The 72089-nt window shown below is 43.8% G+C and overlaps 2 protein-coding genes across 6 annotated transcripts in view; both read right to left on the bottom strand.

Annotated features, from left to right (window-relative positions):
- Positions 1-1556, bottom strand: part of LOC115191425 (protein SOGA3-like) — an 8704-nt gene extending 7148 nt beyond the window's left edge. For 3 of the 5 annotated variants that reach the window (XR_003877669.1, XM_029749296.1, XM_029749280.1), the window contains exons 1-2: positions 1508-1555; positions 178-1007 (exon numbers count right to left, since the gene is read on the bottom strand). Coding sequence is in view for 4 of the 5 variants with exons in the window: in XM_029749296.1 (XP_029605156.1) it covers positions 178-981 (804 nt within the window). In the remaining variant the exon portion in view is untranslated. Of the gene's footprint in view, positions 1-177; positions 1008-1507 lie in introns of all 5 variants that reach the window. The other 2 variants (XM_029749286.1, XM_029749300.1) reach the window with 2 other exon arrangements.
- A 24486-nt stretch (positions 1557-26042) lies between these two features.
- LOC115191470 (elongation of very long chain fatty acids protein 4) lies at positions 26043-39397 on the bottom strand. Its single transcript, XM_029749313.1, has 7 exons — positions 39014-39397; positions 36825-36920; positions 34355-34542; positions 33728-33808; positions 29217-29388; positions 27357-27484; positions 26043-27159 (listed from the first exon to the last, which is right to left on the bottom strand). Exons 2-7 carry the CDS (start codon positions 36889-36891, stop codon positions 26875-26877), a joined length of 921 nt encoding a protein of 306 aa, XP_029605173.1. The 5' UTR covers positions 36892-36920; positions 39014-39397; the 3' UTR covers positions 26043-26874.
- Between the last annotated feature and the right edge of the window lie 32692 nt (positions 39398-72089).

Raw genomic sequence — 72089 nt, forward strand, 5'->3', positions numbered from 1 at the left:
ATAATAGTTCATTAAGCATGCATTAAACGCATTATATGAGCATAGGGCTATGTCAGTGCCAAACTTTGATTGTGAAATCAGGCCTATTCCCCAATCTTATCAAACAAAAAGTGGTCCATACCAACAATGTGTTTGCATACATTGAACATAATGAATTGTATGTCAGTGATGCCAAACCTTGAGATCTTCATTCTCATCCACCAGTCTCTCCAGCTCGTCCTCCGGGCCCTCGTCTTGCTGTGTCACGGGCTCCGCCTCTATGGCCTCTGTAGCCGGTTCCGTCTCGGCCGAGGCCTCCGCGCCCGGAGCCCTTTCTGCCTTGGTGTGCATCTTACTGACGCTTCTCTTCAATTTCTTATGTAGGTGGAAGTGGATGAGTTCAGTCTGCAAGCAACCCCCGCTCCACAGACCAAGGCCCGGCACGCAGCCCAAGTATTCCCCGCTTCTATTCCTGCTGTAGCCTGCTGATGCTGTCACTGCCTCCCCTCCCCGCTTCTTCGCTTTCCCTTTCACCGAACCCGCGGTGCTGGAGCCGTCTGGCCGGTATGACTCAATATGTTGGGAAGACTCGCCTTTGAGGCAGGATAAACGTAACGAGGAACGACGGGTTTGAGAATCTATCGGCTGGTGAAATATCTCCTCCGTACCTTCCTCTCTGCTAGCATCCGCCTTCTTTGCATTGCAATTGACAGCATCGGTTTCAGCACCATCCGAGTGAAAAGCTTCCACGTCGCATTTCTCGATCTCCTTCTCCCTCACGACAGCGGTCTTAAGCCCCTCGTTTACCACCTTATTCCTCGATCCTCCTTTGGAAACTATATTTTTGGATCTGCTGGAGCATTTCTGGGCCGGTTTTGAGGCGCATTCCCGGATTTTGGTCGGCGAGGGAGCCCGATGCTGCCTCCTCGCTGTGCTATTGTCTGATGCTGCCACTGGAAAATCCGCAGCGCCGCTTGCGGCAGAGTTCACGGTGTCATCCATCAGTCCTGACGTTTCCACTCGCACATCTCAAAGTATGATTTGATTATTATTTATGGAAATAATAAAACCTTAATATAAGTATTGATATAGCCTATTATCTTTTAGATAAAATGAAAAGGATACAATGAAATATGACGGTCAACCGGTTCCACAATTTATAGGCCTACTATAAATAGAAAGTCTGGGTGAAATGAACTAAATCTCGTAGCCTATGCTGCAAATGAGATATGACGTCTGCAGAGTGACATTGAAATAGTAGTTTTGACTTTAAAAAAAATCAAGGTCAATAGAATCTAATTTATAGGGTGGACAAGGAGGCTATTATTCTGGATCAATAGCCTAGTGAAACAATACATACAATTAAATGGGTTTATACTTCTATAGTGAGTTTTGTAAAGTGCTGTAACTTTTGTTCAATAAAAAAATAAACATTCGTTAATAAATTAGGTAACAAACACACAAATATTTCCATGCATTTTCTGTAAAATGCCCTACCAAAACGTGTTATTTTATTTAGGCTTCTTACCGCAAGAGACAGTGCAGTTTCAGCCCAGCGCTAGTGGGTTGGAGAGATGCTGACACAAGGTACCACCAGGCACTGCAGGGGCACGACTAGCCACACAGTATTCATGACGTGTGATTTTAACGTCAAACCAGGAAACAAACATTTGAATATCTTTCTCCAGGCCCATTATAAAGGACCCATTGTAGCCTTTAGTTACTGTCTTAATATATATATTTAACTAGGCAAGTCAGTTAAGAACAAATTCTTATTTACAGTGATGGCCTACTTTGGCCGTCACTGTAAGATGCCAATTGTGCGCTGCTCTATGGGACTCCCAATCACAACCGGATGTGATGCAGCCTGGATTCAAACCAGGGATTGCAGTGACTCCTCTTGAGATGCAGTGCCTTAGACAACTGCGCCACTCCGGAGCACCACTACACTACATCGACACAACTTGAAAAACATCTACACAATGATTAGGCTATAGTTATTGTTTTGTTTTCAAATTAATTAATTTTCCAATGGCTACAATCTTCTGACCTGGGAACAGCTGGTGAATAAACTCTCTGACCAATCAAATACAAAGATTGAGAAAAGGAAACCAGTAGGCCTAGTACAACTAGTAGTTCAAGAACTCAGGAACCCATATTGTGCATGCAATGATTTGTAGTGGCCATGGGAGGGTGGTCTCCACCCATCTATCAGCACCATCATAAAGGGCTCATCTGTGCTGTGTTGACAAGGTGCCACCAACTGACTGTATCAACTAACTCAGATATAATGAGGGTTGTCATAAGCGGTAGTGAGTGAGTGAGTGAGTGAGTGAGTGAGTGAGGCAGGCAGGCAGGCAGGCAGGCAGGCAGGCAATCCATATTACAACCTATGTGTTGTGATAATTGCATTGTTTGCTCTATAACCTCTTAGTTCATATGCCTTGCCACCGCTATATATAGGCCTAAGCAGAGTGCGGTGGGTGGGGTCTCTTGGGCCCACGCTCATGCACAATTTTTTGGGGGGCCTAATAATAAAGATGTAATTTAACATTAAAAATCAATTAGGCTACCTTTTAATGTGGCATGAACACAACCAGTAAGGATGTTTTCATCTGATTGTCAAGCAAATCACTTTAAAAAGTAGATTACCTGTGGATGTTCTCCTCTCCAAAATCCGGAATCTCAGAGATCTCGGAAATGGACTGTAAGTGTCGGCCTACGTAACATTTTCTAATGTTTCGCCGTGAAAACAGTGCTCATGGGCACACAAATGCAAAATAATGTAGACATATGCCATTGCAAAATCGATTGCTTCTAACCGAAAGAGTCAACTATAGGCCTACTGTCATTAACGTATAGCCTACTTTTTGGATGGATTGGATGCACATTGGTGTCTAGCTGTAGGCTAGTTGTATAGTGATATTGTCGACCATCATCAGTTGATCCAGAAAAGAAAACTAATACTCCGGACGGCACGGAGAACACCAATACCCAGCTTACCTGAAAAAAACTATGAGCGCTCTGAACAGCTGACTGACAAAAGCAAACAATGATAAATCAACAGATAGCCTAAATCTAATGCATTGGAATAAAGGCACAGTAATCTTTTTTATCAAGGACTCATGGGAAACAAATGGTGAAAATTAGGAAGTGCAAATGGAAATATATGCGTTTAAAGAAGCTCAGCTGAGGCCGAAATTCAGCACTACTGAGTGGACAGCGCAGCTGTATAGCCAGCTATAGAATTCTACAGTAGGGCTACCATTCGTTGACAGGGAGATGGTTTGTGCAGCAAAGTAGAAATAAATGGTTTAAACCATGACAGAGAGGTGGGGGTGTTCGTTTATTTTGAAAGCTTTTATTTTCATATTTACCTCTGTAAAACATTTTTACCCATGCATTTGAAACAAATGGGAGAATGGTTCAATCAGCATTATTTATGTTTGAACTTTTGTTGCATCTAGGGGAGCTAATTTCTAGTTCAGGTGAACTGAGCCCCCCACTGGCTCCCCCATCAGTCGCTCCCTGGCCTAAAGCAGACAATACGAATGCACAGTGGCAGAATAAATTCAACCGCACCTTTGTTTCATCACAAAACCGGAGAGCAACCTCTGTCAGGTGAAGTTCACAAAGCAAATTGAATGTAACAAAGTTACATGACCTACAGCATGGTCAACCAAATTTATGTTTCCTACATGTGTGTTTGTGTGTGTGCATGCGTGCATTGTGCAAGTAGAAAAAAACATGTTGAGTCACTCTACTTGTAGATAAATGCCAATGCCATCCTCCTCTCTTTCATGTTGATGAAACGTCTATGACTCTGTCATACAGTACACACTTTTAGTTTTTGTTGTCCTAGGCTACCTGGCAAAAATGCTTGCGCGCTAGCCTAACTTTCTTTCATGGGCAAAAATGAGCCGTATAGTTAACATTAGCCTACTACATCTAGCTACATATTGAACTTCCATCCTCTCAAACCGGGGGCACAATGTATGGATTTATGGTTGGATTAGAATCACCGTTATAATCATTGGCCAGTACAGAGAATTAAGTAAAACCACAAGTCCAAATTCCTATATCCATCCATGGCTAATTTAGGAAAGGGACAATTTTAGCTAGCTAGCTAGCCACCAGAGGACAACATGATGCAATAATAAAAATGTTCTGTCAATAACGTTTTGCTTTTGATGTGATGTGATTGGTGTGAAGCCAAATCCATACTGGCTTCCACTGACACTTTAAAAAAATTATTCAAGCTCTGTCAAGTTGGTTTTTGATCATTGCTAGACAGCCACTTTCAAGTCTTACCATAGATGTTCAAGCCGATTTAAGTCAAAAATTTAACTACGTCACTCAGGAATATTCAATGTCATCTTGGTAAGCAATTTCAGTGTATATTGTGGCCACCATCATGCTTGAAAATATGAAGAGTAGTACTCAGTGATGGGTTGTGTTGGATGTACCCCAAACATAACAGGTTGTATTCAGGACATAAAGTTCTTTTTTTTTGTGGTTTTACGTTAGTGCGTTATTGCAAACAGGATGCATGTTTTGGAATATTTGTATTATGTACAGGCTTCACTCTTTTTTCACTCTGTCATTTAGGTTAGTATTGTGGAGTAACTACAATGTTGTTGATCCATCCTCAGTTTTCTCTTATCACAGCCATTAAACTCTGAAACTGTTTTAAGTCACCATTGGCCTCATGGTTAAATCACTGAGCGGTTTCCTTCCTCTCTGGCTACTGAGTTACGAAAGATACCAGTATCTTTGTAGTGACTGGGTGTATTGATACACCATCCAAAGTGTAATTAATAGGTGCTCCCGAGTGTCGCAGCAGTCTAAGGCACTGCATCTCAGTGCTAGATGTGTCAATACAGACCCTGGTTTGATCCCGGGCTGTATCACAACCGTCCGTGTTCGGGAGTCCCTTAGGGCGGTGCCCAATTGGAAATATGTTTACCCATCTACCAATAAGTGCCTTTTTACCGATCTACCAATAAGTGCCCTTCTTTGTGAGGCAATGGAAAACCTGTCATCCATGTCTGAGGATGTTGGGAGATGAAGTGGAAACCTTAACCATTACCTTAACCATTCAGAGTTAATTCCTAAAGTTAGACTTTGAGAGCTGGTAGTGTTAAACACTTAGCATCTGCCTGATCCTAATGGTTGCAAGTTCGAATCCAATGATAGAAAGTTGGTTTTGATCTTTTTGTTTTAAGCCTATCCCAAACCTTAACCAGTCAGAGTTCATGCCCAACTTTAACCATTTGGAGTTAATGCCTGAACTTAACCCTAACCTTAAAAATTGTGAGTTAAATGAAAATAATCATTAATCTAAACTATGTGAGTATACACACCAGGGATTACCAGGGTGAGTACACTGAGCAGTTGGGAAAAGCTCATATTATGCATTTAGTGACTGAATGAAACCAAAAATAAACTATGAGCGCTCTGAACAGCTGACTGACAAAAGCAAACCATTTTTTGCTCAATTACTGACTGTAAGTGAGCGGAGAGTGAACTGAGTGGTCATGTCGTAATCCCTGGTGTGTTTGAGTTCATATGACACAGAAGTTTGTCAACCTGACCGAGTCCTTGTAGTAGGACATTCAGTGATGAGCTTAGGCTTCAGCTACTATCAACAGTGTATAGTAAAAAGGATATCAAACATTCAGATCTGTATTGAAGTTACAAAACCTCTAGGGCTTAGTCATCATTCAACTCAAATCAAATCAAATTCGAGTTTAACAATGTAGGCTACATTGCATGTGTGTACGTACTGTCATGAAGTTGGCCTGAGTGGGGAGGTTTATGACCCCCATAAATAACTTTCCCCTTTTTCCTCTCTCTACTCTACCGATTTGACTATTGAAAATCCCTTTGTTAACATAGAGAGTCTGGTGACATCAAAAGATGGGAAACGGAACCATATTTCGCTAATCCAACCAGTTGAAAATATGCGCTGGAACTTAATGAATATGATGTCAGTTCAATTGGCGTCTGAGACATGATTACTGATGATAGGACGACATAAACTTTATCTTGGAAAATCTACACATTCTAGTTATCAGATTCACATGGAATTGTTGTGCAATTTAAATGTTTAAATATGAAACTATTTGTGAAAAGATGAAATGTAATTTTTAGCTTCTTAATGAGAGAACGGTTTGTCAGAAGAACACCACTCTGCTCACTCAGAGGCACCGCCCAGAACAGACATTGGTTATGAACTATGAAAGACACCCTTCTCTCCCCTCCTATATAAAGCCCTTGACGAAAATGTAACTTTCTGTTCCGAGGATGTTAGGGCGACGGTCCTGCGTTAAAAGGGCTCAGATAATAACCTGTTCCCAGGACGTGTGGACTTGAGGTCCCCATGTTGAAAGGACAAAGACCACCTTCAGAACTAAGCCAACCTCAGCAAGAATCTAACGAAATTAGCATCGAATTTCAATGTGAAGGTGACGACCTACATGCCGGAAGGATGAATTTTGACTATACCAGCCAGAATATAGCATGAGCATATAGCATGGCAACTTGGTATGAACTTTGAACCCTTATTCACAAAAGAAGTGATACCTCCTAGCCGTCGCGTTAGCGCAGCAACTGTAGACGTGGGCTAGGAGAGGACAGACAGAGTACCTATTCTACCACAAGACGACGGTACTACCAAGTATCCATTCTACCATCAGACATTCTTCAAAGGACAACCCGGCCTCCCATCTACAACCAACCGATCGAAGCGCAGTTCAGAGTAAATATTTATTGCATTTTCCTTTTTCAAATGGGTGGTTATTTAGAATGCATAAGATTCTGTATTTACGATAGCATAGCTTCTCCCTTTGTTACTCAGTCTTCCCGCTCTTTCACTCAAACCCAACCCCCTATCTTTGTGTAACCAGCCGTCGTATCTGTTCCGTTGACCAGGGACGTTTTCTTTATGGCATAATAAGGTCCATCAATGTATGATTAATTCTGTGTATATGTAATTCTGTGTGATTAGTTAGGTATTTCGTAAATAAATAATTAAACCAAATTTTGTATTGCTGATTCAACTTGTTAGCCAGGGTTCGTGAAGATCACCAAGAATTTACCCCTTTCAGATGAGACTTAACAAGGTGACGATTAAATATTGACTGCTATTGATGTAAAAGATTACCAGGTCTTTAAGAGTTTATTCGGACGATAACAGCTCTATAAACATTATTTCGTGGTGCCCCAACTTTCTAGTTAATTATTTACCTGATTAGCTTAATCAGGTAATATTAATTATAGAGAAATGATTTTATAGAATAGCATGTCATATCACTTAATCCAGCATAGCCAAAGACACGACAGTACTGTATCTATCGACCGTTGTGATATGCGTTAATTGGCACAATCGTTGTTGACAAATGCATTAGATATCCATTGTTCCACCTGAGTGTAGACTAAGCCTGTTCATGCTCCAATTCATGTCAGTCACTCTAAATCTAAATATGAACTTGAGTGATCTTAATTTACTCAATACGAAGTCATACCTTAAGCCAACATTTTTATCTGGTCCTTACTGCTAGGGTTAGAGAATGAAGGACCTAGGATAATGGAATATTAACATGAAATATGCATAACTTATAAAGATATTCACACAGTAAATTAAGTGGCCACATTTATGAATGAAATTACATTTGAATGATATATTTACCACCATTGTCTATACGGCACCCACAGCAACGGTGGCAGCTTTTTGTTTGCTGTGTGTTTAAAAACAACAACAACACATAGTTACTCCATGGGAAATAACAGATATGGAAATCATTCTCAATCTTATTAACATCTGTAAATTATTGACCAGATGTGTCTCATCTGATTGAGACTTGCTGATACTATCTTTGTCTGTTTTCTTTAGAAAATCTGACACTGAACCTCACATTTCTATCTAATGAGAGTGCAAAGAACATTTTAGATTTAATTACCTTATTGTCCCATTGAAGACAACATCACTTTTTCATGGGAGACCTGCTGGTATGGATAAAGGCATGAGTATTTCTACTCTTTAAAGTAGGTAAATAGCTAAACAAGTGACACCGCCACAGCTTCGTGGATTTGTGAGCTCTCCACATGTTCATTTAGTCATTTCTAATATTTTTTTTCCCTGTTTTGCATGTTATTTTGGCATTAATTTGTGCCACATATCAGTTTGCAAACAATGTAAAAACACATTTATTGAGTAAATAAAGCCGCTTACAAACATGGTCGCTTTCTTGCTTTCTTGAGTAAGGCAGCTCCAAAATGCAGGTGTTTCAGCCTAGCTCAGTGCTTTCTGTGGTGGAGGGGCAGCCAGTGGAAAATACAGAGCATAGGCATTGGTAATCTTCTCTAGTTGCGCCTTGATTGGCTCAGTATTCTGTCACTCATGGGGACACTATATCACCGCATAATCTACAGGGAGAGCTAGGCAGTTCAAGCCCGCATGGGTCCTGCCATAGATTTACGTTAGAAATGCCCATCCAAGAAGGCTCAAGGTCATTGGCCACAGATAAAATGATGTCAAATCACGTTATATCTACCGTAGCTTTGATTGGACTGATCATGTCAACATCATACTTTCAAAATCTTAGCGAGCAAGTGAGACAAGCAGTCATCATCCTGAATCACGTCAACAATCTACTGGCAAATCCTTTTCAATCCTTGTCATATGAACAGAAATTATCAGCCACTGGACAGGTACATTACACAAGTCGGAAATTGCAAATTCAACAATGAGTGGTTTGGCAGGAATCAGTGCCTACCTACAAGCGTTGCAAAGCAATCACTATTTTGCTTCCCCTGTCTGCTATTTGGTGGAGAGTGTGTGTGGTCCAGGTCTGGGTTTAAGGATTTAAAACATCCGTCTGAAATTGTTTCTTTTCCGAGCTTAAAAGGATAAACATTCACACGCATCACCATGAGCCAGAAAAGGTTGAGTACATTGGCCATGCTATCAATCCAGTATGGCTTCTGCCGCGTTCAAAACTACTAGAAACTCGGAACTGGGAAATCTCAGACTTCAGTGAGTTCAAGACAACTGGGAACTCGTAAAAAAACTAGCTCTGACTGGGAAAATACGTTTTGAACAGTCATCCAACTCTTAATTCCAAGTTGGGAACTCTGGCCTCTTTCTAGAGCTCCGACCTGAAGTTCACTGTCATGATGTCATGATTCAACCTAGTTTTTTTCTCGAGCTCCCAGTTGTCTTGAATACCATAAATCCAGAGAAAGCCAGACTTTGATGAAGAAATTCGATGACAAAATTTGCCCACAAGAAGGATCGCTGTGCCACCTTCCTGTTCAAGTGAGCACAGCACAACAACGGTGAGTTCAAAAATGCCCTGTATCCTGCTGCATAAATTATGTAATATGCCAGGGAGATATGTATACTGTAGCTAAGAAAGTAATACTAATTGTGTGTTGTGTAGTAAGCTGTTAGTAGCCGATGTGCCTCATCCTAATAATTTTGTCCCTTCCCCCCTCAGAACTTAGCCCTACTGTTCCGACTTGGTAGTGCGCATGCCTATAGCCTGTTTTAGAGAAATGTGATCATCGAATATTGTAAGAGCTTTCTTTGTCTGCTTATATGCCCCGTTTATGTATACTATGGTTCTGACTTGGTGTACAGGGAGAACACTGTAAGAACGGCCCATGTTCTGCATTCTATCGCTGTACATTTCAAAAGTGCTGAACAAATAGTTACACTACCATTCAAAAGTTTGGGGTCACATAGAAATGTCCTTGTTTTTTGAAAGAAAAGCACATTTTTTGTTCATTAAAAATAACATCAAACTGATCAGAACTTCAGTGTAGACATTGTTAATGTTGTAAATGACTATTGTAGCTGGAAACGGCAGATTTCTTAGGGAATATCTACATAGGCGTACAGAGGCCCATTATCAGCAAAAATCACTCCTGTGTTCCAATGGCACGTTGTGTTAGCTAATCCAAGTTTATCATTTTAAAAGGCTAATTGATCATTAGAAAACCCTTTTGCAATTATGTTAGCACAGCTGAAAACTGTTCTGATTAAAGAATCAATAAAACTGTCCTTCTTTAGACTAGTTGAGTATCTGGAGCATCATCATTTGTGGGTTCGATTACAGGCTCAAAATGGCCAGAAACAAAAGCCTTTCTTCTGAAACTCATCAGTCTATTCTTGTTCTGAGAAATGAAGGCTATTCCATGCGTGAAATTGACAAGAAACTGAAGATCTCGGACAACGCTGTGTACTACTCCCTTCACAGAACAGAGCAAACTGGCACTAACCAGAATAGAAATAGGAGTGGGAGCCCCGGTGCACAACTGAGCAAGAGGACAAGTACATTAGAGTGTCTAGTTTGAGAAACAGACGCCTCACAAGTCCTCAACTGGCAGCTTTATTAAATAGTACCCGCAAAACACCAGTCTCAATGTCAACAGTGAAGAGGCGACTCCGGTATACGGCCTTCTAGGCCGAGTTGCAAAGAAAAATCCATATCTCAGACTCGCCAATAAAAATAAAAGATTAAGATGGTCAAGAGAACACAGACACTGGACAGAGGAAGATTGGAAAAAAGTGGTATGGACAGCCAAATCTAAGTTTGAGGTGTTCGGATCACAAAGAAGAACATTCGTGAGAAGCAGAAAAAAATGAAAAGATGCTAGCCAGTTAGCTTCGTAGCTAGCTGCTGTATCTTGGACATAAATGAAAGAAAAGATGCTAGCCAGTTAGCTTCGTAGCTACCTACTGTATTTTGGACATAAATTAATGAAAATTATTGCAGTTGTGTTGTAAGTAGTAATTTCCAGATGGAGAAATTGCAGATCGGTCTGCAATAACTAACATTAAATAACTGAGATCTATGTCTACAGTGATGGTTGTTCGCTGCTTGCTCCGTGATGTAGCTAAAGTTATAGTATAGACAGACTTAAATTGCCCTTTCTACAGTGGCCTATGTGGAGTGGAACAGACCCACAAAACCAAGCAGTTGCCAGAAATATATTACATCTGTGGTGATAAGACTTACCATAGAGAATGAATAGGAAAAGTTAAGGAAAGTTAAGCTTTAATAAACGCAGCAAAAAAAGAAGCGTCCCTTTTTCATGACCCTGTCTTTCAAAAATAATTTGTAAAAATCCAAATAACTTCACAGATCTTCGTTGTAAAGGGTTTAAACACTGTTTCCCATGCTTGTTCAATGAACCATAAACAATTAATGAACATGCAACTGTGGAACGGTTGTTAAGACACTAACAGCTTACAGATGGTAGGCAATTAAGGTCGCAGTTATGAAAACTTATGACACCAAAGAAGCCTTTCTACTGACTCTGAAAAACACCAAAAGAAAAATGTCCAGGGTCCCTACTCATCTGCGTGAACGTGCCTTAGGCATGCTGCAAGGAGGCATGAGGACTGCAGATGTGGCCAGGGCAATAAATTGCAATGTCTGTACTGTGAGACACCTAAGACAGCGCTATAGGGAGACAGGATGGACAGCTGATCATCCTCGCCGTGGCAGACCACGTGTAACAACACCTGCACACGATCGGTACATCCGAACATCACACCTGCGGGACAGGTACAGGATGGCAACAACAACTGCCCGAGTTACACCAGGAACGCACAATCCCTATTGCGGACAGTCCGAGCACTGTCCGCAATAGGCTGAGAGAGGCTGGACTGAGGGTTTGTAGGCCTGTTGTAAGGCAGGTCCTCACCAGACAACAATGTCGCCTATGGGCACAAACCCACTGTCACTGGACCAGACAGGACGGGCAAAAAGTGCTCTTCACTGACGAGTCGCGGTTTTGTCTCACCAGGGGTGATGGTCGGATTCGCATTTATCGTCGAAGGAAATAGTGTTACACCGAGGCCTGTTTTCTGGAGCAGGATCGATTTGGAGGTGGAGGGTCATGGTCTGGGGCGGTGTGTCACAGCATCATCGGACTGAGCTTCTTGTCATTACAGGCAATCTCAACGCTGTGTGTTACAGGGAAGACATCCTCCTCCCTCATGTGGTACCCTTCCTGCAGGCTCATCCTGACATGACCCTCCAGCATGACAATGCCACCAGCCATACTGCTCGTTCTGTACGTGATTTCCTGCAAGACAGGAATGTCAGTGTTCAGCCATGGCCAGCGAAGAGCCCGGATCTCAATCCCATTGAGCACGTCTGGGACCTGTTGGATCGGAGGGTGAGGGCTAGGGCCATTCCCCCCAGAAATGTCCAGGAAATTGCAGGTTCCTTGGTGAAAGAGTGAGGTAACAACTCACAGCAAGAACTGGCAAATCTGGTGCAGTCCATGAGGAGGAGATGCACTGCAGTACTTAATGCAGCTGGTGGCCACACCAGATACTGACTGTTACTTTTGATTTGGAGTCCCCCTTTGTTCAGGGACACATTATTCCATTTCTGTTAGTCACATGTCTGTGGAACTTGTTCAGTTTATATCTCAGTTGTTGAATCTTGTTATGTTCATACAAATATTTATGTTAAGTTTGCTGAAATTAAACGCAGTTGACAGTGAGAGGACATTTGTTTTGTTGTTGCTGAGTTTATATCCGGCTCCCACGCCGATCAAAGTCACGCAGCACCTCTTCGCTACCTGCTCCGTGTTTGGACATCTCACTTCAGAATTAGACATTCATCCATGTTTCTTACACATCAAATGTTGAAGTTGTTCCAAACGGCATTAAGGTAATTGTGCCTCTATTTCAGGAGAGGAACGACATGAATGACATTTTGGCTCTCCTCTCTGCTGAGACTGATCCGGCCCCAGCAGTGCAGGCCCAGCTCTCACAGTGGTCCTCCCTACAGGCTCCAATTTGGTACCAGCTCCTGCCACAACAAAAGAGGATTACTATGAAGAGTTTCTGCTGGATACAGGTAATTCAAATGATATCGCACACATACTCATGCTGTCTCTCTCTCTCACACACACACACACACACACACACACACACACACATAACCCTAATGTCCACCCCACACTTGATTTATTTCACGTTTCAGGAGAAGACCCAGATGCAGACAGTGTTGAAGTAACAAATGTTTATCACTAGAATAGGGGGCAGGCAAAAATGACAGGTCAAGGGCAGGCAGAGGTCAGTAATCCAGATCAGAGTCCATAAGGTACAGAACGGCAGGCAGTTTTGGGGTCAGGGCAGGCAGAGCTCAATAATCAAGGGTGGTGTGACAAGGTACAGAACGGCAGGCAGGCACAGGGTCAGGGCAGGCAGAATGGTCAAAACCGGGAAAACTAGAAAACAGGAACTAGACAAAGACAGGAGCAACGGGAAAACCGCTGGTAGGCTTGACGAACAAAACGAACTGGCAACAGACAAACAGAGAACACAGTTATAAATACACTGGGGATAATGGGGAAGATGGGCGACACCTGGAGGGGGGTGGAGACTAGCACAAAGACAGGTGAAACAGATCAGGGTGTGACAATTTAGGTTACTGTATAGGAAAGGCTTAGTCATTAAAATTATATTGGGCCTCTGTTTCAGATCTGCCAAGCACACCTTTGCTAGCCACACCACCACTGCCCTTGACAGCTTTTCCACTGGGCCCATCAAGAGACGAGGTTGCCTCTTCATCTTGCACCACGGGCCGATGGACAGAGCCCATTACAGTTGCCAGTGACGTCCCCTGTCACCTGCACTTACACAGCAGAATGCCTCAACAATTCAAGGATGCCATTTGAGGATTTTGCTGCTGCTGCCTTGTTTAAATGGGAGCTGGAGGCCTCAAAGCAGATGGAGGCAGTGAGGAAGGAGCAAACAGAGGAAAGAGAAAATCCTCAGAGCAGCATCCCTCCAACCGTCTGCACAGGCTCTGCCACCGGCCGCTGAAACAAGGCCCCAAAAGCTGTCTGCACTGGCGCTGCCACGAGCCTCTGAAACAAGGCCCCAACAACCCTCACACCCATGCCGGCTTTCCTGGAGTGGAAGGAAAATATCCACTGCCTAGCCAAAGTGTTTTCCCTGTATCTGGCACAGGGCATTAGTAGGAGTGTCACGGTTGTCGTTGGTGAATGAGGACCAAAATGCAGCAGGTACGTGTATGCTCATTTTGACTTTTATTTAAATTATCCAAAAGAGCACTCCAAAACAACAAAACACGAAAACGAACGAACAACTAAACAGTCTGGCAAAGCCTAGGGCTGAACACAGAACAATCACCCACAAAACACAAACACAAACACACCCTCATTTATGAGACTCTCAATCAAAGGCAGATAGAAAACACCTGCCTTCAACTGAGAGTCCCAACACCAATTCACCAGACATAGAAACAGACATACTAGACTCCACATAGAACTACCTAGACATAAACCAAAACCCGGACATACTAAATCAAACACCCTTTACACAAACACACCACCCCGAACCACATAAAACAAATACCCTCTGTCACGCCCTGACCAAACTACAAACAATTAACCTTATATACTGGCCAGGACGTGACAGTACCCCCCCCTTAAAGGTGCTACCCCAGAAGCACCTTAACACAAAAAAAATATAAATACCCCCAAACAATACCCAAAAGAAAGATTCCCCCTTTCTAAAGGGAGGGAAGGGAGGGTGGCTGCCGTCAACGACGGCACTGTGCTACACCCCCCCTCCCCAACCCACCTATATTGGAGGCGGCTCAGGTTCTGGCCGTTCCAGGCAGTCTGGGCAGTCTGGCGGTTCGGGGCAGTCTGGGCAGTCTGTCAGCTCGGGGCAGTCTGTCAGCTCGGGGCGGTCTGGGCAGTCTGTCAGCTCGGGGCGGTCTGGGCAGTCTGTCAGCTCGGGGCGGTCTGGGCAGTCTGTCAGCTCGGGGCGGTCTGGGCAGTCTGTCAGCTCGGGACGGTCAGGGCAGTCTGGCCACTCCGGCAGGTCAGGGCAGTCTGGCCACTCCGGCAGGTCAGGGCAGTCTGGCCACTCCGGCAGGTCAGGGCAGTCTGGCCACTCCGGCAGGTCAGGGCAGTCTGGCCACTCCGGCAGGTCAGGGCAGTCTGGCCACTCCGGCAGGTCAGGGCAGTCTGGCCACTCCGGCAGGTCAGCGCAGTCTGGCCACTCCGGCAGGTCAGCGCAGTCTGGCCACTCCGGCAGGTCAGCGCAGTCTGGCCACTCCGGCAGGTCAGCGCAGTCTGACCACTCCGGCGACTGTTGACTGACGGGCAGCTCCGACGACTGTTGACTGACGGGCAGCTCCGACGACTGTTGACTGACGGGCAGCTCCGACGACTGTTGACTGACGGGCAGCTCCGACGACTGTTGACTGACGGGCAGCTCCGACGACTGTTGACTGACGGGCAGCTCCGACGACTGTTGACTGACGGGCAGCTCCGACGACTGTTGACTGACGGGCAGCTCCGACGACTGTTGACTGGCGGGCAGCTCCGACGACTGTTGACTGGCGAGGCTGGGTTTACGCACTTGCCGTTTAGTGCGGGGAGCGGGAACAGGACGAGTCGGACTGGGTGGACGCACTTCCGGGTCCGCACGAGAGACAGGAGCTGGAAACCTAGGGCTATGGAGGCGCACAGCCGGTCTAGATCTTACCTCCTGCACAACCCGCCTTGGCTCGATGGAACTAGTAGCCCTGCACGAGTGGAGTGCTCGTACAGGGCAGACTGGGCTGTGCAGGGGCTTGATGGTAGCCGTGCGTAGAGCGGGAGTTGGGTAGCCTGGTCCTCGGAGGCTTACCGGCGACCAGATGCGCTGCGCAGGCATCCTCCTACCAGGCTGGATGCCCGCTCTAGCACGGCACCTGCGAGGGGCTGGAATAACTCGCACCGGACTGTGCGTGCGTATGGGTGAGATATTGCGCTTCTCAGCGAAACATGGCGCTCCCCACCTCATACGCTCCTCCATATAACCACGGGTAGCTGGCTTCCGGCTCTTCTTACGCCTAGCCAAACTACCCGTGTGCCCCCCCCCAAAATTTTCTTGGGGGTGCCTCTCGTGCATCTCCTTCAGCGCGTCCACTCTGGCCTCGTACCACCGCCTCTCTGCCTTGGCTGCTTCTATTTCCCACTGCGGGCGGCGATACTCCCCAGCCTGATGCCAAGGTCCGGCCCCGTTCAGAACTTCCTCCCAAGTCCACTTCTCCCGCCAGTCCAACTCGAACGCCGTCTGCTCCTTCCTCTGCTGCTTGGTCCTTATGAGGTGGGTGATTCTGTCACGATTGTCGTCTTCGTCTTCCGACGATATAACGAAATCGTCATCGGAAAATGTGGACCAATATGCAGCAGGTACGTGTATGCTCATTTTGACTTTTATTTAAATTATCCAAAAGAGCACTCCAAAACAACAAAACACGAAAACGAACGAACGAACGAACGAACGAACGAACGAACGAACAACTAAACAGTCTGGCAAAGCCTAGGGCTGAACACAGAACAATCACCCACAAAACACAAACACAAACACACCCTCATTTATGAGACTCTCAATCAAAGGCAGATAGAAAACACCTGCCTTCAACTGAGAGTCCCAACACCAATTCACCAGACATAGAAACAGACATACTAGACTCCACATAGAACTACCTAGACATAAACCAAAACCCGGACATACTAAATCAAACACCCTTTACACAAACACACCACCCCGAACCACATAAAACAAATACCCTCTGTCACGCCCTGACCAAACTACAAACAATTAACCTTATATACTGGCCAGGACGTGACAAGGAGCTTCAACAGTCTCCCTTTTATGAGACTGAAAAGTAGAAATGGATGGTGTAGAAGAGGGAGTGACTTTACAGAAACACACACAGAAATAAATAGGAGCTGAAAATCTATTTCAAACGATGGAAGTGGTTTGGACTCGTTTGATTTTTATTTATTTCACAGTCCATTCTTTAAAATTACTGTACGTACATTGATGTATATAACTGTATATATTATTATGAATTGCTGTTTTGTGTAAATGTTGGACAAATACCAACATTTTGTTCTAATCATGGTGAATATGTCTTCTATTATAAACCAATTTCTATAGTTGGTGTGTGAATGTTTGTTGTACAAAGGATTGTGCTCCAGCACTACTATAAATATGCCTTTGTTTTACATTGAGGTTTAATTAAATTAAATCAATCTTCTCTTGTTTTTTTATATTGTCTTTATATGCATTAAATGGCAAATGCAACGTCCTCCAGCGATGTCTGAACTTTCTATTGAAAAGCGATATCCCAACTATAAATACAGTAAAGTACACACACTAAAGGGTCAAAAATACATTTTTAACAAAAAAGTGTTTTTTAGGCATTCAAGGTGTTGGTCTGATGGGAATCCGTGATGTCATCTTGCTTGAGGAACAATAGAGGAACAATAGAGTACAACAGAGGAAAGCCCCCACTTGTGCTATGTCATGACATGCCTGGACCACCTATTGAGACGTGCCTTTTAAGTAAATCAGGTGTTAAATGAGGTGAAAAGGAGATCAGTGCCAATTCAAGAAAATAAAAAGCAATGTATTTACATTCACATGTCAAACTGTTTACACTAAACAGACCTAAAACAACTATTTAGGTTTGATGCATGAAGTAATTAATAAATAGGTGTTGATCATGAAGCATGTCAATGCTGAGGTAGAATATTAAGGGTGGAACATTCCATTTTATGTGTTTATCTTCAGATTTTGCTTGTAATGACTTTACATTTCATAGGACATATATGCCTTGCTCTGAAGAGGCACTCAGTTGACCACAGTGGGGCCCCTCCTCTCCTGTAAAACTAGTTGATCACAGTGGGGCCCCTCCTCTCCTGTAAAACCAGTTGATCACAGTGGGGCCCCTCCTCTCGTGTAAAACGAGTTAATCACTGTGTGGCCCCTCCTCTCCTGTAAAATGAGTTAATCGCAGTGGGGTCCCTCTCCTGTAAAACGAGTTAATCCCAGTGCCCCCCCCCCTCCTGTAAAACTATTTGATCTGAGGGAATAAACTTTATTATAATAAAGAATTGAACACAACAAATTCTATAAACTGATTCAACTTTATTAAAACTCTATCACAAGATATAATGTAATTATTGTTTTAGGTACAGTGTACCAATTTCTGAGGGAATAAACTCTCTTATGTTAACTTGTATAAACACAGTCAACTTTGTTATTATATGAATAATGTTTTAAGTACAGTGTAACAAGTATTATACATTATCATGTATCCCTAGGTGGGATCAAACCATGTCTGAAAAAACATGAGAAAAATAACCTAAAATAACGTCACCAAATATGACTGGCCAACAAGCGTGAGCTGGTCGTTTAAAATACTAATCATCTGCCTCTGGTTTAAAAGTTTGTAGTATGCAGCGATACAAAGTCATTTTAATATTTTTGTTTTAAGCCTATCTGAAACTTTAACCCTTACCTTAACCTTTCAGACTTAATGCCTAACCTTAAGAATTTGCAGTTAATACCTGGCCTTAACCTTAACCTTAAAAACTAGAAATGAATGCTAAATCTTCACATTAAATACTTCAAAATGTGATGTTTGGAATAACTTTGGAATTTGGTGTTTAAGAAACATGGATGAACGTCTAATTCTGAAGTGAGACTGTGAGAGCTGGTTATTGCACACAGAGTGAGTTGATGCAACTTATTATGTGACTTGTTTTTTACTCCTGAACTTATTTAGGCTTGCCATAACAAAGGGGTTGAAAACTTATTGACTCAATACATTTCAGCTTTTAATTTTGTATTAATTTGTAAACATTTCTAAAAAACATAATTCCCCATTGCCACGTTGACATTATGGGGTATTGTAAGTAGGCTAAAATCTCAATTTAATCAATTTTAAATTCAGGCTGTAACACTGCAAAATGTGAAAAATGTCAAGGGGTGTGAAACCTTTCTGACCTGTGTTATGTGTACTAAGTGTACAAAACATTAGGAACATCTTTCTAATATTGAGTTGCATCCCTTTTGCCCTCAGAACAGCCTCAATCCGTTGGGGCATGGACTCTACAAGGTGTTGAAAGCATTCCACAGGGATGCTGGCCTATGTTGACTCCAATGCTTCCCACAGTTGTGTCAAGTTGGCTGGATGTCCTTTGGCTGGTGGACCATTCTTGATACAAATGGGAAACTGTTGAGCGTGAAAAACCCAGCAGCATTGCAGTATTTGACACAATCTAACCGGTGCACCTGGCACTTACTACCATACCCTGTTCAAAGGCACTTAAATATTTTGTCTTGCCCATTCACCCTCTGAATGACACACATACACAATCCATGTCTCAATTATCTCAAGATTTAAAAATAATTATTTAACCTGTCTCCTCCCCTTCATCTACACTGATTGAAGTGGATTTAAGGTGAATTCAATAAGGAATCATAGCTTTCACCTGGTCAGTCTATGTCATGGAAAGAGCAGTTGTTCCTAATGTTTTGTACACTCAGTGTATATCGCTTGTGAGTATGGGTGTATGTGTATGTCAAGTTTTCACAAGCGTGAGTTCAGATGTAAATAGAACTTGTCCCTCACCACTGATAGACGAGCAAAATCACTTTTATGCTCACTTCAAAGCAAGCAACACTGAGGCATGCATGAGAGCATCAGCTGTTTCGGATGACTGTGTGATCACGCTCTCCGTAGCCAACGTGAGTAAGACCTTTAAACAGGTCAACATACACAAGGCTGCAGGGCCAGACGGATTACCAGGACTTGTGCTCCGGGCATGTGCTGACCAACTGGCAGGTGTCTTCACTGACACTTTCAACATGTCCCTGATTGAGTCCGTAATACCAACATGTTTCAAGCAGACCACCATAGTCCCTGTGCCCAAGAACACAAAGAATCTGTCTCCGCACCACGTGCTCTCACCACTGGTGTCCCCCAGGGCTCTGTTCTAGGCCCTCTCCTATTCTCGCTATACACCAAGTCACTTGGCTCTGTCATATCCTCACATGGTCTCTCCTATCATTGCTATGCAGACGACACACAATTAATCTTCTCCTTTCCCCCTTCTGATAACCAGGTGGCGAATCGCATCTCTGCATGTCTGGCAGACATATCAGTGTGGATGACGGATCACCACCTCAAGCTGAACCTCGGCAAGACGGAGCAGCTTTTCCTCCCGGGGAAGGACTGCCCGTTCCATGATCTCGCCATCACGGTTGACAACTCCATTGTGTCCTCCTCCCAGAGTGCTAAGAACCTTGGCGTGACCCTGGACAACACCCTGTCATTCTCCACTAACATCAAGGCGGTGACCCGATCCTGTAGGTTCATGCTCTACAACATTCGCAGAGTACGACCCTGCCTCACACAGGAAGCGGCGCAGGTCCTAATCCAGGCACTTGTCATCTCCCGTCTGGATTACTGCAACTCGCTGTTGGCTGGGCTCCCTGCCTGTGCCATTAAACCCCTACAACTCATCCAGAACGCCACAGCCCGTCTGGTGTTCAACCTTCCCAAGTTCTCTCACGTCACCCCGCTCCTCCGCTCTCTCCACTGGCTTCCAGTTGAAGCTCGCATCCGCTACAAGACCATGGTGCTTGCCTACGGAGCCGTGAGGGGAACGGCACCTCCGTACCTTCAGGCTCTGATCAGTCCCTACACCCAAACGAGGGCACTGCGCTCATCCACCTCTGGCCTGCTGGCACCCCTACCTCTGAGGAAGCACAGTTCCCGCTCAGCCCAGTCAAAACTGTTCGCTGCTCTGGCACCCCTATGGTGGAACAAGCTCCCTCACGACGCCAGGACAGTGGAGTCAATCACCACCTTCCGGAGACACCTGAAACCCCACCTCTTTAAGGAATACCTAGGATAGGATAAAGTAATCCTTCTACCCCCCCCTAAAAGATTTAGATGCACTATTGTAAAGTGGTTGTTCCACTGGATATCATAAGGTGAATGCACCAATTTGTAAGTCGCTCTGGATAAGAGCGTCTGCTAAATGACTTAAATGTAAATGTAAATGTAAACACCTCCCTCTGCAACTGGATCCTGACCTTCCTGACGGGCCGCCCCCAGGTGGTGAGGGTAGGTAGCAACACATCCGCCACGCTGATCCTCAACACTGGAGCCCCTCAGGGGTGCATGCTCAGTCCCCTCCTGTACTCCCTGTTCACCCACAACTGCGTGGCCAGGTACGACTCCAACACCATCATTAATTTTGCAGATGACACAACAGTGGTAGGCCTGATCACCGACAATGATGAGACAGCCTATAGGGAGGAGGTCAGAGACCTGGCCGGGTGGTGCCAGAATAACAACGTATCCCTCAACGTAACCAAGACTAAGGAGATGATTGTGGACTACAGGAAAAGGAGGACCGAGCACGCCCCCATTCTCATCGACATGGCTGTAGTGGAGCAGGTTGAGAGCTTTAAGTTCATTGGTGTCCACATCACCAAGAAACTAGAACAGTCCAATCACACCAAGACAGTCGTAAAGAGGGCACAACAAAACCTATTCCCCCTCAGGAATAGGCCCCACCCACAATGCAAATAGTCCAGGTAGCCAGGAGTCTTATGGCTTGGGGGTAAAAGCTGCTGAGAAGCCTTTTGGTCCAAGACTTGGCGCTCCAGGTAACTGCTTGCCATGCGGTAGGAGAGAGAACAGTCTATGACTGGGGTGGGTGGGGTCTTTGACAATTTTTAGGGCCTTCCTCTGACACCACCTGGTGTAGAGGTCCTGGATGGCAGGCAGTTTAGCCCCAGTGATGTACTGGGCCGTACGCACTACCCTCTGTAGTGCCTTGCGGTCGGAGGCCAAGCAGTTACCGTACCAGGCAGTGATGCAACCAGTGAGGATGCTCTCGATGTTGCAGCTGTAGAACCTTTTGAGGATCTGAGGACCCATGCCAAATCTTTTCAGTTTCCTGAGGGGGAATAGGTTTTGTTGTGCCCTCTTTACGACTGTCTTGCATTATGTCCCGCCACCCGCCACCCACCACCCGCCAACCCCTCTTTTACGCTACTGCTACTCTGTTTATTATATATGCATAGTAACTTTAACCATACCTACATGTACATACTACCTGTATATAGCCTCGCTACTGTTATAGCCTTGCTACTGTATATAGCCTCGCTACTGTTATTATTCACTGTCTTTTTACTGTTGTTTTTTATTTCCTTACTTATCTATTGTTCTCCTAATACCTATTTTTTACTTAAAAATTGCACTGTTGGTTAGGGCCTGTAAGTAAGCATTTCACTGTAAGGTCTACACCTGTTGTATTCAGAGCACATGACCAATACACTTTGATTTGACTTGATACAGGGTCAGATATTTTGTTCATCCTCCTAATAGTGAAGGCTAGAATTGAGTAGGTAATCTGATCCTAGATCTGTGGTTAGGGGGTAGTGTGAGTTCAGAGCAGTGCTAAGAGCACAGGTGCAGTACAGGTTATGGTGACCTGTGTTAAGTGACCCTGATGGAAAGCTATGGCCTACTGCAATCCTCTTAGAGCTTGGGATAGATCCCGCTGTATCCCCAGGGAGGACAAACACCTCTAGCCTCTACACACTCATCACTTCATCCTCTCCTCCATCCCGGAAAAATAGTTAGAGGGGGAAGGGGTTCATGTGAAATTGCAGTGGTGTGAGTCAGTGTAGTTTGTAAGTTTATAAAGACAGTAAAATGTGGCAGTGATAATGGGGAAGGTTAGAAGATGGGGCAGTGTATTGAGGACATGCTAGAGAAAACCAATGGCGATAGTGGAGGAGGCTGGTGATAGGAGCTATAGGAGGACGGGCTCATTATAATGGCTGGAATGGAATCAATGGAATGGTACCAAACACATCCAACACATGGAAACAACGTGGAAACAACGCCTGGCACAGGAGAGTGTCGGCCGGTGTGTGTGTGCGCGTTGCATACTGCATGTGGAGTTGTGTGTGTTACTATATGTGAATGTTGCATATTGTTCTCTCCGTGTTTGTATATATATATATCTACACTGAGTGTACAATACATTAGGAACAGCTTCCTAATATTGAGTTGCATCCCTTTTGCACTCAGAACACCCTCAATTCGTTGGGGCATGGACTCTACACGATGTTGCAAGCGTTCCACAGGGATGCTGGCCGATGTTGACTCCAATGCTTCCCACAGTTGTGTCAAGTTGGCTGGATGTCTTTTGGGTGGTGGACCGTTCTTGAAACACATGGGAAAGTCTTGAGCGGGAAAACCCAGCAGCGTTGCAGATCTTAACACTAACCAGTGCGCCTGGCAGCTACTACCATACCCTGTTCAAGTCACTTAAATTTTTTGTCTTGCCCATTCACCCTCTGAATGGCACACATACACAATCCATGTCTCAACTGTTTCAAGGCTTAAATATCCTTATTTAATCTACACTGATTGAAGTGGATTTAACAAGTGACATCAATAAGGGATCACAGCTTTCAGCTGGATTCACCTGGTCAGTCTATGTCATGGAAAGGGCAGATGTTCCTAATGTTTTGTGCACTCAGTGTACTATATTCAGTATGTACATACTGTATATGAGTGTCAATGACCCAGTGGAAGATTACAGAAGACTCCTTTTTTCCACAGTGACATGAATTCCTGGGTTAACTAGCTGTGTGACGTGGACATAAGCTCTTTTACAGCTAAAGCCAATTTACCCCCCCCCCCCCTCCCTAGATTACAATAGAGCTGTCTGGCCAAGCCTGAGACACAGGCCTCTCTTCCTCTCTGTTACTCCCAGGAATCTGTTTGACCCAGGGGACAGAGGGAAAGGGGGGTAGGGTGGGCTGGTAGAGGAGAGGTGGAGGAATCCTACTCATCAGAGCAAGATATGCACAGACCTTTGCAAACTTTGAGAATGAGTATTCTAAAGGCTTCTGTAGGGAGTGGAGGATGGAGAGAGGGTCTCTGAGATGGCGGTAGAGAAAGAAGGGTTTTTAGCAGGTTTAGAGTTAGGAAATAGGATATTGAAGGTTTAAGGTTTAGTTTTGATATTATAGTTTGGTATTGGTTAGCTCAGGTATTCATTTTTTAAAAGTCCTAAATAAAAGACAAAACATACAAACAAAGATACACATTGATGAGGAAACATGGACACTAACATACACTAACATACACATGAAGAACAACGAGGTTGTTGGCATCCTCTTTATTTCCATTGTAGCCAGTAGCTGTATGTGTTTAATTTAAATAAAATAATGAATATACTGTTTGTTTTTTTAAAAGCCCTTTGGGATGAGGTATCATTTTTCCCCTCAGTCCTATTGGTTATCTTGAGTTAGACATGTTTCCCAGTTGCACCATAGCTACATTGCACAGCAAAAAAAGAGAGGAAAATTATGCAGAAAACCCATAAGATCCACAACAGCAAAAAAAGATAACAATATAAATGCACAGGACCAATTTGACAACCAAACAATAGACAAACAGTATAGGAGTAAAGGTATTGGTCAGCCAACTTGCATGTGCAGTATGGTAGCCACCCAATCTTCATAATGATACACTAACAACTTGCACAGATGATTACCCACCCAAACTCCTATTGTTATAATACCATGCACTAAACATGTACTTGTCATTGTTCCTGCACTCTCTTGTACATACATACACATGCCAGGTACAATGCATTCAGAAAGTATTCAGACCCCTTGACTTTTTCCACATTTTGTTATGTTACAGCCTTATTCTAAAAGGAATTAAATCATTTTTCCCCTCATCAATCTACACACAATACCCCATAATGACAAAGCAAAAACAGGTTTTTATATATTTTTTGCAAATGTATTAAAAATAAAAAACTGAAATATCACAATTACATAAGTATTCAGACCCTTTACTCAGTACTTTGTTGAAGCACCTTTGGCAGAAATTACAGCCTTGAGTCTTCTTGGGTATGACGCTACAAGCTTGGCACACCTGTATTTGGGTAGTTTCTCCCATTCTTCACTGAAGATCCTCTCAAGCTCTTTCAGGTTGGTTGGGGACCATTGCTGCACAGCTATTTTCAGGTCTCTACAGAGATGTTCGATCGGGTTCAAGTCCGGGCTCTGGCTGGGCCACTCAAGGACATTCAGAGACTTGTCCTGAAGCCACTTCTGTCTTGGCTGTGTGCTTAGGGTCGTTGTCCTGTTGGAAGGTGAACCTTCGCCCCAGTCTGAGATCCTGAGCACTCTGGAGCAGGTTTTCATCAAGGATCTCTCTGTACTTTCCTCTTTCACGTTCATCTTTCCCTCGATCCTGACTAGTCTCCCAGTCCCTGCCGCTGAAAAATATCCCCACAGCATGATGCTGCCACCACCATGCCTCACCGTAAAACGTGATGCTTGGCATTCAGGCCAAAGAGTTCAATCACAGTTTCATCAGACCAGGGAATCTTGTTTCTCATGGTCTGAGAGTCCTTTAGGTGCCTTTTGGCAAACTCCAAGCGGGCTGTCATGTGCCTTTTGCTGAGGAGAAGCTTCCGTCTGGCCACTCTATGATAAAGGCCTGATCGGTGGAGTGCTTGAGAGATGGTTGTCATTCTGGAAGGTTCTCCCATCTCCACAGAGATCCTCTGGAGCTCTGTCAGAGTGACCATCGGGTTCTTGGTCACCTCTCTGACCAAGGCCCTTCTCCCCCGATTGCTCAGTTTGGCCCGGGTGGCCAGCTCTAGGAAGAGTCTTAGTGGTTCCAAACTTCTTCCATTTAATAATGATGGAGGCCACTGTGTTCTTGGGGACCTTCAATGCTGCAGAAATGTGTTGGTACCTTTCCCCAGATCTGTGCCTCGACACAATCCTGTCTCGGAGCTCTATGGACAATTCCTTCGACCTCATGGCTTGGTTTTTGCTCTGACATGCACTGTCAACTGTGGGACCTTATCTTGACAGGTGTGTGCCTTTCCAAATCATGTCCAATCAATTGCATTTACCACAGGTGGACTCCAATAAAGTTGTAGAAACATCTCAAGGGTGATCAATGGAAGCAGGATGCACGTGAGCTCAATTTCGAGTCTCATAGCAAAGGGTCTGAATACTTTTGTAAATAGCGTATTACTGTTTTCTATTTTTAATACATTTGCATAATGTTAAAACAAATCTGTTTTTACTTTGTCATTATGGCGTATTGTGTGTAGATTTATGAGAGAAAATGCATTTGATCAATTTTAGTATAAGGCTGTAAACGTAACTAAATGTGGAAAAAGTCAAGGGGTTTGAATTCTTGTGTTTGTGTATGTGTTTATTATGTACTTTAGGGCAGGTCTGTATGGCAGAGGGGGCTTGCAGCTAGTCTGTGTGTTCCACGTAGACAGGTAGTACTGCCACAAATAGAATTGAGAACAGTTCCTGTACTGTAAAACAACTTAATCCTCAATAATGCTCCACCAGTAGTTCCCTTACTCATCACGCAATGAAAAATAAATCCTCTTTGGTATACGTTTCTGGAAGATTCTTCAATTGAAATAATTTAATACGTAAAATACCATTTACAATGCTACAAAAATAAATAAGCATTTGTATCACTACATCAGCATTGAGTTAAACAAAGAAAAGTACAAAATGGTGGAGGTGGGGTTTTGGTTGGAAACGTTGTGGCTGCTGAGCAGTTTGGGAGTCCCTGTGGTTGTGTTGTGGTCTTTTTAAGGTCTTGTCTTCGACCAGGACCCCAAAGTAAGGAGACAGAGCACAGACTCTACATGAAGAGCAGTGATCTTCTTTTGTTGTAAACAGATAACCAACACCCTCCTCCTACCCCCATCCCTCCATACCCAAACCTTACCAAATCCCAGAATACAAACCTCACCAAATCATCCCCCCCCCCACAAACACACACAAATTGGTCACAAATCACATCCTCGAAACATCCTTCAGGGGCAGGGGTGTGGTGGAATCCCATTTGACTTTTGAACTTTCACCCCTGAACCCCCCCTATCTCTGCCTTTTCACCCCACGGTCCTCGTGTTGGTCTGACAGAGGCTTCCTCCATCCTCTCCACCTTCTCCTTACTCCCTTTTCGCTCTTCCCTTTTTCTGCTGCTTCTGTCCATTTTCCTCTACGTCCTGTAGCTTGTTGTAGCCGTTGGTTGCCATGGAGACGCCATTAGTGACGGGCTTGGCCGCCTTGTGGGCAGAACGTGGGGTGCGTCGGTAGGTCTGGTAGTAAAAGTTGCCGAATAGGATGATGAAGGTGACGGCGTAGCCAATCAGGGCCCACTGCATCCAGGCAGGGAATGGGCAGCCAGTGTAGAGGGAGTGGCCGGCATGGCCAATGGTCACGTGGAACTGGATCTGTGACGTACACAAAACAGACAACAGACCTGACATGCTCAATTCAAATGTAATAATCCCAATATAATCCATGATGAATGAGTCAGACCGCACACTCCAAACAATGAAATATATTTTGACATGCAAAGATGTGTTTCGGTATCAATCATACACTACCTGAACAGCTGTGCTATGGCCACAGCAAGAGGGAGACTTACCATCTGAATAATGGTCAGGTATTTCTTCCACCAGAGGAATTTCTGGATCTTGGGTCCGAAAGCGGCCAGGCCATAGTATCCATACATCAGGACATGGATGGATGAGTTTATGCCTGCTCCGAAGAATGCTATGAGGGGGACAAAGGATAAAGGTATTTCCAAGGGGATACAAGTCAGGCTGCTTATGAGTGGCTAGCATGCTATTTCAGAACAGTAAGATAAGAGTCATTACTGTGCAGCCGTATTCATTGACCTGGCCAAGGCTTTCGACTCTGTCAATCACCACATTCTTATTGGCAGACTTGACAGCCTTGGTTTCTCAAATGATTTCCTAACCTGGTTTACCAACTACTTCTCTGATAGAGTTCAGTGTGTCAAATCGGAGGGCCTGTTGTCTGGACCTCTGGCAGTCTCTATGGGTGTGCCACAGGGTTCAATTCTCGGGCTGACTCTCTTCTCTGTATACATCAATGATGTTGCTCTTGCTGCTGGTGATTCTCTGATCCACCTCTACGCAGACGACACCATTCTGTATACATCTGGCCCTTCTTTGGACACTGTGTTAACTAACCTCCAGACGAGCTTCAATGCCATACAACACTCCTTCCGTGGCCTCCAACTGCTCTTAAACCCAAGTAAAACTAAATGCATGCTATTCAATCGATCACTGCCCGCACCTGCTCGCCTGTCCAGCATCCCTACTCTGGACGGCTCTGACTTAGAATACGTGGACAACTACAAATACCTGGGTGTCTGGTTAGACTGTAAACTCTCCTTCCAGACTCACATTAAGCATCTCCAATCCAAAATTAAATCTAGAATCGGCTTCCTATATCGCAACAAAGCATCCTTCACTCATGCTGCCAAACATACCCTCGTAAAACTGACCATCCTACCAATCCTCGACTTCGGTGATGTCATCTATAAAATAGCCTCCAACACTACTCAACAAACTGGATGCAGTCTATCACAGTGCCATCCGTTTTGTCACCAAAGCCCCATACACTACCCACCATTGCGACCTGTACGCTCTCGTTGGTTGGCCCTCGCTTCATACTCGTCACCAAACCCACTGGCTACAGGTTATCTACAAGTCTCTGCCAGGTAAAGCCCCGCCTTATCTCAGCTCACTGGTCACCATAGCAGCACCCACTCGTAGCACGCGCTCCAGCAGGTATATCTCACTGGTCACCCCCAAAGCCATTTCCTCCTTTGGTCGTCTTTCCTTCCAGTTCTCTCTCTGCTGCCAATGACTGGAACGAACTGCAAAAATCTCTGAAGCTGGAGACTCATATCTCCCTCACTAGCTTTAAGCACCAGCTGTCAGAGCAGCTCACAGATCACTGCACCTGTACATAGCCCATCTGTAAACAGCCCATCTATCTACCTACCTCATCCCCATACTGAATGTATTTATTTATCTTGCTCCTTTGCACCCCAGTATCTCTACTTGCACATTCATCTTCTGCACATCTACCATTCCAGTGTTTAATTGCTATATTGTAATTACTTCGCCACCGTGGCCTATTTATTGCCTTAATTTACCTAATTTGCACTCACTGTATATAGACATTTTGTTTTCTTTTGTTCTACTGTATGTATTATTGGCTATGTTTTGTATATTCCATGTGTAACTCTGTGTTGTTGTATGTGTCGAATTGCTATGCTTTATCTTGGCCAGGTCGCAGTTGCAAATGAGAACTTGTTCTCAACTAGCCTACCTGGTTAAATAAAGGTGAAAAAAAGAAAAAAAAAGGGTAGAGATTAACCAGTGTATCCAGGTGGGAACATTTAATCACCCACCCTACACAAATGCACGAACACACACACATAACCCCAATGTACCACCCAGGTACTCACATTGTCCTCCAGGGACCCACTTGATTCCGATCCACCAGAGGATAAACATGGTGCAGTGATGGTAGACATGGAGGAAGCTGACCTGGTTGATCTTCTTCCTCAGGATGAAGAACACTGTGTCCAGATACTCCACTCCCTTAGAGATGTAGTACCACCACAGAGCCGACGCTATCTGCCAACGGGAAGAGGGAGGGAGTGAGCTTTAACACAAGATTACATCATTGGTGCTGAAAACCATCTGGTTTCAGAAAGTCAAGTCTCAAAGACAATAAAGATTCCCAATTTCCTGAAACACTTTAAAGAGGATTCTGTAGGGTTCTATGGATTCCACTGGGTTGGGATTATGGAGATCAAAAGGTAACCACCTTGCTTTTCACACTCACTCTCATCATCATGCATCATCCACACACATATGTACCAAGGACACACACTCACACCCACATGCACACACCCACATGCACACATCCACATGCACACACCCACATGCGCATGTAACCTACAGGTGCAGTTTTCAGTGTAAGGTAACACTGACACTGTACTGAAGAGACTGTATTGAGATAGAGTGTAGTGTAGAAAGGTGGGACCAGGAGTATTGTAAAAATAGTTATTTGCACAAGTTATTTCAATATCTATTCAATTTGAATGCTCAGACGGTGATTGGATCATCTGCCTAATTCTAAAGTCAGAGTCAGCAATGTTAGCGTCAACTCCGTCCATAGGGGATTGGTGATGACAATGAAAGGGGTCATTGATGAATGACATGGCAGGTTAGCCTGCGGTCTGGTAGAGAAAGTGGCTTGATAAGGGTTTGGTACAGTAAAATCTGATACCTGAGATTAACTGAGAGATGTATCAGGCTTGTTGCAGGCTTGTTCCCTATAGGGAAAGTAGAGCTCAACCTCTTGTATGTCAGACTATCTATGGGACAAAGTAGCCTGTCATTATCCATTACCAACCTCCCGCCAACATACTCTTTCTCTGTCGTATCCCTTTGTAATTCGCACACACACACACACACACACACACACACACACACACACACACACACACACACACACACACCAACACACACACACACACACACACACACACACACACACACACACACACACACACACACACACACACACACACACACACACACACACACACACACAGTGCCCTGAGTGTCACTCTTATCCCTCAGTAATGCCATCATGCCATGGGCGGGGACAGAAGTGGTGAGACCTAATAACTCCTCCCCTTTATGCTAAAGGCCACACCCCCCCTGTCCTGGAATCACCATAGATCTGTCTCTGACATTCTCCTACTCTCCCTCTCTTGCACACACACAGACACACACACACACACACACACACACACACACACACACACACACACACACACACACACACACACACACCATAGATATGTCTCTGACATTCTCCTACTCTCCCTCTCTTTCTCTTGCACACACACACACACACACACACACACACACACACACACACACACACACACACACACACACACACACACACACACACACACACACACACACACAGAGAGTAATAGTCTGCAATAAGATTACAGCACGGCTGCTTAGATTTACAGAGAACCACATGCTGCTAAAGCTGGACCTCATTCTACACCTTAAATACAGAGACACACTTCCCAGTTATGTGGTTTGCATCTAATTGTTGTATAGAATGAATGACTGAGTATAATGGTCCTTTTGTGAGGACAGCAATATGATGTTAGCATTCGAAATGAGAATTCTTTTCCATTGTAACTTATGCTCAATCGGTGGTCCCGCCCCAAGTGAACACAGACATTGGGTGGGAATGATGAAACACCCCCTTTTCTACCCCAAGTATAAAAACCCCTGTGACGAATTCACACTATTCCAGGAGAACGTGAGGACTTGGTCCCCACATTGAAATGGCTACAATTCTATTACCAAAGGACAAGACCATACACCGTGGAGCGTTGGCTACACGACTGGAAATGGTTAAACTCTGAGACTATCGATCACTACAGAATAAGAGCAAATCCTAGACATAGAATTACTAGTCTGCAGCTGGAAATTACGTAAGTCTAGTACGAGAATACCGACAACCACGGAAGCATCTATTCTATGAAACAACCATCTGTACGCCTGACGTATCCATTACAACAGACACTATCCAGAGCCGCTGAGAAAGAGACAACTACGAAAGACATTGTGACTCCTGGGGAAGTTAACCAGAGACTCTCTGATGAGCTGACTCTCCAGCAGACGGACCGGCGATTCCAACAAAGAAAAAAACAACAACATACGGGCATAAATACACTGCTAAAAAAAAGGGAACACTTAAACAACACAATGTAACTCCAAGTCAATCACACTTCTGTGAAATCAAAATGTCCACTTAGGAAGCAACACTGATTGACAATAAATTTCACATGCTGTTGTGCAAATGGAATAGACAACAGGTGGAAATTATAGGCAATTAGCAAGACACCCCCAATAAAGGAGTGGTTCTGCAGGTGGGGACCACAGACCACTTCTCAGTTCCTATGCTTCCTGGCTGATGTTTTGGTCACTTTTGAATGCTGGTGGTGCTTTCAATCTAGTGGTAGCATGAGACGGAGTCTACAACCCACACAAGTGGCTCAGGTAGTGCAGCTCATCCAGGATGGCACATCAATGCGAGCTGTGGCAAGAAGGTTTGCTGTGTCTGTCAGCGTAGTGTCCAGTGCATGGAGGCGCTACCAGGAGACAGGCCAGTACAGGAGACGTGGAGGAGGCCGTAGGAGGGCAACAACCCAGCAGCAGGACCGCTACCTTCGCCTTTGTGCAAGGAGGAGCAGGAGAAGCACTGCCAGAGCCCTGCAAAATGACCTCCAGCAGGCCACAAATGTGCATGTGTCTGCTCAAACGGTCAGAAACAGACTCCATGAGGGTGGTATGAGGGCCCGACGTCCACAGGTGGGGGTTGTACTTACAGCCCAACACCGTGCAGGACGTTTGGCATTTGCCAGAGAACACCAAGTTTGGCAAATTCGCCACTGGCGCCCTGTGCTCTTCACAGATGAAAGCAGGTTCACACTGAGCACGTGACAGACGTGACAGAGTCTGGAGACGCCGTGGAGAACGTTCTGCTGCCTGCAACATCCTCCAGCATGACCAGTTTGGCGGTGGGTCAGTCATGGTGTGGGGTGGCATTTCTTTGGGGGGCCGCACAGCCCTCCATGTGCTCGCCAGAGGTAGCCTGACTGCCATTAGGTACCGAGATGAGATCCTCAGACCCCTTGTGAGACCATATGCTGGTGCGGTTGGCCCTGGGTTCCTCCTAATGCAAGACAATGCTAGACCTCATGTGGCTGGAGTGTGTCAGCAGTTCCTGCAAGAGGAAGGCATTGATGCTATGGACTGGCCCTCCCGTTCCCCAGACCTGAATCCAATTGAGCACATCTGGGACATCATGTCTCGCTCCATCCACCAACGCCATGTTGCACCACAGACTGTCCAGGAGTTGGCGGATGCTTTAGTCCAGGTCTGGGAGGCGATCCCTCAGGAGACCATCCGCCACCTCATCAGGAGCATGCCCAGGCGTTGTAGGGAGTTCATACAGGCACGTGGAGGCCACACACACTACTGAGCCTCATTTTGACTTGTTTTAAGGACATTACATCAAAGTTGGATCAGCCTGTAGTGTGGTTTTCCACTTTAATTTTGAGTGTGACTCCAAATTCAGACCTCCATGGGTTGATAAATTGGATTACCATTGATTATTTTTGTGTGATTTTGTTGTCAGCACATTCAACTATGTAAAGAAAAAAGTATTTAATAAGATTATTTCCTTCATTCAGATCTAGGATGTGTTGTTTAAGTGTTCCCTTTATTTTTTTGAGCAGTATATATACATTGCAATTATTTTTGAATGAGCGGCCGTTCATGTGCTTAGGATTGGCATTTCAATGAATATAATTATCAACTGTATGTAGTGAATCCATTTTGTCTTTCCCGCTTTTTATCTGTCCCCACCTCTTTCCATTGTCTACCAAGCCGTCATACCAGTTTAGCCCACTAGGGACTTATCAATGCATTGTGTTAGTAACCAATAACTATATTGTTTGTTTATGTATTTCTGTGATTTGTTTAGTAAATAAATAATTAAGCCAATTTGTATATCGCAGATTCAGTTTCGAGACTAGGGTTCGTACAGATATCCAAGGGTTTGCGACATTCAGTAATGAGAACTGATGAGGTAATAATGATACATTAATAGAAGACTAATCGATAAGATATGAAAATCTCTTAAGAGTCGATTCGGGAAATAGAGACTCTAAACATTTTCCGGTGGTGCCCCGACTACCTAGTTAATTAAAGTTTACATGATTAGTTTAATCACGTAATAATAATTACACATAGAATTGATTTGATAAAATAAGTCTTCACATTTAATGATAGTCACAGACACGACACTCTGCAACAACAGAGTGATCAAATTAAGATAGTACATCTGTAGTGTGTCATGTTTTCTCACCCTGACTTCGTTGACGTCGTTGGAATAGCTGACAGGTTGACATAGGTAGCTGTATCCCGCTGCTCTCGCACCCAGGAGAAGCTGAGGACCACAGGGATACAATGTTAGGGACACAACGTTAAGTACACAACGTTAGGGGTAGTCCCTTTCCTCTAGACCACAGATGCACAACACCAGTCCTCAAGGGCCGCAGAGACCAATTTACACCTGGGTGAATGGGGGTGTGAAAGAATTGCTAGGGAGAAATGAAAACCACCAGGACTGCAGCCATCGAGGATTGGAGTTGTGCCCTAGACCCTGTATCCTCTGGGCCTACAGTTCTAAAAAGACTATATAGATGTAACTGTAGAGGATGGTTGACAGGTGCAGTGCTGGGTATGGTATGGGAGTATGGTATTGAGTTCAGGCAGGGTTGGTATATGGCATGCTACATCAGCCATTTGGTGATGGCTCCACCTTGCCCACCAATAGATTAACTGGAGCAGGTGTCATATTGTTATCAACTTTAAAGCCCTTTCCAATCTGTAGACACTGACACTGGGACTGGGAATCATAAAGACCATGGCCTGAAACAAAATGGAACGTTTCCTGAATTACTTTTGTTGAAAAAGGAATGGAGCTGGTTACCTCTTTGGCGATGTAAAAGTTGAGTATCACCATACTGAAGTTGTACACTATGAGGGTCTTCCTGAGCTGGAAAGGCTCGCGATTCTGCATGTACTTAGGCCCCGCCCACAGGAAGAGCAGGTACAGGCAGCTGATGGCCAGGGTGGGGGCGGGCGATGTCATCATCGGCCATTTCTCCACCCGCTTGTCTGGAAGAGGGACAGGAGAGGAAAGGGGTAATGTCAGAAGTGGTCATTATAACAGACTCACATGTAAGACTACATAATATATGAATGTGAGACTACATAATGTTGCACCAATGGTGTCTTGAGGGTATACTCAACTCTAGTTCCGTATTGCTCTAATAGTGTATTGTATTGCACACACACACACACACACACACACACACACACACACACACACACACACACACACACACACACACACACACACACACACACACACACACACACACTGTTAGTGCACGTAGCCTACAAGTGTAGTTTTCAGGGTAAGGTAACACTGACAATGAACTGAAGACAGACTGAGATAGAGTGTAGTGTAGACAGGTGGAACAGGAGTATTGTAAAAATAGTTATTTGAAAAAGCTTTTTAAATATCTATTCAATTTGAATGCTGAGACATAGGTAGACATATGGACAACCATAGGAGTTACAGTGCTTATGTGTTTTTGGAGGGTGCTGTGTAGGTTAGTCAAATGAAAAGAAGAATACTTTTTCAAGGTTAGTCAAACACACATGAAATGGAACATTCTAACAGTCACATGACACAGTCAACAGTAGCATGTAAAGTACCAGTCAAAAGTTTGGACACACCTACTCATTCAAGGGTTTTTCTTTATTTTACTATTTTCTACATTGTAGAATAATAGTGAAGACATCAAAACAATGAAATAACACATGGAATCATGTAGTAACCAAAAAAGTGAAACAAATCAAAATATATTATAGCTGAGATTCTTCAAAATAGCCACCCTTTGCTTTGATGACAGCTTTGCACATGCTTGGCATTCTCTCAACCAGCTTCACCTGGAATTATTTTCCAACAGTCTTGAAGGAGTTCCCACATATGCTGAGCACTTGTTGGCTGCTTTTCCTTCACTCTGCCGTCCAACTCATCCCAAACAATCTCAATTGGGTTGAGGTCCGGTGATTGCGGATGCCAGGTCATCTGATGCAGTACTCCATCACTCTCCTTCTTGGTCAGATAGCCCTTACACAGCCTGGAGGTGTGTTGGGTCATTGTTCTGTTGAAAAACAAATGATAGTCCCACTAAGCGCAAACCAGATGGGATGGTGTCTCCACAGAATGCTGTGGTACCCCTGCTGGTTAAGTGTGCCTTGAATTCTAAATAAATCACAGACGGTGTCACCAGCAAAGCACCCCAACACCATTACACCTCCTCCTCCATGCTTCACGGTGTGAACTACACATGCGGAGATCATCTGTTCACCTACTCTGCGTCTCACTAAGACACGGCGGTTGGAACCAAATATCTCAAATTTGGACTCATCAGACCAAAGGACAGATTTCCACCGGTCTAATGTCCATTGCTCCCGTTTATTGGCCCAAACAAGTCTCTTCTTCTTATTGGTGTCCTTTAGTAGTGGTTTCTTTGCAGCAGTTCGACCATGAAGGCCTGATTCATGCAGTCTCCTCTTAACAGTTGATGTTGAGATGTGTCTGTTACTTGAACTCCGTGAAGCATTCATTTGGGCTGCAATTTCTGTGGCTGGTAACTCTAATGAACTTATCCTCTGCAGCAGAGGTAACTCTGGGTCTTCCTTTCCTGTGTCGGTCCTCATGAGAGCCAGTTTCATCATAGCGCTTGATGGTTTTTGAGACTGCACTTGAAGAAACTTTCAAAGTTCTTGAAATTTTCTGGATTGACTGACCTTCATGTCTTAAAGTAATGATGGACTGTCGTTTCTCTTTGCTTATTTGAGCTGTTCTTGCCATAATATGGACTTGGTCTGTTACCAAATACGGCTATCTTCTGTATACCATCCCTTCTTTGTCACAACACAACTGATTGGCTCAAACGCATTAAGAAGGAAAGAAATTCCACAAATGTTTAACAAGGCACACCTGTTAATTGAAATGCATTCCAGGTGACTACCTAATGAATCTGGTTGAGAGAATGTCAAGAGTGTGCAAAGCTGTCATCAAGGCAAAGGGCGCCTACTTTGAAGAATCACAAATATAAAATATATTTTGATTTTTGTTGAACCCTTTTTTGGTTACTACATGATTCCATATGGGTTATTTCATAGTTGTGATGTCTTTACTATTATTCTACAATATAGAATATAGTAAAAAATAAAGAAAAACCCTTGAATGAGTTGGGGTGTCAAAACTTTTGACTGGTACTGTATGCGTGTGTGGTGTACCTGGGTTTGTGTGCATGTGTGTGGTTACATTAGCAGACTATCCCTGCTATGTGAGAGAAGAGAGATCAACACTAACTCACCTGCTATAGTAAGGCTCCATCTGTAGAACTCTACCGTGTCATTCATAAAGTGGGTGAGAGCTTCCATGACTGCGTCTGGATTTGGTCCTGCTTATGCTGCAGTGAGAGATAGAAGAGAAACTTTATGACAGACTACTTGAGCTCACTTTTAAGTGAGTTCATCTGAAAAAGGAGCAGGTGTGTTAGCGTAAAGAAAGCTAGAAAATAAATGTAATTAGCCCCTTTAGATAATTGAAAACCTTAACATAACATTTGGTTCTAATGTAAAGGATGTCACGCTGCTTGTTTCGCGAGTACCACTTTCTCCTGATGCGGCTCAAACCGAGGCTCGAACCCAGGACCTCTGCCTTGCAAGCTCACGTGATTGCCCTCCTGAAGTGTCTTACCAGTCGCCTCCACACAAAACACTAGCTATCCACTGGTGCAAGTGGGGACACTTCACACTAAGGAGTAGGTTTCACACATCCCCCATGTGCCGCACTAAGTTTTCATGGTGCCCATCAAGTTCAAAACCTGAGTTTGCCAAACTCTGCACATGCAACACCTATAGGTAAGAACATTCCCTAGTCTAAACAGTTTGTGCAGGGTTTATTTCCAGCCTCACACTAATTGCACAGATCTAAAAGAGGACTGAACAACTGATCAGTGTTTGTCCGACCATTAATAAGTCGGGGTGCCTCCCCAACCCCCTACACAGCTGTCACTGTTCGAGGCGCTAGCTAGCTGCTGGTAATGCAAACATGCATTAGAGACCTGTGAGAGACCTGGCCGGTCGCTGCCGTAAAAGTAGTTTAAGTTCATTACAGAGGATAAGAGATGAGGGATCTATGTTCATAAGAGGGTCCCTCTCTCTCTTTCTGTCTCCACACACATGGCTGTAGGTCTATGTGTGTGGTTATCTCATCCCTAGGGTTACCCATTTTGCAACGAGATTAGAAAAAAAACAGATAAAAAAGTTGACAAATGTGTGCCACTCTAGCATTATTTGAGTTGATGCATAACATATGAGCTATAGAGAACAACGCTACATAATTGCAGCATAGGCCTATCCCTATCCACCTTACAACAGGTGTCCATTTATTAATCTATTATTCATCCAGTGGATCAGTTCAATAATGGATTGGGGTGTTTTCATACAATACAAGTGTAAGTAACAGTCGCAACAGATGAGAATGCAGAGGCCTAAAGATGGTCCTTTTGTTTTTATTACTTTGTTAGTACTTTTATTTTATTATTTTATGACATAAAGCACTTTGTTACTTGTATTGAAAAGCAATATACAAATAAAGTTATTGTTATATTATTATTATTATTATTATAACAACATGCACTAAAGAACCATACACTAGAACCATCTCATGTGCATATAGATCATGTTAGGCCTAATGAATTTGTGAAAATGTATTGGAAGTTTGGGGGACCCTGAAAAAACACATGCATTCACTGACAATGGGGGTTTAGCTTTGTTTTCAAAACGGAAGAGGAAAGGAGAGGATGGAAGGAGAAAAAACGTCATCCAGCGAATAGGCCGGTCGCCCATGGAAACGGGCATGATCGCACACAAAGACCCCGGGCGCGTCAGCAGGTTTCGAGCGGAGCACTCAAGAGGCTTAAATCCAATTGATCTACGAGCTTAGATGTAAGTGCAAATGCCGGACGACCCACATTCGCAGGGCGACAGGGGATTGTCAAAATGTGGTTGATTGAACAGGGAAAATTATGTGGTTAACCGTTTATACAAAAGCATTAGTAGGACATCCATTCGTAGGAAAATGTAATGAAAATAGTCTCTAAACACTTTATAGGCACATTTTATAGGCTGTATCCAGTGCGTTCCTATGTGCCACACATCGTGCTAGCCTACTACAAGTTTCTTTCCGCCAAGTCTATTTACGGGCTACATTATTGCCATCTGTCATGCATGCTCACAAAGAAGTTCACCGTTTTTTTAGGAGGAGGGAGTAGGCCTAAAGGAATAAAAGTAATGAACGAACGAAACAGAATGTAACGGTTCAATTCCTCAAAGCAGCTCATGACTAATTAAACAAGACTAAGCCTGCACTTTCCAAGGTTGTGCACTAATTTGTTCCCCAAAATGGCCTATATAAAGACTGATAGCCTAAGCACACGGTTTTTATTTCGGTATTAACCATTTCATTATAATGGAGAAAAAATACATATCTACATACCTTCTCGAGATTTCGGTGCGTGTAATGACATCCGGTGCAATGTGATGCCCAACACCTTTAAATTACCGTATTCTGCCGTTATAGCCGTTGATCTCCAACACTGCTGGACAATTCGACATCAACCCCGAATTAGGCAAAAACTACAAAAGGCAAGCGGAAATCATGCATGAGTTCCGTGCTGGGTGCTCAAGCTCATCTTCTCTGTTTTCGATCTTCAGGATACCCGACGAGACTGATGGCACTGCGCATGCGGGTATTGCACTCCAGGGACCGATACACTGACTGGAAAGACTGACGGCCCCTTTGCTTGATAGAGATAATCAACATCCACTCTGTCCCCTTATTCAGCCTCTTCAAGTGATAGGCAAATGGGGAAGCCACTAGAAATGAATAGGCGGGGAATCTTAGCAAGAACTTGGCTGAATCCATATAGAATGACAAAGGCTTCTAGTGGCCAAAAGGTCATTTAGCATGTGCAGCGCCATTAACGGCTTCCACCATTTCAATGTAGTCAACTGGGTGGGACTTCCAACCTTATTGGCTGATTCCTCCTGATGACTCTGTTGGAGTCATGTCCAACTGGGTCATCAGGATGGATCAGACAATCGTGACGAAGAAAATTGACTACTTCAAAATGGAGATTGCGTTAATGGCGCTGCCTGTGCGCTCAGGCGCCATAATGGAAACTAATGGGACGCTTTCTCTATCATTCTCTATAGCTGAATCGCAAATCACTCCCTTCCCCTTTCCCTTGGCCCTCCATTTACAAATTCACGCGTGCCTCCGCCATTTGCACGAGTGTCCCAAAGCTGAAGGAGTGAAAATGATTAGACTCTCAGATAGCCACTTCAACCAAGTATGGGTAATTGCCTACTTGGAGTGTCAGAAAGTCGGCATTGCAAAAGTAGTGGGTGGATCAACAGTGATGGGTGTAACATCAGTGGGTGGATCAACAGTGATGGGTGTAACATCAGTGGGTGGATCAACAGTGATGGGTGTAACATCAGTGGATGGATCAACAGTGATGGGTGTAACATCAGTGGATGGATCAACAGCGATGGGTGTAACATCAGTGGGTGGATCAACAGTGATGGGTGTAACATCAGTGGGTGGATCAACAGTGATGGGTGTAACATCAGTGGGTGGATCAACAGTGATGGGTGTAACATCAGTGGGTGGATCAACAGTGATGGGTGTAACATCAGTGGGTGGATCAACAGTGATGGGTGTAACATCAGTGGGTGGATCAACAGCGATGGGTGTAACATTAGTGGGTGGATCAACAGTGATGGGTGTAACATTAGTGGGTGGATCAACAGTGATGGGTGTAACATCAGTGGGTGGATCAACAGTGATGGGTGTAACATCAGTGGGTGGATCAACAGTGATGGGTGTAACATCAGTGGGTGGATCAACAGTGATGGGTGTAACATCAGTGGATGGATCAACAGTGATGGGTGTAACATCAGTGGATGGATCAACAGCGATGGGTGTAACATCAGTGGGTGGATCAACAGTGATGGGTGTAACATCAGTGGGTGGATCAACAGTGATGGGTGTAACATCAGTGGGTGGATCAACAGTGATGGGTGTAACATCAGTGGGTGGATCAACAGTGATGGGTGTAACATCAGTGGGTGGATCAACAGTGATGGGTGTAACATCAGTGGGTGGATCAACAGCGATGGGTGTAACATTAGTGGGTGGATCAACAGTGATGGGTGTAACATTAGTGGGTGGATCAACAGTGATGGGTGTAACATCAGTGGGTGGATCAACAGTGATGGGTGTAACATCAGTGGGTGGATCAACAGTGATGGGTGTAACATCAGTGGGTGGATCAACAGTGATGGGTGTAACATCAGTGGATGGATCAACAGTGATGGGTGTAACATCAGTGGATGGATCAACAGCGATGGGTGTAACATCAGTGGGTGGATCAACAGTGATGGGTGTAACATCAGTGGGTGGATCAACAGTGATGGGTGTAACATCAGTGGGTGGATCAACAGTGATGGGTGTAACATCAGTGGGTGGATCAACAGTGATGGGTGTAACATCAGTGGGTGGATCAACAGTGATGGGTGTAACATCAGTGGGTGGATCAACAGTGATGGGTGTAACATCAGTGGGTGGATCAACAGCGATGGGTGTAACATTAGTGGGTGGATCAACAGTGATGGGTGTAACATTAGTGGGTGGATCAACAGTGATGGGTGTAACATCAGTGGGTGGATCAACAGTGATGGGTGTAACATCAGTGGGTGGATCAACAGTGATGGGTGTAACATCAGTGGTGGATCAACAGTGATGGGTGTAACATCAGTGGGTGGATCAACAGTGATGGGTGTAACATTAGTGGGTGGATCAACAGTGATGGGTGTAACATCAGTGGGTGGATCAACAGTGATGGGTGTAACATCAGTGGGTGGATCAACAGTGATGGGTGTAACATCAGTGGGTGGATCAACAGCGATGGGTGTAACATCAGTGGGTGGATCAACAGCGATGGGTGTAACATCAGTGGTGGATCAACAGTGATGGGTGTAACATCAGTGGGTGGATCAACAGTGATGGGTGTAACATCAGTGGATGGATCAACAGTGATGGGTGTAACATCAGTGGGTGGATCAACAGTGATGGGTGTAACATCAGTGGGTGGATCAACAGCGATGGGTGTAAAATCAGTGGGTGGATCAACAGTGATGGGTGTAACATCAGTGGGTGCATCAATAGTGATGGGTGTAACATCAGCACTCCGTTATTGGTTAGAACGGCCATAGCCAGGTGCACTGCGGGTCAGTTTAATGTTTACATAGCAGGTTAAAATAACTAATGTAGCAGGTTAGGAGAATTAACGTGGCAGGTTAGGAGAATAAAGTTATTGTTAGAAAAAGCGTTAGGGTTAGGCTTAGCTAAAATGCATAGCAGGTTAGGAGAATTAACGTAGCAGGTTAGGATAATTAACGTGGCAGGTTAGGAGAATAAAGTTATTGTTAGAAAAAGCGTTAGGGTTAGGCTTAGCTAAAATGCATAGCAGGTTAGGAGAATTAACGTAGCAGGTTAGGATAATTAACGTGGCAGGTTAGGAGAATAAAGTTATTGTTAGGAAAGGGTTAGAGTTAGGCTTAGCTAAAATGTGTAGCAGGTTAGGATAATTAATGTGGCAGGTTAGGAGAATTAACATGGCAGGTTAGGAGAATAAGGTTAAGTTTAGGAAATGTGTTAGGGAAAGTGGGATACCTTAGGTTTAGCTAAAATGCATAGCAGGTTAGGATAATTCATGTTGCATGTTAGGAGAATGAGGTTAAGGTTAGGAAAAGGGTTAGGCTTAGCTAGAATTCTACAGTTGTCATCAATCGACTTGTTGTGCAGCCCAATCTGCCACATCAATGGTCTTAAGTGGCAACAAATCTGCCCAATTAGCTGATTCGCTTGCTATACACCCACTTCTGTTGATCCTCCCAGTTCTGTTGACACGCCCACTTTTAGACACACTCCATGTATGCAGTTACCCATGACTCTCTTCGATCAAGCCAGCAATGCTGTAGGCTTCAGAGCAAAGTGCTATCCCAACAACGCACTGTGATATCAAATCAAATCATATAAAATGTTATTTGTCAACAGGTGTAGTAGACCTTACTGTGAAATGCTTACTTACAAGCCCTTAACCAACAATGCCGTTCAAGAAATGTTTGGAGTTTGCACAATTTCATACAAAATAATGGAGGCATGCCTAATTATATGACATGTGCATTTGTTTATGTCTGATTTCGAGACTTGACAACAGATGAAACAGATGAAATACCTCCCAAATTAAATGTTTAACTGTTACTGAGGTTTCTATCTTGTAAAATGACAGAGGGGATTTGTTCATGTGGAACATGAATTGCATCATTCAAGTCAGTAGTGTGTTCCGAAGTTGATGTGTTTATTGATCCCCTCTCTGGAAGTCACCCTCAGCGTTTCGTCAACAACATGTGACAAAGGAGGGCCCACCAAGAGAGTTGGTTGGGGCGATGGGGTGGTTTGGGATTGACAGCTTGATATAAGGGCGCGTCTCTGCTGTTGCACATCTACGTGTGTGGAACCTCCTGGACAAGTGCATTTGCGTTTTTGGCCTTGATTACACCCATTAGTAGGATATTCTAGATCTGCAAAGCACAATTAATTGAGTATTGTCATTGCAGATTTTGACTTTAATTTATACTAAGAGTAGGCTATGAGGCATTTTTTTTTACCAGGAATATAAATAGCCTAATGATTCTATTATCGCTTAATTTGGGTAGTGGAGATGCTTCATACAACAAATGTGTGTATTCTGTCTCTAGTTGCTATTGTAGGCTATAGGTCTGTGGCTGTAAGTAGCTTTTGGGTATGTGCCAATGTCCCATAGTGTGTCAAACCATTAGCCTATCAATTCATCTTTAGAGTGTGCCCTATAGTCCAGTCACTGAGGTGGTCAACATTGAGATATATTTTGAATTCACCGCTAGGTGGAAGTGTCACACCATTATTAGATACAACCCAGCTGTACTTGTTGGTTGCAGAAGAGATCAGAGGCAGTAGGGATCACCAGGGATGTTCTCTTGATAAGTGTGTGCATTGGACCCACACACACTTGATGGCAACCGCACCGTGGCATCTGTTCAAATGCCTGCTGGGAGGTCTGTAGACTGGGGAGAGCATCAGATAGTGGGCTGAATAAAGGCGTCCGCATGCTTCAGTTCGGCTGGCGCCTAGGCAAACTCGGCTAGCCGAACCAAACGAGTGTGCTCGCATACTCCCTTAATAAAATACCTTCGCTTGAAAAAATGAGAAAAAAGCTGCAATAGTACTGTTTGTCTATTTTTAGACGCCGTAGCCAGTATACACTAAAATAACTCAAGAAATATGTGATTAATTGTGACGTTTTTGCAGAGATCTTAGTTGTGCAATTTTACATCTAATTAAGATGTTTGGTGCAGTATTTCTTAATGAAAGAATTTGCATGAAAACGAGTCGTCTCACGTTGAATGGCAATAAAGGCTTTATTGAAGAACCCTTACTGTTGACCAATCACTGACAAAGGAGCGTAGACTTCAGCTCCGAACTTCGGCTTGCCTCCAAACAGCCCCAAAAATACTCACCGAAGTCCAATACGAACAAAAACGTTGTCATAATATATGCACAAACTCTTATGTCTAGGAAGCATGTTGACGCCTTTAGTCTGCTTCACTAAGTGGAAAATGCTGTCTCAAGTGCCGCTCCAGAATCTCCCATAACTGTTTACATTTTGGCAGACGCACTTATCCAGAGCAACTTACAGTAGTGAGTGCATATATTGGGACCCAATTGGGTTGAGATCTGGGGACTGAGACACACACCTGCACATTATGATTTCACCAAGTAGGATGCGCTCCTGGATTGTCTTTATTATTTTGCCCCTGGACCAACAAGTTCATCAACCAATTAGACAGTCATGCACCCTTGTAACATCATCAATATGTGCGTGCACAGCCCCACCTCCTCACTTGTGCCAAAGCAAAACTCTTCCTTTCCAGCAAATACAGAATCAACGTGTGCACTGCTTTTTCAATAGGTAGAAACATTTCATAATATTTTTCCATCTCCATGACCCAAAACATAAAAAAATGGCACCTTATTGAAAACGATTTTTGCTTAGCATTGTTCTAGAGCACAGCTAAGCTTTAAGTTACCATCAAGCAAACTATCTAGCTAAAAAGTAATGGAAGGAAAACAGAACGCTAACTAGCATTAAGCTAACTGGCATTGAAGTGCCTTGCCATGCTTTTTATTAGCGGGTAATACTTTTTTTAGAGCACGGTTTAGCTTTAAGCTAGCAGCAAGCAAGCTATCTAGCTAAACAGTAATGAAGGGAAAACAGTGAGAGAACTAGCGTTAAAGCTAGCTGGCATTGAAGTGCCTTGCCATGCTTTTTATTAGCTGATAATATATTTGGCTGATTATAGTTGAAGTATAGTTAGCAGCTTAAAGTAAATAGAGGGAAAATAGTTAGCTAGCTTGCTAAAAACTAGCTAAAAAGATAAGACTGAGTTCTCTGAATTCCTATCGGACCTTGTAGTCATAGCAGATAATATTCACATTTTTGGTGACTTTAATATTCACATGGAAAAGTCTACAGACCCACTCCAAAAGGCTTTCGGAGCCATCATCGACTCAGTGGGTTTTGTCCAACATGTATCCGGACCTACTCACTGCCACAGTCATACTCTGGACCTAGTTTTTTCCCATGGAATAAATGTTGTGGATCTTAATGTTTTTCCTCATAATCCTGGACTATTGGACCACCATTTTATTACTTTGCAATCGCAACAAATAATCTGCTCAGACCCCAACCAAGGAGCATCAAAAGTCGTGCTATAAATTCTCAGACAACCCAAAGATTCCTTGATGCCCTTCCAGACTCCCTCTGCCTACCCAAGGACGTCAGAGGACAAAAATCAGTTAATCACCGAACTGAGGAACTCAATTTAACCTTGCGCAATACCCTAGATGCAGTTGCACCCCTAAAAACTAAAAACATTTGTCATAAGAAACTAGCTCCCTGGTATACACAAAATACCCGAGCTCTGAAGCAAGCTTCCAGAAAATTGGAAGGGAAATGGCACCACACCAAACTGTAAGTCTTCTGACTAGCTTGGAAAGACAGTACCGTGCAGTATCGAAGAGCCCTCACTGCTGCTTGATCATCCTATTTTTCCAACTTAACTGAGGAAAATAAGAACAAACCGACATTTCTTTTTGATACTGTCGCAAAGCTAACTAAAAAGAAAATATAAAAAACTATCGGCTTATATCGAATCTCCCATTCCTCTCAATTTTTTGGGAAAAAGCTGTTGCGCAGCAACTCACTGCATCCTGAAGACAAACAATGTATACGAAATGCTTCAGTCTGGTTTTAGACCCCATCATAGCACTGAGACTGCACTTGTGAAGGTGGTAAATTACCTTTTAATGGCGTCAGACCGAGGCTCTGCATCTGTTCACGTGCTCCTAGACCTTAGTGCTGCTTTTGATACCATCGATCACCACATTCTTTTGGAGAGATTGGAAACCCAAATTGGTCTACATGGACAACGTCTGGCCTGGTTTAGAGCTTATCTGTCAGAAAGATATCGGTTTGTCTCTGAATGGTTTGTCCTCTGACAAATCAACTGTAAATATCGGTGTTCCTCAAGGTTCGTTTTAGGACCACTATTGTTCTCAACATAAATTGTACCTCTTGGGGATGTCATTCGAAACATAATGTTAACTTTCACTGCTATGCGGATGACACAGAGCTGTACATTTCGATGAAACATGGTGAAGCCCCAAAATTGCCCTCGCTGGAAGCCTGTGTTTCAGACATAAGGAAGTGGATGGCTGCAAACGTTCTACTTTTAAACTCGGACCAAACAGAGATGCTTGTTCTAGGTCCCAAGAAACAAAGAGATCTTCTGTTGAATCTGACAATTAATCTTGATGGTTGTACAGTCGTCTCAAATAAAACAGTGAAGGACCTCGGCGTTACTTTGGACGCTGATCTCTCTTTTGACGAACATATCAAGACTGTTTCAAGGACAGCTTTTTTCCATTTACGTAACATTGCAAAAATCTGGAATTTTCTGTCCAAAAATGATGCAGAAAAATGTATCCATGCTTTTGTTACTTCTAGGTTAGACTACTGCAATGCTCTACTTTCCGGCTACCTGGATAAAGCACTAAATACATTTCAGTTAGTGCTAAATACGGCTGCTAGAATCCTGACTAGAACCCAAATATTTGATCATATTATTCCAGTGCTAGCCTCCCTACACTGGCTTCCTGTTAAGGCAAGGGCTGATTTCAAGGTTTTACTGCTAACCTACAAAGCATTACATGGGCTTGCTCCTACCTATCTTTCCGATTTGGTCCTGCCGTACATACCTACACGTACGCTATGGTCACAAGACGCAGGCCTCCTAATTGTCCCTAGAATTTCTAAGCAAACAGCTGGAGGCAAGGCTTTCTCCTATAGAGCTCAAATTTTATGGAATGGTCTACCTATCCATGTGAGAGACGCAGACGCGCTGTTGCGCCTTCTTCACCATGCAGTCTGTGTGGGTGGACCATTTAAGTTTGTCCGTGATGTGTACGCCGAGGAACTTAAAACATCCCACCTTCTCCACTACTGTCTCGTCAATGTGGATAGGGTGGTGCTCCCTCTGCTGCTTCCTGAAGTCCACGATCATCTCCTTTGTTTTGTTGACGTTGAGTGTGAGGTTATTTTCCTGACACCACACTCCGAGGGCCCTCACCTCCTCCCTGTAGGCCGTCTCGTTGTTGTTGGTAATCAAGCCTACCACTGTAGTGTCGTCTGCAAACTTGATGATTGGGTTGGAGGCGTGCATGGCCATGCAGTTATGGGTGAACAGGGAGTACAGGAGAGGGCTGAGAACGCACCCTTTTGGGGCCCCAGTGTTGAGGATCAGTGGGGTGGAGATGTTGTTTCCTACCCTCACCACCTCTGGGCGTCCCGTCAGAAAGTCCAGGACCCAGTTGCACAGGGCGGGGTCGAGACCCAGGGTCTCGAGATTAATGACGAGTTTGGAGGGTACTATGGTGTTAAATGCTGAGCTGTAGTCGATGAACAGCATTCTTACATAGGTATTCCTCTTGTCAAGATGGGTTTGGGCAGTGTGCAGTGTGATTGCGATTGCTTCGTCTGTGGACCTATTGGGGCGGTAAGCAAATTGGAGTGGGTCTAGGGTGTCAGGTAGGGTGGAGGTGATATGATCCTTTACTAGTCTCTCAAAGCACTTCATGATGACGGAAGTGAGTGCTACGGGGCGATAGTCGTTTAGCTCAGTTACCTTAGCTTTCTTGGGAACAGGAACAATGGTGGCCCTCTTGAAGCATGTGGGAACAGCAGACTGGGATAGGGATTGATTGAATATGTCCGTAAACACACCAGCCAGCTGGTCTGCTCATGCACAGTTTAAATGTTTTACTCACGTTGGCTGTGGTGAAGGAGAGCCCGCAGGTTTTGGTAGCGGGTCGTGTCGGTGGCACTGTATTGTCCACAAAGCGAGCAAAGAGGATGTTTAGTTTGTCTGGGAGCAAGACATCGGTGTCTGCGACGGGGCTGGTTTTCTTTTTGCAGTCCGTGATTGACTGTAGACCCTGCCACATACCTCTCGTGTCTGAGCTGTTGAATTGCGACTCTACTTTGTCTCTATACTGACGCTTAGCTTGTTTGATTGCCTTGCGGAGGGAATAGCTACACTGTTTGTATTTGGTCATGTTTCCGGTCACCTTGCCCTGATTAAAAGCAGTGGTTCGCGCTTTCAGTTTTGCACGTATGCTGCCATCAATCCACGGTTTCTGGTTGGGGAAGGTTTTAATATTCGCCGTGGGTGCATCACCGATGCACTTGCTAATAAACTCGCTCACCGAATCAGCGTATACATCAATGTTGTCATTCAACGCTATCCGGAATATATCCCAGTCCACGTGATCGAAGCAGTCTTGAAGCGTGGAATCAGATTGGTCGGACCAGCGTTGAACAGACCTGAGCACGGGCGTTTCCTGTTTTAGTTTCTGTCTATAGGCTGGGAGCAACAAATTGGAGTCGTGGTCAGATTTTCTGAAAGGAGGCCGGGGACGGCTTAGTATGTGTCGCGGAAGTTAGAGTAACAATGATCCAGGATGTAGGACAGTATGCAAGTGTGTGTGCATGGACTTTGCAGATGCATTTCTCAAATGTGCAGCACAAAGTATTTGTTTTACAGTCCTTTGGGGGGCAGAATTGGCATCTCCTCCTCTTGCCCCAGCTGCAGCATCAGGACAAGATTCAGCCCTTTGGGCAGCTTTCACAAGCGCTGCAGAGGCTGCTGTGTGGGGGAGGCGCTCCCTTCTCTGAATGTGTGGGGTTACAAGTGCCTTTTCCAGCTGCTCCAGGAACACCCTCCTCTTGTTCCGCTTATCAGCCATCCAGGTAGGGTTGATCTTGTTCCATATCACGAAGGCATTGTATGAGGACACATCAATGATGTTATCGAAGATGACCAGGGGCCAGCGGGCAGTCATCCTCCTGCAGCTGTAAGTTCCAATCACCTTGTCCAGGTTGTCCACACCTCCTTTGTTGTGGTTGTAGTCCAGGATGATGGCTGGCTTCCTCTCCTCACGATCACTGATCTCAGCCGTTTTGTGCAGCGTGCTCAGGAGGACCACATTCTTGTTCCTCTGTGGGAGGGAAGAAACTAGAGTGGTGGTGGGGGTGAAGGCAAACTTTGACGAGAAGGCCTCTTTCCCCCTTGTTGTGAGGAGTGCAGGGGGGAGCTCAGGCTTGTTCTTTCTAACTGTGCCAACCACAGTGATCTTCCTCTTCAGGGCCTGCTAGCTGAGTTCAATCAGTAGCACACAATCTCAATTTCTCATTGTGTGTGTGTGTGTCTTTGTGGTTTTTGTGGTGTGTAAATTATTTTTTTAAACTGCTGGGTCAAAATGACCCTAAGACAATCTTTGTTTCCTGGTGGTGTACAGCTTTCATGGAAATATGAACAAAGGCGATGCTTCACTTTTTCTAATGTTGGGGTCACTCTAGGAAAAGTCATCAAATTTCAAGGTGAAAAAATATCATTTAGTGGGTTTTCTCTGCTGTTAAACATAGTGGCGGGTAATTTGTGACCCATAAGACAACACAAGTGTTAAATCATTTGCCACAAACAGTCTGTGCCTGTATTTAGTTTTCATGCTAGTGATGGCCGAGAATCCACTCTCACATAGGAATGTGGTTGCAAAGGGCATCAGTGTCTTAACAGTGCGATTTGCCAAGGCAAGAAACTCTGAGTGCAGCCCTATCCAGAAATCTGGCAGTGGCTTCTGATTATATTACATTTTCACAGAACCGTTGCTGCAATTTCGATGACGGTCTCTTGTTCAGATATCGGTAAGTGGACTGGAGGCAAGGCATGAAAGGGATAACGAATCCAGTTGTTTGTGTCGTCCATTTCTGCGTAATTAGGCACCCAGCTCACTCAGGTGCGTCGCAATATAACATTTGACATTGTCTGTAAGCTTGAGTTAATTTGCACATAAAAAATCATACAATGATGGAAAGACCTGTGTGTTGTTCTTGTTAATACAGACAGAAAAGAGCTCCAACTTCTGAATCATAGCCTCAATTTCGTTCCACACATTGAATATACAGTGGAAGTTGGACATTTACATACACCTTAGCCAAATACATTTAAATTCAGTTTTTCACAATTCCTGACATTTAATCCTAGTAAAAATTCCCTGTCTTAGGTCAGTTAGGATCACCACTTTATTTTAAGAATATGAAATGTCAAAATAATAGTAGAGACAATTATTTATTTCAGCTTTTATTTGTTTCATCACATTCCCATTGGGTCAGAAGTTTACATACACCAAATTAGTATTTGGTAGCATTGCCTTTCAATTATTTAACTTGGGTCAAACGTTTCGGGTAGCCTTCCACAAGCTTCCCACAATAAGTTAGGTGAATTTTGGCCCATTCCTCCTGACAGAGCTGGTGTAACTGAGTCAGGTTTATAGGCCTCCTTGCTCGCACACGCTTTTTCAGTTCTGCCCACAAATCTTCTATAGAATTGAGGTCAGGGCTTTGTGACGGCCACTCCAAAACCTTGACTTTGTTGTCCTTAAGCCATTTTGCCACAACTTTGGAAGTATGCTTGGGGTCATTGTACATTTGGAAGACCCATTTGCGACCAAGCTTTAACTTCCTGACTGATGTCTTGAGATGTTGCTTCAATATATCCACATAATCTTCCATCCTCATGATGCCATCTATTTTGTGAAGTGCACCTGTCCCTCCTACAGCAAAGCACCCCCACATCATGATGCTGCCACCCCCGTGCTTCAAGGTTGGGATGGTGTTCTTCAGCTTGCATGCCTCCTCCTTTTTCCTCCAAACATAACGATGGTCATTATGGCCAAAGAGTTCTATTTTTGTTTCATCAGACCAGAGGACATTTCTTCAAAAGGGTACGATCTTTGTCCCCATGTGTAGTTGCAAACCGTAGTCAGGTTATTTTTATGGTGGTTTTGGAGCAGAGGCTTCTTCCTTGCTGAGTGGCCTTTCAGATTATGTCGATACAGGACTCGTTTTACTGTGGATATAGATACTTTTGTGCCTGTTTCCTCCAGCATCTTCACAAGGTCCTTTGCTGTTGTTCTGGGATTGATTTGCACTTTTCGCACCAAAGTACGTTCATCTCTAGGAGACAGAACGCGTCTCCTTGGGCGGTATGATGGCTGCATGGTCCCATGGGGTTTATACTTGCATGCTATTGTTTTATACAGATGAACGTGGTACCTTCAGGCATTTGGAAATTGCTCCCAAAGATGAACCAGACTTGTGGAGGTCTACAATTTTTTTCTGAGGTCTTGGCTGATTTCTTTTGATTTTCCCATGATGTCAAGCAAAGAGGCACTGAGTTTGAAGGTAGGCCTTGAAATACATCCACAGGTACACCTCCAATTGACTTAAATTATGTCAATTAGCCTATCAGAAGCTTCTAAAGCCATGACATAATTTTCTGGAGTTTTCCAAGCTGTTTAAAGGCACAGTCAACTTAGTGTATGTAAACTTCTGCCCCACTGAAATTGTGATACAGTGAATTATAAGTGAAATAGTCTGTCTGTAAACAATTGTTGATAAAATTACTTGGGTCATGCACAAAGTAGATGTCCTAACTGACTTGCCAAAATTATAGTTTGTTAAAACTTCTTTGGGATCGGTGTCCCTTCCATGGGACGGTTGAGCTAACATAGGCAAATGCGATTAGCATGAGGTTGTAAGTAACAAGAACATTTCCCAGGACATGGACATATCTGATATTGGCAAAAAGCTTAAATTCTTGTTAATCTAACTGCACTGTCCCATTTACTGTAGGTTTTACAGTGAAAGAATACCATGCTATTGTTTGAGGAGAATGCACAATTCTGATCATGAAAAGTTATTAATAAACAAATGAGGCACATTTGGGCAGTCTTGATACCAAAATTTGAACAGAAATACAATGGTTCATTGGATCAGTCTAAAAAGTTGCACATACACTGCTCCCATCTAGTGGCCAAAATCTAAATTGCACCTGGACTAGAATAATACATTATGTCCTTTCTCTTGCAAACAAAGGTGATGGTACAAAAAAATACAAAAGAACAGTTGGTTTTTCTTTGTATTATCTTTCACCAGATCTGTTGTGTTATACATACATTCCTTTCACATTTCCACAACCTTCAAAGTGTTTCCTTTCAAATGGTACCAAGATATGCATATCCTTACTTCAGGGCCTGAGCTTCAGGCAGTTAGATTTGGATATGTGATTGTAAGCGAAAATTGAAAAAAGTGGTGGATCCTTAAGAAATCTGTGGAGTGGTTGAAAAACGAGTTTTAATGACTCCAACCTAAGTGTATGTAAACTTCTGACTTCAACTGTAATTGCGGAGCATCCCTGTAATCCTAGATTCAGATCATTCAGGCGAGAAAAAACATCACCCAGATAGGCCAGCCATGTTAGAAACTCATCATCATGCAAGCAGTCAGACAAGTGAAATGTATGGTCAGTAAAGAAAACTTTAAGCTTGTCTCTCAATTTTAAAAAAATGTGTCAATGCTTTGCCCCTTGATAACCATGGCACTTCTGTATGTTGTAAAAGCATTACATGGTTGCTACCCATATCATTGCATAATGCCAAAAATACATGAGAGTTCAGGGGCCTTGATTTAATTAACAAAGTTAACCATTTTCACTGTAGTGTTCAAAATGTCTTTCAAGCTGTCATGCATTCCCTTGGCATCAAGAGCCTCTCGGTAGATGCTGCAGTGTACCCAAGTGGCATCGGGAGCAACTGCTTGCACGCGCGTTACCACTCTACTATGTCTCCCGGTCATGGCTTTTGCGCCATCAGTAGAGATATCAACACATCTTGACCACCAAAGTCCATTTGATGTCACAAAGCTGTCCATTATTTAAGAAATATCCTCTCATGTTGTCCTGGTTTCCAGTGGTTTGCAGAAGAGGATGTCTCCTTAATTGACCCCCCATAAACGTAACAGACATATACCAGGAGCAGTTCCAGGCACTCCACATATGTTGACTCATCCAGCTGTAACGCATAGAATTCACTGGCTTGTATGCGAAGCAGTAATTGTTTCAAAACATCTCCTGCCATGTCACTGATGCGTCGTGAAACAGTGTTGTCTGATGAAGACATTCTCTGTATAGTTTTTTTGGCCTTTTCCCCCAGCATTGTCCCAGCCATATCCGCGGCAGCAGGAAGAATTAAGTCCTCCACAATAGTATTGGGGCTTGCCTGTCCTAGCCACTCGGCATCTCACCATATAAGACGCTTCTAGCCCCTTCTTATTAATGGTATCTGTTGCTTTTATACATGTCTTACTACTTGAAAGTCGTCTTTATTCTCGCTCAAAAAACTCTGGTGGCTTATTTTTGAAATGTTAATCTTTCATTTTCTAAATGTCTGCGCAAGAGTGAAGGTTTCCCACGAGAGAGTAACGGTTAATGTGACTGGATGTTGATTATTTGACTAGGCTACCTGTATTTGAAATTGTGTTGTTATTTCGCTGAACACCAAATGGTTTAATTTTATTTTTGGCAGTGAAATGAGGCTACTCAGGTGAGAAAAAAACCTCACCCAAATGCATAGCCCAGTTGGAAAATATAAATGTACTGTTTGAAAATGTGAAGAAAAATAAATAAATATGTATATTTAAAAGTTTTAGGCAGGTGTGAAAAAGTGCCTTAAACTAAGAATGCTTTCAAAAATAGACATGTTAATACACTGTGTGCACAATTATTAGGCAAGTCAGTATTTTGACCATATCATCATTTTTATGCATATTTCCCAACTCCAAGCTGTATGAACTGGAATGCTTATTGGATTTAAGCATATCAGGTGATGTGTATTTGTGTAATGAGGGAGGGTGTGGCCTAAGGAGATCAACAGCCTATATCAAGGTGTGTATAATTATTTGGCAGCTTCTTTTCCTCAGGCAAAATGGGCCAAAAAAGAGATTTAACTGACTCTGAAAAGTCAAAAATTGTAAAAAGTATTTCAGAGGAATGCAGCACTCTTGAAATTGCTAAGATATTGGGACGTGATCACAGAACCATCAAAAGTGTTGTTGCAAATAGTCAACAGGGTCGCAAGAACTGTGTTGAGAAAAAAAGACGCAAATTAACTGCCAAAGATTTGAGATGAATCAAACGTGAAGCTACCAGGAACCCGTTATCCTCCAGTGCTGTCATATTCCAGAACTGCAACCTACCTGGAGTGCCCAGAAGTACAAGGTGTTCAGTGCTCAGAGACATGGCCAAGGTAAGGAAGGCTGAAACCCAACCACCACTGAACAAGACACATAAGTTGACACGTCAAGACTGGGCCAAGAAATAACTGAAGACAAATTTTTCAAAGGTTTTATGGACTGATGAGATGAGAGTGACTCTTGACGGACCAGATGATGGGCCCGTGGCTGGATCAGTAACGGGCACGGAGCTCCACTTCGACTCAGATGCCAGCAAGGTAGCGGTGGGGTACTGGTATGGGGTGGTATTATTAAAGATGAGCTAGTTGGACCTTTTCGGGTTGAAGATGGACTCAAACTCAACTCCCAAACCTACTGCCAGTTTTTAGAAGACACTTTCTTCAAGCAGTGGTACAGGAAAAAGTCTGCATCTTTCAAGAAGACCATGATTTTTATGCAGGACAATGCTCCATCGCATGCATCGAAGTACTCCACTGCGTGGCTAGCCAGTAAAGGCCTTAAAGATGAAAGAATAATGACATGGCCCCCTTCCTCACCTGACCTAAACCCTATTGACCTAAACCCTATTGAGAACTTGTGGTCCCTTGTAAAACGGAGGATTTACGGTGAAGGAAAACAGTACACCTCTCTGACCAGTGTCTGGGAGGCTGTGGTTGCTGCTGCACAAAAAGTTGATGGTCAACAGATCAAGAAACTGACAGACTCCATGGATGGAAGGCTTATGACTGTTATTGAAAAGAAGGGTGGCTATATTGGTCACAGATTTTTTTTTTGAAATGTCAGAAATGTTTATTTATACATTTTGAGTTGTTTGTTTATTATTCTCACTTTAACAGATGAAAATAAACAAGTGAGATGGGGAACTTTTTGTTTTTCATTTAGTTGCATAAAAATTCTGCACACTAATAGTTGCCCAATAATTGTGCACACATAGATATTCTCCAAAGAAAGCCAAAACCTCACTTTTACTTTCTTAAATATTCAGGTTTGAGGTTTATTAACATTGGATTGACCGAGAACGCTGCAGTTGTTCAATAATAAAATGAATCCTCAAACATACAACTTGCCTAATAATTGTGCACACAGTGTAGATTGCATGTACATAACTGATAAATATAAAGTGAGTGACCAGAAGAAAAATCAAATCCATATTTGGTGTGGCCACCATTTGCCTTCAAAACAGCATCAATTCTTGTAAGTACACCCACACAAATTCAGGGATTTTGGAGGCATATAGTCAGGTGTATGATTAAACAATTATACCAAACAGGTGCTAATGATCGACAATTCATTATGTAGGTTGAAACACAATCATTAACTGAAACAGAAACAGTTATGTAGGAGGAATAAAACTGGTTGAGTAACAGCCAAACTCAGCTAACAAGGTGAGGTTGCTGAAGAAAGTTTACTGTCAAAAGTCATACACCATGGCAAGACTGAGCACAGCAGAAAGACACTAGGTAGTTATATTGCATCAGCAAGGTCTCTCCCAGGCAGACATTTCAAGCCAGACAGGGGTTTACAGATGTGCTGTCCAAGCTCTTTTGAAGAAGTACAAAGAAACGTTGAGGACCGTAGACGTGGTGGTCGGCCAAGGAAACTTACTGCAGCAAATGAAAGACACATTATGCTTACTTCCCTTTGCAATCGGAAGATGTCCAGCAGTGCAATCAGCTCAGAATTGGCAGAAAAGAGTGGGACCCTGGTACACCAATCTACTATCCGGAGAAATCTGGTCAGAAGTGGCCTTCATGGAAGACTTGCGGCCAGAAACCCATACCTCCGACGTGGAAACAAGGCGAAGAAACTTAACTATGCACGAAAACACAGGAACTGGTGTGCAGAAAAATGGCAGCAGGTGCTCTGGACTGATGAGTCAAAATTTGGAATATTTAGCCGTAGCAGAAGGTAGTTGGTTGGCCGAAGGGCTGGAGAGCGGTCCACGAATGAGTGTCTGCAGGCAACAGTGAAGCATGGTGGAGTTTCCTTGCAAGTTTGGGGCTGCATTTCTGCAAATGGAGTTGGGGATTTGGTCAGAATGAATGAATGGTCTCCTCAATGCTGAGAAGTACAGGAAGATACTTATCCATCATGCAATACCACCAAGGAGGAATCTGATTGGCCCCAAATTTATTCTGCAGCATGACAAGAGATACTCTCAAAGATCAGCTATGAAAAAGCCAACTGACACTCACTCTTGAGTTGCTGACTTGTTGCACCCTCGACAACTACTATGATTATTATTATTTGACCATGCTGGTCATTTATGAACATTTGAACATCTTGGCCATGTTCTGTAATAATCTCCACCCGGCACAGCCAGAAGAGGACTGGCCACCCCTCATAGCCTGGTTCCTCTCTAGGTTTCTTCCTAGGTTTTGGCCTTTCTAGGTTTTGGCCTTTCTAGGGAGTTTTTCCTAGCCACCGGGCTTCTACACCTGCATTGCTTGCTGTTTGGGGTTTAAGGCTGGGTTTCTGTACAGCACTTTGAGATATCAGCTGACGTAAGAAGGGCTATATAAATACATTTGATTTGACAACTCCCCAAACATACAGCGGAAGTCATTAATAACTATCTTCAGTGTAAAGAAGAACAAGGAGTCCTGGAAGTGATGGTATGGCCCCCAGAGAGCCCTGACCTCAACACCATCGAGTCTGTCTGGGATTACATGAAGAGAGAGAAGCACCTGAGGCTGCCTAAATCCATAGAAGAATTTGTTTGTTCTCCAAGATGTTTTGGCCAACCTACCTGCCGAGTTCCTTCAAAAACTGTGTGCAAGTGTACCTAGAAGAATTGATGCTGTTTTGAAGGCAAAGGGAGGTCACACCAAATATTGATTTGATGTAGATTTTTCTTCTGTTCACTCACTTTGTATTTTGTTAATTGATAAATATAAACTATTAACATGTATATTTTTTAAACCATTCTTACTTTACCGCATTTTTTACACCTGCCTAAAGCTTTTGCACAGTACTGTATGTATTTAAAAACAAAATGTGAATGACATTTGTATTTGGCGTACCCCCGACGGCATTGCACGTACCCCGGGGGTATGCGTACCCAGTTTGGGATTACCTGATCTAGACCAATAGCAGAGTGATAGTCCATGGCCTATGATGTTGTTCCATGGCATATGGCCTTCTTCATATGCAGTCAGTGGTAACAGCCATGCTGACAGCTAACAGCTTATGTTGAAGTAGTCACACAGCTCCAGAACTGCCTAAATGCCTTGGCCTCTTGGAAATGGTGGATTCCATCGTTGACTCTCACTGATGGTAGAGGGGGCTTTTTGCACCACTGACCAGGTATGATTACACCGGTCTCCACATCTTCACAATCTACCATCTCTGGTGGTGTGTAGACCAGCCTGGATACCTTCTGTGAGCGTAGGTAATTGTGGAGAGCAGTCACGGCAAGGACAAGATCCCCAAATTGATGGTGGTCCTGAACACACACCAGCGGTTTGCAAACACTCCAAAAGCATTCTCCACACTCCTAGCCCTGGACAATCTGAAATAAAAGTAGTCATGAGTATACATCATAATATACAGTGTATAGTGAGCATGAACTACACATTTTTACTTGATTTAGGTCTGTTTTTTATTTTTTGTATATGAGCTTTAAGAAATATCTCTGGTCTCTGTGGTCAGTTGGCCCCTTGGGTATGCCTTCAGGATGTTCTTGTTCAAGCCAAAGCTTCATCGTCTACTACCACATAGTGGACAGTTGTAGTCCACGATGGGAGGGCAGATGGTGGAGGGATATTTAGGGACTCGTCCTGTAGTGCCTGGCCGAGGGAACACTTGTTCCAGAACCCTCTCATCACTCACTCTACCAATGATGTCGACATCCACATAAGTACATTTGAGGTCTGCATCCACTAGAGCCATTAGTACAATGGAGTGGTTGCCCTTGTAATTGTGGTACTGAGATCCACTGTGCTCAGGGGGTTGGATGTTGACGTGTTTCCCGTCCAAAGAGCCTATGCAGTGTGGAAATTGTCAAAGCTCCTGATACTTCTTTGCGACGCCCTGCCACTCTGCCTTGGTACGTGGCACTGACAGGTAGCCACCTTTTAGCACTTTGTATAGTGCTTGGCATGTTTCCATCACTATTTCAGAAAGGGCTTGCCAACTGATTCTTAACATGAAGGACAGGTAGATTAATGTCTCCCTGGTGGCCAAAAATCTCAAGATGCTGGGCTGATTGCTTCCCTCATGACTGTGTCTTTCTTTTCAATTTGAGGTGTCACCATCTTCACTAACGCCTCAAAACTTCCCAGATCCATCCGCATCCAAGATCTAAAAAACAAACAAACAAGAGATACATGAGTTATGTTCATTGTTTTATTTTGATGATATCACTCAAGATTAAACTAGGTGGATAGATGGAGTTCAAGTAGGCTTAAAACAACCTTAGTATGTAGCTAGTTGGATCCTCCTCTTTAAGCTCCAGTAGAAGATTATTGAAGCACCCTTTTTCATCCTACCTTCTAAGCCAGCTCCTCACCCATTCCTTTCTTTTCTTAGGTCTGTTCCCTTGCTCTTCCATAATGTCTATTAAGATTTGTGCACTTCATGCACACTTCTTCTGCACACTCAACATTGTTAATCTTAACCCACAGCACCTGTCTGATTGCTTGTTGTAATAGATTTGAACTGTCATGGAACACTACATATGTCATAATTCATGTGATATCCTATACTTATTTTTAATTGGATATTGCTTGAAGTTAGTACACTTTTAATTGCAAACTAATTGCATTCAAATTGCATAGTGTAGCAGTCAAATTGCATGCAATCACATTGCTTCGCGTGACAGGCTCAACATGCAGGACTAAGTGAAATAAAATAATGAAAATGGTAATAAAAAACAACAACAATAGAAATAGAAATAGCACTATATACATCATAACTGTAGCAGTGAGGGATAAATACATGTCTGCTGGGGTGGAGGCAGAGTAAAAGTCAGTTGGTGGGGTGGGTGGAAAATGTCCATAGGGGGAGCAGCATGTAAGGTATGTGACCGTTGAAGGAGGTGGTGGGGTGGGGTGTCCCTAGGTGAAGCAGCAGGTAAGGTAATTGACCTTTGAGGGGATTTGAAGCGGGAAGAACAGTGCATGGCTTGGGTCACCCTCCGAAGCGCCTTGCAGTCTGTGGCGGTGGAGTTGCCATACCAGGCTGTGATGCAGCCCTACAGTATGCTCTCAATGGTGCTCCTATAGAACACTGTAAGGGCACTCGGGAACAGGCTGAATTTCTTCAGCATCTTGAGGTTGAAGAGTCACTGTCGTGCATTCTTTACCATGGTGTCCATGTGGTTAGACCATTTCATCTTCTCTGAGATGTGTATGCCGAGGAATTACAAGTTATTGACCGTCTCCACGGCAGCCATGTTGATGAGGATAGGGTTGTGTCCAGCCTGGTTCCTCCTGAAGTCCACAATCAGCTCCTTTGTTTTGCTAACATTGAGGGAGAGGTTGTTTACCTTGCACCATGCCATCAGAGTGCCTACCTCTTCCCTGTAGGCTGTCTCGTTGTCTTTGGTAATCAGGTCTACTACTGTCGTGTCATCAGTGAACTTTATGATGGAGTTGGAACTGTGTAAGGCCAAGCAGTCATGGGTATACAGGGAATACAGGAGGGGACTGAGAACGCACCCTTGTGGGGCCCCCGTGTTGAGAATCATTGTCGAGGAGGTAACATTGCACACCTTTACCACATGGTGGCGGAGCATCAGGAAATCCAGGACCCAGTTATTTAGGGAGGAGTTTAGACCCAGGGCTATGAGCTTTGTAATGAGCTTATAGGGCACTACGGTATTGAAGGCCGAGCTGTAGTTGATGAACAGCATCCTCACATATGCATTCCTTTTGTCCAGGTGGGTAAAGGCATATTTCAACGCAATAATGCTCGTGTCATCCGTGGATCTGTCAGGGCGGTAGACGAATTGGAGAGGATTGAGTGTGTCGGGGAGGGAAGCACTTCATGATGACTGAAGTGAGTACTACTGGTCGGTAGTCATTCAGTTCAGTTACTTTCCCTTTCTTGGGCACAGGGATTATAGTGGACACCGTGAAGCAGGTGGGTATAGCGGCCTGAGCTAGGGAGAGATTGAAAATGTCAGAACACAACCGCCAGCTGGTCTGCACATGCTCTGAGAGCACGGCTAGGGATGCCGTCTGGGCCGTCAGCCTTAACACCTCTTACATCTAGATGTTCCGCTAGCGGAACACCTGCTCCAATATCCAATGATGGGCGTGGCGCTAAATACAAATTCCTCTAAAATCCGAAAACTTCAATTTTTCAAACATATGACTATTTTACAGCATTTTAAAGACAAGACTCTCGTTAATCTAACCACACTGTCCGATTTCAAAAAGGCTTTACAGCGAAAGCAAAACATTAGATTATGTCAGCAGAGTACCCAGCCAGAAATAATCAGACACCCATTTTTTAAGCTAGCATATAATGTCACAAAAAACAAAACCACAGCTAAATGCAGCACTAACCTTTGATGATCTTCATCAGATGACAACCCTAGGACATTATGTTATACAATGCATGCATGTTTTGTTCAATCAAGTTCATATTTATATCAAAAACCAGCTTTTTTACATTAGCATGTGACGTTCAGAACTAGCATACCCCCCGCAAACCTCCGGTGAATTTACTAAATTACTCACGATAAACGTTCACAAAAAACATAACAATTATTTTAAGAATTATAGATACAGAACTCCTCTATGCACTTGATAAGTCCGATTTTAAAATAGCTTTTCGGTGAAAGCACATTTTACAATATTCTCAGTAGATAGCCCGGCATCACAGGGCTAGCTATTTAGACACCCAGCAAGTTTAGCCTTCACCAAAATCAGATTTACTATTAGAAAAGTTTGATTACCTTTGATGTTCTTCGTCAGAATGCACTCCCAGGACTTCTACTTCAATAACAAATGTTGTTTTGGTCCAAAATAATCCATAGTTATGTTCCAACAGCGGCGTTTTGTTCGTGCGTTCTAGACACTATCCGAATGGTAAATAAGGGTCATGCGCATGGCGCATTTCGTGACAAAAGATTTCTAAATATTTCATTACCGTACTTCGAAGCATGTCAACCGCTGTTTTTCTTGTAAAAAAGCGATAATATTCCGACCGGGAGTCGTTGAATCCGTTCAGAGACGATAGAATAAAATCATGGTGTCGTATCGTGCACGAGCATGAAGCCCTTTGTCCGCTGATAGACCACTTAGCAAAAGCGCTCGTGTGTTTCAGCCAGGGCTTTGAATTACGTCATTCAGCTTTTTCCCGGGCTCTGAGAGCCCATGGAAGCCGTAGGAAGTGTCACGTAACAGCAGAGATCCTTTGTAATGGATAGATATAATCAAGAAGGGGAAGAAATGGTCAGACAGGGTACTTCCTGAACAGAATCTTCTCATGTTTTGGCCTGCCAAATGAGTTCTGTTATACTCACAGACACCATTCAAACAGTTTTAGAAACGTTGGAGTGTTATCTATCCAAAGCTAATAATTATATGCATATTCTAGTTTCTGGGCAGGAGTAATAATCAGATTAAATCAGGTACGTTTTTATCCGGCCGTGAAAATACTGCCCCCCAGGGCTCTCCTTTGCAACTCAGGGTCATTGTACTCAAATCGTGAGAAAAAGGTGTTTAGCTCTTCCGGTAGGGTGGCGTTGGTGACCGCGATGTGGCTGGCTTTCTTTGTGTAATCCATTATTGCCCCAGGGGCAGCCACGTAAGATGCTAAGCTAAGCAGAGCTAGTTCAAATCAAATCAAAGTGTATTTGTCATGTGCGCCGAATACAACAGGTGTAGACCTTACAGTGAAATGCTTACTCACAGGCTCTAACCAATAGTGCAAAAAAGGTATTAGGTGAACAATAGGTAGGTAAAGAAATAAAACAACAGTAAAAGGCAGGCTATATACAGTAGCAAGGCTATAAAAGTAGTGAGGCTACATACTGACACCGTTTAGTCAGGCTGATTGAGGCAGTATGTACATGTAGATATGGTTAAAGTGACTATGCATATATGATGAACAGAGAGTAGCAGTAGCGTAAAAGAGGGGTTGGCGGGTGGTGGGTGACGGGACACAATGCAGATAGCCCGGTTAGCCAATGTGCGGGAGCACTGGTTGGTCGGCCCAATTGAGGTAGTATGAACATGAATGTATAGTTAAAGTGACTATGCCTATATGATAAACAGAGAGTAGCAGCAGCGTAAAAAGAGGGGTTGGGGGGGCACACAATGCAAATAGTCCGGGTAGCCATTTGATTACCTGTTCAGGAGTCTTATGGCTTGGGGGTAAAAACTGTTGAGAAGCCTTTTTGTCCTAGACTTGGCACTCCGGTACCGCTTGCCCTGCGGTAGTAGAGAGAACAGTCTATGACTGGGGTGGCTGGGGTCTTTGACAATTTTTAGGGCCTTCCTCTGACACCGCCTGGTGTAGAGGTCCTGGATGGCAGGCAGCTTAGCCCCAGTGATCTACTGGGCCGTATGCACTACCCTCTGTAGTGCCTTGCGGTCAGAGGCCGAGAAATTGCCATACCAGGCAGTGATGCAAGCAGTCAGGATGCTCTCGATGTTGCAGCTGTAGAACCTTTTGAGGATCTCAGGACCCATGCCAAATCTTTTTAGTTTCCTCAGGTGGAATAGGCTTTGTCGTGCCCTCTTCACAACTGTCTTGGTGTGTTTGGACCATTCTAGTTTGTTGTTGATGTGGACACCAAGGAACTTGAAGCTCTCAACCTGCTCCACTACAGCCACGTCGATGAGAATTGGGGCGTTCTCGGTCCTCCTTTTCCTGTAGTCCACAATCATCTCCTTAGTCTTGGTTAAGTTGAGGGATAGGTTGTTATTCTGGAACCACCTGGCCAGGTCTCTGACCCCCTCCCTATAGGCTGTCTCGTCGTTGTCGGTGATCAGGCCTACCACTGTTGTGCCGTCTGCAAACTTAATGATGGTGTTGGAGTCGTGCCTGGCCATGCAGTCGTGGGTGAACAGGGAGTACAGGAGGGGACTGAGCATGCACCCCTGGGGAGCTCCAGTGTTGAGGATCAGCGTGGCAGATGTGTTGCTACCTACCCTCACCACCTGGGGGCGACCCGTCAGGAAGTCCAGGATCCAGTTGTAGAGAGAGGTGTTTAGTCCCAGGATCCTTAGCTTAGTGATGAGCTTTGAGGGTACTATGGTGTTGAACGCTGAGCTGTAGTCAATAAATAGCATTCTCACATAAGTGTTCCTTTTGTCCAGGTGGGAAAGGGCAGTGTAGATCAGTGGATCTGTTTGGGCGGTATGCAAATTGGAGTGGGAGTAGGGTTTCTTGGATAATGGTGTTGATGTGAGCCATTACCAACCTTTCAAAGCACTTCATGGCTACGGACGTGAGTGCTACGGGTCTACAGTCATTTAGGCAGGTTGCCTTTGTGTTCTTGGGCACAGGGACTATGGTGGTCTGCTTGAAACATGTTGGTATTATGGACTCAATCAGGGACATGTTGAAAATGTCAGTGAAGACACCTGCCAGTTGGTCAGCACATGCGCGGAGCACAAGTCCTGGTAATCCGTCTGCCCCTTCAGCCTTGTGTATGTTGACCTGTTTAAAGGTCTTACGTTGGCGACGGAGAGCGTGATCACACAGTCATCCGAAACGGCTGATGCTCTCATGCATGCCTCAGTGTTGCTTTCTTTGAAGCGAGCATATAAGTGATTTAGCTCATCTGGTAGGCTTGTGTCACTGGGCAGATCGCGGCTGTGCTTCCCTGTAATAGTTTGCAAGCCCTGCCACATAAGACGAGCGTCGGAGCCTCGTATAGACACTTTGCCTGTTTGATGGTTCGTCGCAGGGCATAGCAGGATTTCTTGTAAGCTTCCAGATTAGAGTCCCACACCTTGAAAGCGGAAGCTCTACCCTTTAGCTCAGTGCGAATATTGCCTGTAATCCATGGCTTCTGGTTGGGGTATGTACGTACAGTCACTGTGGGGACGACGTCCTCGATACAATTATTTATAAAGCCAGTGACTGACGTGGTGTACTCCTCAATTCCATCGGAAGAACATGTTCCAGTCTGTGATAGCAAAATAGTCCTGTAGTTTAGCATCTGCTTCATCTGACCACTTTTTCATAGACCTAGTCACTGGTGCCTCCTGCTTTAATTTTTGCTTGTAAGCAGGACTCAGGAGGATAGAGTTGTGGACGGATTTACCAAATGGAGAGCAAGGGAGAGCTTTGTACGCGTCTCTGTGTGTGGAGTACAGGTGATCTTGAATTTTTTTCCCTCTGGTTGCACATTTAACATGTTGATGTTAGGCAAAGTAGAACTGATTTAAGTTTCCCTGCATTAAAGTCTCCGGCCACTAGGAGCGCCGCCTCTGGGTGAGTGGTTTCCTGTTTGCTTATTTCCTTATACAGCTGACTGAGTGCGGTCTTAGTGCCAGCATCGGTCTGTGGTGGTAAATAAACAGCCATGAAAAGTATAGCTGAAAACTCTCTAGGCAAGTAGTGTGGCCTGCAATTTATCACAATATACTCTACTTCAGGCGAGCACAATCTAGAGACTTCCTTAGATTTCGTGCACCAGCTGCTATTTACAAACATTCACTCTCCTCAAACAATAGCATGGCATTTTTTCACTGTGATAGCTACTGTAAATTGGACAGTGCAATAATTAGATTAGCAAGAATTTAAGCTTTATGCCCATATCAGACATGTCTATGTCCTGGGAAATGTTCTTGTTACTTACAACGTCATGCTAATCACATTAGCACTCGTTAGCTCACTAGCTCTATTTAGCTTAGCATTTCACATTGCTGCCCCAGGGGCATGACTGACCATCCCTGTTTTATATAGATTATTAAATTTAACATTTCAATATAGCAAATGTTAGCTTACTTGTATATTTAACACCTATTTAGCTCTATATATTGCTTGCTCTGATTAGCTTGCTACATTTTACTCTTTGCTTCAAGTTAGGAGACCAGTTGTATCTTGGAGTTATTTTCACATTTGTCTGACTACTGTAGCACAATAATGATTTCAAAATGTTGAAGTTTTCTTTACAAGATTCTCAGTTCAAACTTCCACCATGTTTTCAAAAGTTGTGCATCTATGAAACTCCGCTCATTGAACTTTTAGAAACCAATCGGATTTGTTCTGCCCTATACCAATCAGATTATTTCAGCCCTAAGAACAAAGTTGACTACACATTATGTCAACCTGCCCTACGCAGGCCTCTCTCAATAGCAAGGCTATGATCACTGAGTATGTACTTAGTCAAAGCTTTTCTTAATTTTGGGTCAGTCACAGTAATCAGGTATTCTGCCACTATGTACTCTCTGTTTAGGGCCAAATAGCATTAGTGTGCTCTGATTTTTTTGGTTAATTCTTTCCAATGTGTCAAGTAATTATCTTTTGGTTTTCTCATGATTTGGTTTGGTCTAATTGTGTTGCTGTCCTGCGGCTCTGTGGGGTCAGTTTGTGTTGGTGAACAGAGCCCCAGAACCAGCTGGCTGCGGGAACACTTATCTAGGTTAATCTCTTTGGAGGTCAGGGTTTTGTTATGGAAGGTTTGGTTTGGTTGTAGAACTTACTGGCTTTTCTGAATTTTGATAATTAGCGGGTATTGTTCTAGTTCTGCTCTGCATGCATTATTGGGTGTTTTACGCTGTACACAGAGGATGTGTTTGCAAAATTCTGCATTTCTCAATTTGGTGTTTGTTCCATTTTGTAAATTATTGGTTGGTGAATGGACCCCAGACCTCACAATCATAGAGGGCAATGGGTTCTATAATTTATTCAAGTATTTTTAGCCAGATCCTAAAAGGATGTAGAATTTTATGTTCCGTTTGATGGTGTAGAAGGCCCTTCTTGCCTTGTCTCTCAGTGCTGATGTTTAGGCCAAGATAGGTATAGTTTTTTTGTGTGATCTAAGGCATCGGTGACCAGATGGGGTGAATACATGCTCTGTTGTGCGGTAGTTTGGTAAAAAGCCAATTTGACATTGATTTCACTGAGAAAATGTAGTAGTCTGCTGTTAATGATAATGCAGTCCTTGATCTCTCTCTCTCTCTCTCTCTCATTTTTTTTTTATAATAATCAATTTATATATAGGTGCTACCATGGTATGTGAACTCGGTGGTATCTGAGTAATTATGAAGTTAACGGAAATTAAAGGGCACTTAAATGTCATTGCCAGGCCGACCTGTGTGATGAACTTATCGTTAGGAGGCATGGTGACATTTGCTGGTGTAAAGCAACACGGGCAAAATGTATGCTGCCTGTGTACCTGTGTGCGTTTGTGCTTCTGCTTGTGTATGTGTGTGTTCATGATTCTGCTTGTGTATGTGTGTGTTCATGATTCTGCTTGTGTATGTGTGTGTTCATGATTCTGCTTGTGTATGTGTGTGTTCATGATTCTGTGCATGTGTATGTGTGTGTTCATGATTCTGTGCATGTGTATGTGTGTGTTCATGATTCTGTGCATGTGTATGTGTGTGTTCATGATTCTGTGCATGTGTATTCACAAGGGCAATTCCCCATTTGCAACTGCAAAAAAAATCTGCTACCAAATGATCTCAACAGGAGACAACAACTCACGTCACGATTAAATACTGGCACATACTGTTCAATATTTGAACTTTGAGGTTGAATGGTTCTCATAAGAAATAGTGTACTTCTTTCACAAAGCCAGTGGCCTTTAACAGCCTGTTAGATCCATAAAACCCAATGTTGTGGTTCGGGGGTCCAGTTTCAAGTACAATTAGTTTGACCACAGACTCAGCAATGAATAGGCTCTAATAGGGAGTGATCTAACCTTCCAGACCAAACTCAACCTGTAAAAAACCCATTATTAGTAAATTACGTGGGAGAAATGCGTTAGCGGTGTGTAATTCCACTTGTGTAAAACCCAATTACAGGCACCTCGAAATGAGCTTCATGAGCTCTTTTACATGTTTACCATTTCTTTGCGCCTCACGGTGGTTCGTATGTAAAACAGTCCTGTTCTGAGCTGGAGTGAACATAGCAGCATTTCACCAACAGCATATGAAGATTTTGGCCTGATGAGTAGATACCTCTGGCATAAGGTACTGTAATGTTACCCGGTTGCACACCTAACTGAACTACAACCCAGGAAATCTTTAAGTCAGATTTTCCTACCTTTTGGCAGCACTGTGGTCATTTAGCTTCTGTCAAGAAGAAATTGTGTTAGCACAAGCCAGATCTTGTATGTAACGTGGCGTGATTGTAAATCCAGTATTTCTATATCAAAACAAGAGTTATTGTATTTATATACGGTCAGGTTTTAGAGAACATATTAAGATTTCAGGCTTTATAGTTTAGCCCAGATTTTCTGCCAATGTAGCCTGAGAGAGAGAAGCCAACAGGCTTGGAACTGCCAGTAACCTGTGGTTGCTCTTTCTACTCACTGTATAACCACTGGTCCTAGGCAAGCTAAATCATTGAGCTCATGATAGGTAAGGTTGTGGTTTAGAATGGAGGAGCAGCTCCTGTATGAGTATAGGTCTAGGTTGAACTGACGTGCCAGCTTTGTCCAATGTATATTCTCTAGCTCCTCCACTTTAACGGTGGTACATTTATCCGTTGGGCCCAGTCATTACCTTTCTTTGGCCAGAGTTGTCACTTGGTGGTGGTATCCCATGCCCTGGAAAGCGATAATTTAAGCCTATCAGCGCCGTCACGTTCCGTTAGCGTCAATCTCACCACGACGCCCTGCCGTGGGCCGACCCAGTGCCTTAGACCTACCACCCTGTTATGTCTAAGGTCACCACCCAGCGTCATCATCCAGCGTCATCAAGGAAGGGTAAAACTAGAACCAGTAGAATGGACTATACATAGAACTAGAATCAATAGAATGGACCTTCCCACTGAAAGCAACATATTCCTTGGTGACTGGACTGGTGGCCATTTTGGGTGTACCATTTGGAATGGTTCTAATTCTATGGCTAAATGACACCTGTAATTCTCCCTAACCTGGTAACACATGCAAAAAAAATATGTAACGGTATGAGTTAGGACCTTTGATTGACATGACAGGGTTCACGCTGGAGAGATGAGGGACACAACAGACAGTCTTCCATTTCAGGCAGAACATCAAATTCTGTTGAATCGCCCCTTGAAATCTTTCAAGACTTCCCAGTGAGTGAAGGTCTTGTCTGGACTTAACCCGGGAGTACATTTTTGCTAGAACCACCTAGAACCAATCTCCAATGTAAAGCCGAAAAAGTAGGCTACCATTATGTCAGATCGTGAAATGCGCATTCAAATACATTTTTAACCGGACAAATGATTAGATCACCTGCAAAAAAAATAAAAAAATAAGACGTTTATTTTTAACGCACTGCAGAAATGAGAGGGGATCAGAATGTATGCGCTCTCCCCACTAATAATTGTTTCTGCAGTGAGGATTCAACCTCTTAGAGAATTATTTTGTAACTTATCTGCAGATAATAGTTATGTTGAGCTCAAAAAGCAGTAGTAGCAAATCAGGGAGCCAAATGAACGTCTCTGCGATTCGGTTCCCGACATTCACCAAAAAGAGCTGTGTGTTGGTGAACAACCCATCTCTACCTGATATCACTGAGCCCTGGGCTGGCCCTGGTTCAGGGTACAGTCAATGTTAAGGAAATAAAGCTGCTAACTCTTACTGTCACACTTCCTGCTTGGCTCACAGGGTTAAGAGCAGGACTAGAGTGAGATTAAAGTCATTTGTACAAGCAGGTCCATTATCTTTCTGTATTTTCTTTAGGCCGGGGATCCATTGTTGCAGATTGCTTATGTTGGTCTTTTTACACTAACGAATAATCAAGAACTTGACTTGAGTTATGGATGGGGTCTGGGTTTCATAGTATTCAGACCCCTACCACTATTTCATATTAATGACCAGTTATACCAATTAGTAATGTCAGACCCCACTTTCTCGACCAAGTAAATGCATGCACGCACGCACCCACATATGCACACGTGTGCTTAAACACTCACACACATCACATTCTCTCTCCTTCTTTCAATCTGTAATGTACTGGATGTTTCATATGTTTCATAGGAAAAGTTGTTGAGGATACATTTTCAAGCTGTTCTCAGAGGGTACAATCTGGAGAAATTCAGGGTGAGTGGTTCAGTTCAACCTGCGGTCTGACCACATATTGCCCACACATTCCCTTTATGGAAATACAGTAGCTCAAGGACTGTTTAAAATGGCTTCAAACTAAACAAACAGAAAAAACGACAACCAAATAAAAGACAGCAGAGCAGACTGTTAGTTGCTCAATACCTCTATGAAAATGTGTTGAGAGGGAAAGAAAGAGAGAGAACCCTTCTGGTGATGACAACTCTCTCATGGTCTGAGAGAGAAGGGTTGAACATAATTTTTTTTACTGTGTTCCCAATAAAAATATTTCCCATTGTGTGTTTTAATTTTGCCTGTGGGGTAAACTGTGTAGTCATTGATGTTCTCTTTTCCCACCTGGTTTATCACTTCAATAAAAGTTTCCCTCGGTTTCCCCCTATTGTGCTCTGATATTTTTGTATTTTCACCTGTGATGTCGAGGGGTAAAATGGTAGAGTACTGTGGGCTATTACTTGCTAATGTGCTGTTTTTTATTATAATTTTTGTCTGGCTATTAATGTCACTTTCATAAGGCTGTCATCAGTAGCACAACAATGGAGCACATATGTTAACACAGCCAGAGGTTGCCAAGGGGACAATGATATACACACACACACACACGCAAACATTCTCACACACTCACACACACTCGCATGCACACTCTGACACACCCTTGTGTACACACAAATGCATGAAGATAGGCATATGAACACATTCACATGCACACATACACATACACTCTAAGGGCAACTGAAGCAAGTGTTTATGTAAGGGATAAACGCCGACATTCTGTACATTACCTTGGAAATAATAGATGACACAGTGGGATAAGGCCCTAGCCAAACCTCTCAGCGGTGTTAATTAGTTCCAAGGTAAAGTACGGAACGCAGGCGTTTATCCCGCTTTACCACAGTTGCCAAAGAAAACAATACTTGTGCACACGTTTACCTGTACATATTTAAATTTATTTTACATTTTTTCTAAGTAAATTCAGATCATCCTCCCACCAAACCTGGTTGTTAGCCCATTGGCAGAGACACGACCCAGTTAATTATTTTTGTTTTATAGTAGTTTGTTCTTTATGTTCCATTTCAATGCTTGCTGGCAAAGTTCTTATCCCTTGCTTTCTAAATAGTCAACTACTGCTAACACAGTCACGTCAAACAGTACAGTCAGAATAACAGCAAAGTAGCTGCATTTGAGTTTGCTTAAGCTGTTTTCTAGTGACATTTATTTGGATACATCCATAACAATAAGCTAATGAGGCACGATTTCGGTGGCATAGAAAATATGCTCTCTCGTTAGGACACTGTTGTTCAGAGGAGCTAGCCACCCGTTGTATAATTAACAGTAAGGCCTGAGGAGGTGTGGTATATGGCCAATATAGCACGGCTAAGGGCTAGTCTTATCCCTAACTACAACATTTTCAGACAAGATAGAATGGCCAAAGGGGGCGGTGTTGCCATCTACTGCAGAGATAGCCTGCAGAGTTCTGTCCTACTATCCAGGTCTGCACCCAAACAATTTGAACTTCTACTTTTAAAAATCCACCTCTCTAAAAACAAGTCTCTCACCGTTGCCGCCTGCTATAGACCACCCTCTGCCCCCAGCTGTGCTCTGGATACCATATGTGAACTGATTGCCCCCCATCTATCTTCAGAGTTCGTGCTGCTAGGTGACCTAAACTGGGACATGCTTAACACCCCGGCCATCCTACAATCTAAGCTTGATGCCCTCAATCTCACACAAAGTATCAATGAACCTACCAGGTACAACCCCAATGCCGTAAACATGGGCACCCTCATAGATATCATCCTAATCAACTTGCCCTCTAAATACACCTCTGCTGTTTTCAACCAAGATCTCAGCGATCACTGCCTCATTGCCTGCATCCGTAACTGGTCAGCGGTCAAACGACCTCCACTCATCACTATCTAACGCTCCCTGAAACACTTCAGCGAGCAGGCCTTTCTAATCGACCTGGCCCGGGTATCCTAGAAGGATATTGACCTCATCCCGTCAGTAGAGAGATGCCTGGTTACTTTTTTTAAATGCCTTCCTCACCATCTTAAATAAGCATGCCCCATTCAAGAAATTTAGAACCAGGAACAGATATAGTCCTTGGTTCTCTCCAGACCTGACTGCCCTTAACCAACACAAAAACATCCTGTGGCATTCTGTATTAGCATCGAACAGCCCCAGTGAAATGCAACTTTTTAGGGAAGTTAGAAACCAATATACACAGGCAGTTAGAAAAGCCAAGGCTAGCTTTTTCAAGCAGAAATATGCTTCCTGCAACACAAACTCAAAAAATGTCTGGGACATTGTAAAGTCCATGGAGAATAAGAGCACCTCCTCCCAGCTGCCCACTGCACTGAGGATAGGAAACTCTGTCACCACCGATAAATCCACTATAATTGAGAATTTCAATAAGCATTTTACTACGGCTGGCCATGCTTTCCATGCTTGGCCACCCCTACCCCGGTCAACAGCACTGCACCCCCACAGCAACTCGCCCAAGCCTTCCCCATTTCTCCTTCTCCCAAATCCAGTCAGCTGATGTTCTGAAAGAGCTGCAAAATCTGGACCCCCACAAATCAGCCGGGCTA

The sequence above is a fragment of the Salmo trutta genome, chromosome 1, assembly GCF_901001165.1.
Source record: "Salmo trutta chromosome 1, fSalTru1.1, whole genome shotgun sequence".
Lineage (NCBI taxonomy): Eukaryota > Metazoa > Chordata > Actinopteri > Salmoniformes > Salmonidae > Salmo > Salmo trutta.

Excerpts from the sequence above, each read along its gene's own strand:
- LOC115191470 (XM_029749313.1), bottom strand. The coding sequence starts at position 36,891 with ATGGAAGCTCTCACCCACTTTATGAATGACACGGTAGAGTTCTACAGA. Across the intron at positions 33,809-34,354 it reads ACTTTTACATCGCCAAAGAG|CTTCTCCTGGGTGCGAGAGC; the intron begins GTAACCAGCTCC and ends TGTGGTCCTCAG. Across the intron at positions 27,160-27,356 it reads ACCTGACCATTATTCAGATG|ATCCAGTTCCACGTGACCAT; the intron begins GTAAGTCTCCCT and ends TGTACGTCACAG.